The sequence below is a fragment of the Mytilus edulis genome, chromosome 11, assembly GCF_963676685.1.
Source record: "Mytilus edulis chromosome 11, xbMytEdul2.2, whole genome shotgun sequence".
NCBI classification, from domain to species: Eukaryota; Metazoa; Mollusca; class Bivalvia; order Mytilida; family Mytilidae; genus Mytilus; species Mytilus edulis.
Genome location: NC_092354.1, coordinates 77,863,273 through 77,935,361, shown reverse-complemented (window position 1 = coordinate 77,935,361; position 72,089 = coordinate 77,863,273). Strand labels below are relative to the sequence as shown.

The 72,089-nt window shown below is 31.5% G+C and overlaps 2 protein-coding genes across 2 annotated transcripts; both read right to left on the bottom strand.

Annotated features, from left to right (window-relative positions):
* Positions 1-13,119: 13,119 nt before the first annotated feature.
* Positions 13,120-13,890, bottom strand: LOC139494610 (E3 ubiquitin-protein ligase TRIM71-like). Its single transcript, XM_071282769.1, has one exon. The coding sequence runs from the start codon at positions 13,888-13,890 to the stop codon at positions 13,120-13,122; it is 771 nt and encodes a 256-aa protein (XP_071138870.1).
* Positions 13,891-43,705: 29,815 nt separating this feature from the next.
* Positions 43,706-51,016, bottom strand: LOC139494609 (E3 ubiquitin-protein ligase TRIM71-like). Its single transcript, XM_071282767.1, has 6 exons — positions 50,186-51,016; positions 49,469-49,525; positions 48,192-48,257; positions 47,345-47,365; positions 45,282-45,287; positions 43,706-43,817 (listed from the first exon to the last, which is right to left on the bottom strand). Exons 1-6 carry the CDS (start codon positions 50,965-50,967, stop codon positions 43,706-43,708), a joined length of 1,044 nt encoding a protein of 347 aa, XP_071138868.1. The 5' UTR covers positions 50,968-51,016.
* Positions 51,017-72,089: the final 21,073 nt, after the last annotated feature.

Genomic DNA, 72,089 nt, shown 5'->3' with positions numbered 1-72,089 from the left:
TAATAGCTGCACTTAGTAATTCTAGCACTAAAATAAATAGGTAAGGAGACAGAGGATCCCCTTGACGGACCCCCCTTTTTAATGAAAAAAATTCAGAAATATAACCATTATTTAACACTGCACTAGAAGCATCACAGTAGCAAGCCTTAATCCAATTTATAAATGTATGGTCAAAGCCATAAAACTGCAAAGCCTCATATATAAAGGACCATTCGACTGTGTCGAAAGCTTTTTCAAAATCAACTAAAAGTAAAAGTCCAGGAATGTCGTCTTCTTCCATCTTTTCCATCAAATCATAAATAAATCTAGTGCATTCGCCAATATACCTACCTTTAAGAAAACCTTTATTTGTTTGACTAATTATGTTTACCAAGACCTTTTTAAATCTATTTGCTAGACTAGCTGTAGCTATCTTATAGTCTACACACAGCAGTGTGATAGGTCGCCAGTTCTTAAGATAAAACTTTGACTTACCTTCCTTTGGTATACAGGTAATGAGTCCCTGTCTTTGAGTGATAGAGAACTTTCCATACTCTAAAGCCTCATTTAAACATCTTACTAGTGGTAATTTAATATCATTCCAAAATTTTTTATAAAACTCAACAGTGAATCCATCTATACCAGGTGATTTAGAGTTCTTCATATGTTTAAGAGAAGACAGACATTCCTGTACTGATAAAGGTCCTTCACATGATTCCACCTCTTCCTCAATAGGTTTTGTAATAAAAGGATTGTCATGTTGAAGAAATGTGCTCCTGTGAGTCTCAAGTAACAATGGGTTAGAAATAGTATACAATTTTTTATAAAACTGTTTTTGTTCATTTCTAATAATACATGGATCCATTATCTCAGATTCGTCCTCCAGAATAAGTTTGGGAATAATTTTTTCTGTATAATGTTTTTTTTCCAAATTACAAAAATAGTTACTTCCCTTTTCCCCCTCTACTTGCCATCTTGCCTTTGCTCTTGTAATTATTCCTTTAACATTTTTTTCTCTTATTACTTTTAATTCTAGTTCCAACCCTTCCCTTTCTTGGTGTACTGATGGCAAGTTATTCTCTACGAGTTTTTTTTATCTAATAATGATATCTTGTATAATAATTCTTTTTCTTTATTATTTTGTTCCTTTTTCCGGGAAGACGAAAATGAGATTGCAGATCCACGAACTTTCATCTTAATCATATCCCATAAAAGCTGATAGCTTATATTAAACTGTTTATCCTCTGTCTCAATATCAATAGATGGATCAGACTCATATTCTTCAATGACAGTTTTGATATCCCCTTTAACTTTTTCAATAAACTCAGTTTCCTTCAATAGACTATTATTAAATTTCCATGTACCCTTCCCTCTAATCTGGCTTGAAAATTTTAAATTAATAAGTACTGGAGAATGATCCGATCTATAACTTATTCCTATATCTGATGAAATTACAAATGCTTCTACATCAGAGGTAATCATGAAGTAGTCCAAACGACTTTGTTTGCGATTTGGACCCCGCCATGAGTACCTCTTTTCAAAAGGGTGTTGCAGGCGCCATATATCTAATAAATCAAGGTCATGCATAACCTCATGTATCTTAGCTTTTGACTGGGGGTTATTTTCATTTCTATAATATAATGTGTCCATCTCATAATCTTGAACAACGTTCCAATCACCCACCACTACAATTGACGAGTTGCCAAAGTGGGATATTTTGTTTTTTATGTTGTCAAAAAAGGCTGGTTCATCATTATTCGGTCCATATATTGCTGCCAAAGTTATACGATAGTCCTGAATGGTGATATCTAATATAACAAAATTACCGGACAAGTCTATAGTTTCCCCATGGATTTTAAATTCAAAAGTATTTCTGAAAAGAACAGCTACCCCTCTACTTTTACTAGAAAAAGAACTAAATTTCCCCACATATCCCCATTCATGCAGCCATTGTTTTTCTTTTTCAGATGTGCTATGGGTGTCTACTAATATAATTATATCATATAAGTCCTTATATTTTGTAAATATATCAATTCTTTTGACTGTTTCTGATAAACCCCTGCAGTTTACACTACCAATAGTTATAGTCGACATAATATTATCAAGTGGTTAAACAAGAATAGCTTAAATAATAATAAATATAAATATCTATAAGCCCAATATATCCAAGCAGTATGAACAAACCATACACATGTGCATCTATATGTAAAAGTGTTTTTCCAATGTTTCAATTTTTTACTTAGAGTTACCCCCAACCCCCTAAAAAAAAGTGTCGAGAGCATCATAGTATAAATAAAATGAGTAAATATTTTTGTGCTAAAGTAAAACTGAAATATATATCAAAAAAGTTCTGTGAAACTTCATTTTGTACCTCGATTTGCACGTTTTAATTTTAAATTTGTGTATTGTTCGATTTTACGAGAGAAGATGTATAACAAAGAATAGCATATAATAATAGTCAACATGCTAATTTATAATCACCATGCTAAATAAAAGAAAATAAAGTAACGAAAAAAAGAAACAAAAAAACCCACAAGAACAACAGAGCATTTTTACCAACACAGGTACATGCATTCATACAATTGAAGAAGAAAAACATAAAAAAAAACACATACAAATATACACATGCACCTTTAAATCCTGTTACACGAACAACCATCTATATATACAATTGAATTAAAATTGCTGACCCCATCTTAACTGTACATGCATCTCTTATTTCAGTGTTACATGTATATTGTATTTATCAAGAGTGAAACTAGCACTTAAACATTTATTGTATGATAAAATGTATTGGCAAGTGTTTCATTTTATAAGTGTTTGTTTATTACTCTCACGCTTATGTGCAGCGATTACTCTGAGGTAGTACTAGGACAAATTTATAGTTATAATTTATAGGTCTAAGAGACATTTTTTAACGGTTCATTATTCACACAGAGAACAGATAAGATTTTACTTCTATTTCCAGGAGGAGATGGTGTTCGGTGTATTTTTTCATATCAGTGAAGTGGCCCGGAAGTTTTTAAATCGAAGACCAGATTGAAAACCGATTACTTCTTACCAAAAATATGTGTATTTCAAATGTGCAGTTTTTGTTAAATTCTCTACCGGAAGTTTTGAAACGGATAGAAAAATTAAAGACGAATACGGAAATAGACCTTAAATTCCGGAAAATAAATAAATTAGGTATGCCACTCCCTGAATATACAGGCTACAATGCACTTTGGTGTTGAAACAATAAAAAAAAAGAACAACATTTCTACAAGATATCAACAAATAATAAACGACAATAAACAAATTTGAATAAAAGTAATGTAAGAACCGGTCCGTTATACGAGCTATTCTTATGAGCTCAGTTTCTGCCTTATGTTGTCATCAATGTCAAAACGATGCCGGTCCCCCTTGCTGTCAGTGCCATATATGTGACCGTTGAAATACCACGCACTGTTGACATCCTCATGCAGGTATAGTCTATTTAGTAGCCCTTGGTTCAATTTTGTAACATCGTCAGAGATGCGAACTTCTAACTTTTCATTGATAAGTTTTCTATTTCGCAAAATAGAGATTTTCGATTCCATGCGCATAAATTTAACAAGAATTGGTCTAGGTTTGCCGTTTTTTCCTGGTATCCTGTGAGCTGCTACAATCTCTGATGGTTCAATTTTTACACCCAGTCTACTTATCACTTGAAAAAAGCTATGAGGCAGTCTTTCCCCCTTTTTTTCTGGAAAGTCAAATATTTTAATATTTTTTTTCCTTGAGTATTGTTCATTCCAGTTTGACAATTCCATTGCTTCGGTTGCACGTTTTCCCGTATTTTCAATCTCTTCTTTCAAAAGCCTGTTTTCTTTGTGTAGGTTTGCGTTTTTTTCTAAAATATTCGCATTGTCAAATTCTACACTGTCTATTCTTTTACTTAGTCTAGATACCTCTGACTTAAAGTGCTGTTCTACCTTTTCTTTATTAGTTTGAATTTCAACCATCATTTCTTTTTTAAGTTCTTTTTTCATCTCTTTTTTCATTTGGGCAAGCAAGCTTGTAACTGTTTTAGTGACAATCATTTTAACATCTTCTTTTTTCAATATGTTTTTCATTTAATTCCTTATCTCATTTAATTCGGTTTCGATGCATAAACCATGATCGCCATCGCTAGATAAACATGTATGCGGACGTTTTGCAGATTTTGGTTTTGCAGGTGTTGAGTCATTAAATACAGAGTCATCATTTTCCTGTGTAGCAGAGAGTTTGCCAACAACAAAGCTCGTAATTTGTTGTTGTTGTGTCATTCTCGGCTTACGAGATATTTTAATGTTAATGTATGAACAATATATAGCTATTGTATAAGACTTGCTTTGTTTACAAACAATTATTATATTCTACCGTGAGCTTTATTTACTCAATTAAGTCACTACCAATATCTATATTTAGAATGTTTTTTCTTTTGTCCGAACTTCAAATGGCTATTAAAGTATCTTTCTTTGGTAAATGCATCAAAATTATTATTCAGAAAGACTCACATATTATTACTTGAGTTTCTAAAGTCCAAGAAAAATCATATACAGAACTGTAAAACTTCAAACTAGCACAAAAACATCGGAGCGTCAATACCCTCGACTAACCAAAGACGCCATATTTCTTTTCGGTGATAGTACATGTTATACACATTTTGTATTTGTCTATCACTGCTAAAGGATCATATTTAGGCTAATGAACTACATGTATTCATTTCATTGTTGATTTTATCTGAAATTTTATTCAAATTTTGTGTTTAATGGCAATAAAAATGGGATGAATTAAGTGTGTGTGTTTTTATTTTTTTTTATTAACATGTTTCTATTATTCATCTTCGGAGTTCACCACAAGAAATATTATTAACTGTACAATCAAAAGTAGCATGAAATGAAGTTAAAATGAATATGAGATCCCCGAATTGTGTTCTAGACACCGTTTTGTTAAAGATCAAGTTATTATTTCTACATGAACACTGGCAAATAGTTGTATAACGCTCTCCAAACAGAATATTTGCATTAAATTGAAAAAAAGATTAATTTTGATATGTTTTTGATGACTTTTTTGGAATATATGATATTTTCATTCACTTAATTACTGTTATAAACTAGAAAATAATAATTTTGTAAAGTCTACAATACCTTAAATTTTCTGTAAAAAACTCGGACCATTTGTCTAAAAACCCGGACAAATTCACAGTTGCTCTCGAAAAAACCCGGACAATAACAAACACTGATTTATTTATGAAATATATAGGAAAATGAGCTTCTTTGTTGATCAAAACATATATAGTTTTCAATATAAGATGGGTAGTAGTGTTTAAAACTGTTATAATTACGAAATATCCGTTAATTGAACTTATCGCATCTTTTATCACTCGAAAAAGCCCGAACTACACTCGCAAAAAAATGGACCAAATCACTCGAAAAACCACGATCCTAGCCGGACACTATACCTACCGGGATGATTACTATAGTGTTATATATAGAATCTAAAGAAAGTTGTCATTTTCTAACTTAAGGAGGTTGCTTTATATACTATGTTATATATACGAATATATATATACAACTCGTCTTAACATCAACCCAACAATGTTAGATCTGTAATTAGCTTTGGCAACTTTTTTGTTCTTCAGCTACAACAGATATATCCATCGGATCACCAGCAGTGGTGGTGATACATGGCTGTTTACATTACGTATAAACAACTCGTCTAAACATCAACCCAACAATGTTAGATCTGTAAATTTGCTTTAGCAATTTTTTTCTTCCCTCGCAGGGATTCGAACCCATGCTACCGATATAACGTGACACCAAATCGTCTGCACTGTAGCCGTTTTGATCAGCTTGTTTTATATTTATTTGATTGTGATTTATATATATGTAAATGTTGATAATGAGGTTACGTAATATAATGTTTATCGTGAAATTTTCGGTTCAATACCATATTTAATATGCAATTGTTATTTCAAATTGTTGTTCAACTTACTAGTCAGGGGAAGTAACTTTTGTTAAAACAGTTCCTTAATTGATGAAATACAATAGATAGATACACAAAAATAGGACTATGTTGGTTAAGATTAGGTCGAGTATTATTCAGACTAGGTTGAATATTGTTGTTTATTCTTAGGTTTTCTATGATGTGTCATGTGTGCTGTTGTTTGTTTGTCTTTTTCATTGTTAGCCATTGCGTTGTCAGTTTGTTTTAGATTTATGAGTTTGACTGTCCCTTCGGTATCTTTTGTCCCTCTTTTGATCAACTAAGTCGAGTATGGTTCAAACTAGGTAGAGCATGGTTCAGTCAAGGTCGAACATGGTTTAGACTAGGTCGAGCATACTTTAGATGCATATAAAATGGTGAAGTACTTGTCGAGTAAAGGTTGAGTATAAGTTTAGACGGAAAAGTATGGACCAGATTACAGTCGAGTATTATAAAATCAATTTTAGCCTCATTAAGACTGGTCGACTAAAAATCAGTACAGTCGAGAACAGATATAGGCAATTTCAGACTTTAACTGGTATGTCGTGATAGCTCACAATTTGTTATAATCTACATGGTCATATATTTCAAATGTTTTGTTTTATAATACGCCTTAAGCTTAAACCGTTTCTGCTTTGAGCGTTTCCCATTAAAGTATACCTACAGAGCAGCACATGGAATAACCGTGGGTTGTTTGATTTTTGGTATACTGTTATGTGTTTATATAGGTTCATACCATGGCATTGTGAGTTTAGATACGACTTATATGTTTAAGTGTGTTTGGTATCTTTTACCTCTTCTGAAGACGGGACACACGTTTGCAATCATCATTTCAATCCTGCTAGTTTTTTTACATTAATTATATATTGTACATGTAATATGTTGGTACTGTCATTGAATTGTTAATTTTCCCCATGGATAAACTAATAAGGACGCATTTGGACTGTCAAAGGTAAACGTTCTGTCTTTAAATACACCATTTGTTGGATTAGAAAAAAAAATGATTATTTGCATTGAGCGTTTAATAACATTTATCATGTAAACCATGCTTTTCATACAAACAGAGAAACGGAAAGGTTGTATTGGTATTGTTCATTTTTCCGTATGAATTTAAACTACGTAGGTCTTTTGAGAAGATGTGTGGAGGATACAAGAAATGATTTTACCAGGACATGTACATCTCATTAAACTTTTTTCTTTTCAAATTTCTTTGATATATATTTTTTTTCTCAATCATTAATAACAGAGAAATTGAAATAATATGCATTTTGTTCGTAAAACATAGAAAACCACAAATTTACCAAATTGACAGCATGGTAAATTTGACAAGAAAAGCATTAAAATATGATAAAACTTTCTTTTATTAACACCTATCGTTAGTTTTTTAAAGTCAAATTTATTCAGATTGTTCCACATCATCTTTATCAATTTATTGAAATTATGGAAAAAAATTTATTTGGGGAACTGTGATTATTTTCAGGATAATAAATCCAAAATGGGTAAAAAAGTTATGAAAAACGGGAAAAATAACAAAATTGGTTACTTTCAAAGGGAGTAGCAAAGCAATAAGTGAACCACCATATGATTTTGTCTTCACCAATATTTTGTTCAGTCACATACCCAAAAATCAGGTTTATAAAGAAAAAAGGTTTAATTCTAAAAATGTTAAGCTCCTCAGAGGTGTATATTCTAAACACTTAACATGTCAAAATATCTCTATGATTTTTACTTCTGTGCAATTGCGTCTTTTTCTACTGAAAACCTTTTTTTTCAATTTCAATACATACACTTAAAAAATATTTTTTTGTGTATTATTCTTTCGTTCATATCTTTTGTGTAACTAATTACAATATACTTATCTATTTGGGACATACCACTTACTTGAACCTGAAACAAAACAAATAAAAATGCAATCTTAAATAAGTATAAAGAAACATCACTTTGTAAATATGGCTAACTATTGTTTTGAAGTGTTAATGATTTTTAGATTTAACTTTAAAAATGTGCTTATATCGAGTTACATTATTTTATTTGTATCCATACAGTCCCAATAAAGAATAGTATGTGCAAAACAATACTATGAGGTTTGTTGTAAGAGAAAATTAAATTATTTATACAATCATCACATTTTATTTGATATGCTTCTTGTAGCTAGATATACAAATACAGGTACATAGAGACCGTCTGGCGTTTCTTTACAATGGCACACATTTTGACAGAGTTCAGTTCATTCAATAATTAAATTAGTCCATGTGTTTAGTAGTTTTTGATATTTGTTGATTATGTTGATAGAAAAGAGCAGACCTCTCTTTATTAATTTTCTTTACCAAAATAAATCCATGCTAACTATATCTTGATGGAAACATGTTTAACTGGTAATCAAATCTCATCAGTTCGATAAGGAGAGGCAAATCAACAATAAACTTGAAAAATTGCATGGTCTCTTATCGATGTACGTCAATGGAGTAAATTATTTCTGATGTACATGTTTCACTTGCAATGCAAGTCATAATTTCGTCAAAATGGCGACATCTGGAATACGATACGAAGTGTAAATTTGAGAATCAGAAAACTGTTTTTATAATAAAAGATCTAGGAAAACCCTGACATGTCGTTAGTAAGATAAGACCCATCAGCCTTAGTTGTTACTGTAAAGTTATGTGATGTCGAATCAGCATGTTAGTGCTGAAAGATGGAAAAGTGATAAGTGGATAGTTGAAATTGTTTGTCACAGTTACTAAATGGAAGATGTCAATTCTGAAAAAAAAATCAAAATAAGAAGCATAACTTGTTCTTTCGGTTATCTCCTTACTTTTAAGTTCACTGTGATATATGAGACATAAGCACACCTTGACATGTGGTTTAAAAAAAAAAAAAAAAAAAAAGACATGTGGTTTATTGATTTACAAGACATCATCGATATACTTAATTGTTAGGTAAAATAACACTGCATTGTTTTATCAATGCCTTTGAGATAATTTTGATATCAAAGTTATGATTATTTTTTTCTAGTTAGATCAGAAATATAAAGCAGAAGGTGTACATCCTACAATGTTCAACTGTTTTATACTTAGAAATTGACATGAACAGCGAAATGGTACTTCTATAATCTGTCGCAAATTGATGTTGTATCACCTTTTTTACATTTTACTATGGAGTAATAATACGATTGCTAATAATATATCTCTGTACGGGCTTTATAAACCAGGTTTTTATCACACAATTTAATCTTAATACATGCATTTTATGATTGCCTCATTGAAATTGTTTTATATAATAAGCAAGCATTGGTTTGTTGTAAGTTAATACAAGCCGAGGAAATAAATAAAATCCGTTTTCAAAACACTTATTGCCGATGTAAAATACTTGTAAACATATTGTAAAATTATTTAAAAAAAAACAACAAAGGACAACATAACTTCGAAATCATCATCAGTGCCGAATAAACTAAATAAAACAATGTTAAGTTCCACTCGGATTTCACTACCGCAATAATTGTCACTTTAGTATTCCCTTTTCCTTTAGGATTCAAAAACATATTATTACTTTAAACCAACATACAAGACAACAGATAATTCAAAATGGAAAGTCCTTTACCATATAATTTCCTTAAATTGATAACAATGTTTGGGTGAAACAAATATAATATGTTATAATTGGACCATTTTTTTCAATTCAAGTATAATAGATATAAATGATATATAAAAGATACAATGGGCATTTGAAAATCATAAAAATCAATGAAAAAATTCAACGCCTGGACATTAAGGCAACAAGCCAAACAACAATTTTAAAACAATACATAGAAAACTCAGATGTAGCATTCGTCATGTTGTTCATGTAAAGATCTAGTTTTTTGGGGAGTACAGTGTCTTCTGTTCTATTAGTATTCCGCAATCAAGTTATCATAAAAAGTCATTAGTTACCTGGTTGAAATTAGAAAATAAAACTAACAAAGCTAATCAAACACTTCAAAAACTAAATCGCATGACAAGAAAATATCGTAACCATGGTAATATTTAACCATATCCAGCTGATATCATGAAGATCTTGTTTTAATATTGCAGTATGTATCTCATGGTCAGTGTTTAATATTTATTCTTTTATAACATGTGTAGTATCGGAACAATCAAGTGATTGCGATAAACAAAATGTATTTGTAAAACTTGTCTGTAGTAGATGACAGTTTTAAATATTTGTCATTAACAATAGACGTAGATAATACTTACTCATGTCTCGCTACCCTTCTGAAAGATGAAACAGATCAATGGTGTTAGTTGTATATTTATATGTGAAAGATGTATAAACTAACAGACCAGTATATTTGCTTCTTTTCAATGTGAAAATGTGATGTGTCGTTCATTATTGAGGACTGATGTTGTTCAATGTGTTCTGGAATTTTCAATCAGACAAAGCATCAATGGTTTATCAAGAACTGCGTATAGTATTGGAGGACCTTTTTCTAAATTGTCCTCGCATCATACATTTTTCCCTTTAAGAATGTCATCTATGTAAAATTGGGAATGGAAATGATGAATGTGCCAAAGAGACAAAAAACAGACTTAAGAGTAGAAAACAGCCGACGGCCACCAATGGGTTTGTCACACATCGAGAAAGTCCTGCAAGTTCTGTGAAAACAGCTGTCATACTAATCTCCAATCACATTAATGAACTGAAATAAAATTGAAAAAAACAAACAAAGACCAAAGGCTCCTGAATTTAGAAAGACGCAAAAATGCGGCGGCGTTAGAGAAGTTCAGTGAGATCTCAACTTTCCCTATGCTTAAATATCTAAGTATTTACAAGTTGCGAGGTAGAATAATGCTCATAAACACTCTTTCTGTTGTTTTTTTTTCATCAATGGGTTTAAAATATTTCTGAAACATTGCAATCATCTACAATGTATGTGGCTTTAAATAAGAACAAATGACAGAAGTTGCATATTCGAAGACCAAACATATTCTGCACTTCAGTGAAATTAAGGAATAAAAAACGTTTTGTCTTCATACTTTGAATACGCCATGTGATACATCAATACATCTTTGTGTCATGTCCATAGATACAAGGAACTTACCCACACATGTTGCATTTCCACAGGTTTCTCCCTCGCTCTTTTGGGTTCACTTCCTGTTTGTAATCACTATAATTAGCAACACTAAGCTATTACTAACTGGTAGACACATAATCAGTGCAAAAATAGCAAGCAGCATTTGAAATATATACAAGAGTCATATACCAAGTTAATGAATCTCGAATTAATTAAGAAAGAAAGAAAAAGATCCGCGCACACACAGACAGAGATATATGTTTTTTACCAGGAAGATATATTGCTTAAATTCAGAGAAGTTTTCTATGGTTCAGTGTAGAATAGAAGCTGTTTACCCACAAAGAGTATCACAATTAACCATTTGTTGTAAGTGGGGGTTGTCGTTACATAGTGTTCCTAATTTTTTGACAAGACCTTACATTTACAAGACCCTTTTCCATGTCTCTCTTACAGACAATAAAAAACTGAATGAAGTGACGAACTATTCTAATTTAACCATTCATAAAACAACATATTTGTAATCTCGTTTCAACTTGTTGAAAAACTATTTACGATTATTCCAATCATTTTGTAATGACTGATAGTTATACAATTGAAACCCCTTGTACTAACTTCATCTGCATTTCGGAAATGTAACTGATAAAATCATTCATCCCATCAAGAAAAGTCGATTGTGAAAGTGACTACTGGATTCGTTAACCTCTTAATCTACAGTCGATTGTGAATGTAAATGCTGAAGTGGTTGAACTCTTCATTGACAGTCGATTGCGAATAACTTTGTCAATAGATCATATGTTAAAAAGAGGTGAAAATATCACAAAGAGGACAATTCCATATGAGAAAAGATATGCCATACAAAGACTTTTTACAAAAAGACAAACTACAATTAACAAAACAGTATGACTTTGTTATGTTGTTGTAAACCAGTAAGGCGTCTTTTGATTATACGTGCCTTAATTGTCCAGATAATTGTGATGAATGGCTTTTATATTTTGCTTTTATCGTATAAGTTCTAAATATTTCAACTAGACAAGCAAGGACATTTTAACGAAAATTAAATGCAATAAAATCTGAACACTATTGAAAATAATTTATGCTTCTAGTATGAGTTTGCATATCATAAGAAGATTTATAAACTTAAATGCAATCGTGCTCGAGTCAGTGTGTTCTAACGTACGTAGTGGAAAAAAGAGGAGAGACATGAACCAGAGAGACATTCTAATTCATTTATCGAAAATAAAATTAAATGGTATACTGGTGTACAAAATATATAATATAAATTTAATCAGAACCCTTGCAACGTCAAATGCTGAGGTATGCAAGAAGATACATGTACTACTGTTGCCTTTATTTACATTATCAAACATGAAATTTAAAAACTGTATAATATACAAAAATATTTCCCTACCTCTTGGGTGAAGGCAATTCTTTTTCTCTGTTTATGGTTTGTTGTGTACGCATTTCACTGATAAAAAAAAATTACATTTTTTTCTCAAAATGTTCTGTCAAGTGTCAGGCGTATGACAGTTGTTAACACATAGTCATTTTCTTTGTATGTTGGCGTTTGTTTTTGTAGCAGTACAGTGTTAATGTTATTCTGTTGCTTTCCACGTGTAGTTTTCCTTAGTTTTGTTCGAATTTTTTTTCAGTTTAATCGAATTATGACTTTTGTAAAGCGGTATACTTCTATTGTCTTTATTTGTATTATAAAATTGCATAAAATGCATGAACTTAGAATAACATATTTAAATAACAAGAAAAACTTATATATCTATACTAGTTTGAAAGCAAGTATTTTTGCATTTTTACGTATTGTCATGGTTGGTACATATTCATGTATGAATAAAACTTAAAATATACACTGCCATAGACCCCGTATTTATCCGCACATTGTGAATCCATAATATTAAACAATACATTTGTAATGACCACATATTTGCATTTCATGAATTGTCTCTCCTTCGTTTGTCATATTATATCCAAACGTAAGTTGATATTTTAAAAAAACAACATAATTTTGATTTTGCCAAATTACGTGTCTCTTTAAGATACTATGGTTATATTGAAACATGAATTACGACAATGCTCAGTTATTTTTAGTAGAATTACCTGATTATATAGTTACCAAACAGCTGTTTAACGTCGTTATCTGTTGCGGAATTAACAGTATACTGTATTTTAGGAAATTCAGATATAGGCTTTACCGTCAGCTTTGCGATGTAATCTGTAAGTTTCTGTAAAGACTGCAACAATTTTCCATCGTTTCGTGTCTTGTTGAGTTCATGTAGTTTCTTGTCTAAGTCGCGTCCTGCCTTCAAATCCATTTGAGTATCTTCCAATAGCTTTGTTAATTTGTTCCTTTCCTTCCTGGATTGATCCTTGACCGATGCAATCTTCTCTGAGATACATTTATCAACCATGGTCTTTATCTTTGTACCTTCTTCTGTAATAGCTTTGACTATTCTTTCCACCTTCACATCAAATGCCTTCAGACCTCCTTCTAGCTGCTTCATGTTTTCGGTTGACTCTTGTACCTTACTACGCAGGTATGTTGTATTCGTCTCCTTTAGCTGTGATATGCTGTCCAGAAGTTTGGAAAAGGCATGCCCTGAGTGACTGCCAGTCACACAACTGCTACATACCGCTACGTTACAGGTATTACATACAAAACTTACGTCTTCATTGTGGTCTTTACATTTTGATTTACCTTCCGGTATAACATCAGAGGAAGACTGGAACTGGTGGTACTTTGTCACTCTCTGCCGTTTATGAAAGCCTTTACAATTGTCACAAAAGTACTGTTCACACTCTAAGCAGTAATGAGATCCAGAGGCACTTACACAAATCTCACAAGTTTTAGATGCTGCCTGTGCCATTTTGTCGCTTATCATGTTGAATGTGTAATACACAGGTAAGGTGTATAACCAATGACAACAACGTTGTATATTTAAATCAATATCGGTTATATATGTATGTTGTGTATTTAAATGAAACACTTTAAGTTATAATAAGGATATCATTTGAATATTTTATATAAAGACTTCATTGTATTGACTACTGGACTATGGTACGGCTTTATTAATGACCTGGATTTATGATAAACTAATGTAAACACAATGTATATAAACAATTACAAGTATAATTATATTATCATAACTGCAGTATGTATAGATAGACTTATATAAACAATTGCAAGTATAATTATATTATCATAACTGCAGTATGTATAGATAGACTTATATAAACAATTACAAGTATAATTATATTATCATAACTGCAGTATGTATAGATAGACTTATATAAACAATTACAAGTATAATTATATTATCATAACTGCAGTATGTACAGATAGACTTATCACACTGTGGGAAATATTATATCGCAAGTCAGATGTGGACGAAATCCTAAAAAGATTTATTTCAAAAACATATACTTTACACAGGAAACGTTTTTTTTATATTCACGAGTCCTGCGTTTTTCATGTTATATGTATAATCAAGATATAGATTTAAATGAAACCAATGATAATCTGTTTATCGCTATTTTACCTATGACGACATTGTCAATTTCATGTCAATTTCGTTAGTAACGCCACGTGCCTGCTAAGTTTCTAGCGATGATTTTCCATCTCAAGCGAGTAGCATGATAGGATATGTATGTATCCTTTTTTACTCTGTTAGTTGTAAAGCCGTTTTCTACATGTATTTATTCACATGTGCATTTGTCTCTGTCTCTCCATGGCTTTGGAAATCTTATAAATTCCACTCCCTCTATGTAATTTGTGTGTGTATAACGTGAAACACTATTACAAGTACCATAACAGCAATGTTTTGTTGCACCTTTCTTCACCAAATCATCCATAATTTACGTTTTAATACAAGTTACTATTTTATATCTCAGACTTACTAGAGTTAGTTTAAACAAATAGAGTTATTGTTTGTATAGCATACTGCTATAGTGTATTAACACATATAGGAAATAAGTTTTTACCTCAAGTGAGATTGATTATTCAATATGTAGATAAGGTAGTCTATAAATAAAATAAACAGATAATCAGATCCTATGCTATCTCAAGAAAACTCCGGAGGCTCTCCGAATAGTGAGATGACGACCGGATATTTTTAGAAAATACTTTGTAGCAAACATTTTGATTGGTTGGCAAAAGTACAAAACTTACGGTATGGAATAGAAAACCAATGCGTTGGTTTTTCATACCGTATGAATTACGAATCAACGCGTTGAAAACGAAGACCAACGCGTTGAAATTGAAAACCAACGCGTTGAAAGTAAAACCAACGAGTTGAAAGTAAAAACCCACGCGTTGAAAGTAAAAACCAACGCGTTGATAGTAAAAACCAACCGTTGAAAGTAAAAACCAACGCGTTGATAATAAAAACCAACGCTTTGAAAATTTCATACGGTATGTTCTTACCGCCAATGACACGAACGGCCACTCATATCTATGTCCCATGGACAAAATTATGGACACATTCTTGTTTTATTTAATACATATGTTACTATTAAACGTGTTGTTCTATATTTGTACTGTATCAAAGTAATTAACTGCTTCCACCTTTCAAAATTCTAACAAAGCTCTATCTCTTTAATAGATAAATTAATGATACTAGTCAAGAACTCAACAGATAATTGTTTTAAGGTTCTCTGGTCGTAAGTACTTGATGGTCACATATATGAAGATTCTCATTGATCCTGCTTTCAGCTAAATATCAGAAAAATTAAGAACAAAGGAAAATATGCTGAAACTGTGCAGTCACCGGTCAGAATTATTTTTGAAGTGAAACTATAATACAATTCGATCATGTTACTAATTAATTTCTTTGATTTGTAATTTTAAACAACACACAGAGGCTTTGCAGTATTGTTTTACAAGAGAGACACTAAAAGATGCGGTCAACATTTATCATTTTTATCAAAATACGTCCAGGACAAACCATGGGTAAACTTAGCTTGAAATATAGTGCTTTCATACCAAAATTGTCTGGAAGTAAAAGAAATAAAGAACCATTCATGTCAGCAATCGGGGATAAGATGAAAGAATGTAGAATAAGGTACTATCATATTCAGTCTTAATAAGAGTCCTGCTGCTCTCTATATATATATATGCTTTTTGTTATGCCCCATCGTAGTGAGGGTGTCATTAAGTTTTATTCTGGTATGTTTGTACATAATATTAGATATAAGAAGATGTGGTATGACACCCAATAAGATAACTCTCCATCCAAGTCAAAATGTGTAAAAGAAAAACCATTAGAGGTCAAGGTACAGTCTTCAACACAGAGCCTTGGCTCACACCAAACAGTAAGCTATTATTAATTTAAGGACCGGAAAAATGACTAGTGTTAAACGTGAAAACAAACGGTCTAATCTATATAAAAAAAGAGAAAAGAGAAACACTTATAGTGCATGATTTTCTCACTGTGTTGAAGACCCATTGGTGGACTTCGGTTGTTGTCTGCACTTTGGTCAGTTTGTTGACATATTTCCCCAATTCCATTCTCAATTTTATGAAGAAGTTATTGAACTGTATTCTTTGAAAAAGCGATGGAGGTATCATGTTCACATGGCGCATCTGTTTATTTGTTTTTGTTCACTATAAACTTAAGTTTGCTTAACCAAATGTACTGAAGCTTAAACACAAATGCTTATAACCACAAAACTCGGATCAAGTACTCATTTGGGTACTGTGTGTCACTTTTACCATTCTTGATATATGACACTTTTAAATGTCATATGCAAGCGGGGGCATACTCTGTGTCCCATGGACCCATTCATCATTTATTTATTCAGAAATCTGTTTATCACAGATGAAATGCAACTCAACAACACAAAAAATAACTTAACAGCATAAATACAGTTTTGACCTACACCATGTTTATTTATATAAAAAAAATGATGATTGCTAATGAGACAACTATCCCCAAAAGTTTGAATACAGTAGATATAAGCAGTTATTGGTAACTGTACACCCTTCTAGAATGAGAAAAAACGGTACTGTATAGTACGCTATAAAAGGTCCAGATGAGAAAAAGTATGAACAAAATCATTGAGAAAACTAATGGCCTAATTTATATAATTTATATCAAAACAAGTAGCGAAAATCAAATATATAACATAAGTAAACCAAAAAAAATTACTGGCTCCTGACTTGGGACATGCTCACAAAGAATGTTGCAGGTTAAACAAGTTTTTGGTTGCTCTACCCTCCCCTAACCTGGGACAGTGGTGTTACAGCAAACATTAGAACAAACTATAAAAATCAGTTAAAAAGGTTTCATCATATTTTTATAGGTCAACTGTTTTGAAATGATCAACAAGAGATACATGTATATTTAAAGATGAACAGTATCATCAACAGATGAAGTATAACTGAAAGAGGTAAACTATAAATAAACGTCGCCATGCGACGTCAAAAAAAGGTATCTTATATAAATGAGCAATTGTAATATGTTACAAGCCTTCATTGTTTAAGCATAGGTTTTTGTCCAATTGATATAAATATGTGAAGAAATAAAACAAGTTATCCGTTACTCGATTTTTAAAGCTTCCAATTTAAGTACAGCTCTTTATAAGAACCAGGCAGAGTTCCATATACATGTGATAGATGGGGGGTTCCAGATTTTATCTATAATTGGACTAATAGAAGCAATAAATGAATAAAGCTCAAAAAATTATTTTGAGTGTGAAAATATGAGTGGTTGCCATGGTAACGGACACACTATTTTTGGGTTGTTACGCATTGTAAAATCATTAAAAAATCAGCTAAATCACCACATTTTAGAGCCTGATTATGAATAGAATCATGCATTTTTCATTAATGTTCATATGTAACATTTATACAACATGGTTTAGGCTTCATTTTAGTGAAGATTGCATATCAACCAAGTTAGTATATTTTTTGAAAAATTTTGCGAAAAAATGCATATTTTCAACATTTCTGAAATTGGGATTTTTGCGAAATTATCAAATTTTCTCAAGTGTTTTTTTTTTTTTAAAGTGCAAATGTGTACAGAATAGTTAGCACTGTAGTAATGAAGTTTGGATACTACTTTACCAAATTAAATAGAAAAATGCGTGGGATTTTTTTTAGTTTTATCACCATAGCAACCGATTTTTTCCTTGGAAACAGAGTTTTTATTTGCAGAATATTGCAGTTTTAGAGCTTAAATATCCTGAATTGTTTTATAACCAATAAGAAAATACATAAAAGCCAACTCAAACTTTAAATTACTATCGTCAAGTGTTGTTGACTTCAATTGTTACCACGGAAACACATATTATCCATAGCAACATCCATTTAAAAACTGCAAAAATAGAAATTTATGTAAAAAGATACATATATAGAGGGTGTTTATTTTCAAATTGGAATATGGCTTCATTCTTTGCTTCACTCACAGTCTTGTCTGTTTTTTTTTTTGTTTCCTTTAGATTGTTCAATAAATGTAATATATAATGTAACATTGGGGTTGGAGGGTTGGAGGGGGTAGGGGGGTATGTTGATTTTTAAAAATGTTGCATACAAGTAGATACTTAAAAAGATAATTGCATTTGGTCGGACTTTGTTCCGAGTTCATCATCTGATTATCAATTTTTGGAAGTTAGCAGATGATGAACTTCATGGGTTTACAATAACAGGGCCAACCTGGCTTATTGCAAGGCAAGATATATATGGCCCTAACAATTGTAAGAAAATTCTTAATTTCTTATGGCACACACCTGTCTAAGATGTTATTCCAGCATAATTCACAAAATTGACCTGTAACATAATATTAACAAACCAATAATAGAATAATTTGGTCAAAGCATTTCTAAACTGAAACTTAAGTGTGATGGACGCACGGATAGACGGACAGGCAAATTGAACACATTTTAAGTTGGTGGTGACTTAAAAAAATAATAATAGTCAATTGTTGATCGCTAATATCAGAAGTCCAGTATAATGGAATCCTCTTTAAATATACATGTAGCTATTAACATATCATTAATAACTCCTTTGTTGTACTACTATCCCGCAATTAAAATACAGGATCTCCGAGATAGACAAATAGAATACATCTGCTAAGTTGGAATTGTGCTAATCCCGGTAAAATAATTATGCTATTACCGGCAAGATTATCATATCAAAATTATCAAGCAAAATAATTGTATCAATAATGAATTATTCCTTACTATTTGTCGTTCTACATACATCTCATAAGTTCAAGATTCCGATAACATTATATCTTGTTTTGTGTGTGTGTGGGTGTGTGTGTGAAGGTGTGTGTGTGTGTGTGTGTCAAAAAGAATGTTGGAATTGATTTTTGGAGTGTTGGTCACAACAGTTTAGGAATTAGGGGCCAAAAAGGGCCCAAATAAGCATTTTCTTGGTTTTCGCACTATAACTTTAGTTTAAGTTAATAGAAATCTATGAAATTTTTACACAAGGTTTGTGACCACAAAAGGAAGGTTGGGATTGATTTAGGGAATTTTCGTTCTAACAATTTAGGAATTAGGGGCCAAAACCAAATAAGCATTATTCTTGGTTTTCGCATAATAATATTAGTATAAGTGAATAGAAATCAATAAAACTTTAACACAAGGTTTATGACCCCTAAAGGAAGGTTGGGATTGATTTTGGGAGTTGAGGTCCCAACAGTTTAGGAATAAGGGGCCAAAGAGGGGCCCAAATAAACATTTTTCTTGGTTTTCGCACCCTAACTTCAGTATAAGTGTATTGATATCTATGAAATTTAAACACAAGGTTTGTGACCATAAAAGGAAGGTTGGGATTGATTTTGGGAGTTTTGGTCCAAACGGTTTAGGAATAAGGGGCCAAAATTAAACTTTGTTTGATTTCATCAAAAATTGAATAATTGGGGTTCTTTGAAATGCCGAATCTAACTGTGTATGTAGATTCTTAATTTTTGGTCCCGTTTTCAAATTGATCTACATTAAGGTCCAAAGGGTCCAAAATTAAACTAAGTTTGATTTTAACAAAAATTGAATCCTTGGGGTTCTTTGATAATCATGCTGAATCTAAACATGTACTTAGATTTTTCATTATGGCCCCAGTTTTCAAGTTTGTCCAAATTGTGGTCCAAAATTTAACTTTGTTTGATATCAACAGAAATTGAATCCTTGTGGTTCTTTGATATGCTGAATCTAAACATGTACTTAGATTTTTTATTATAGGCCCAGTTTTCAAGTTGGTCCAAATTGAGGTTCAAAATTAAACTTTGTTTGATTTCAACAAAATTGTATATTTGGGGTTCTTTGATATATGCTTAATCTAATCATGTATTTTGATGTTTGGGACCGGTTATCAAATTGGTCCACATTGAGGTCTAAAGGGTCCAAAATTGAACTTTATTTGATTTCATAGAAAATTGAATTATTGGGGTTCTTTGATATGCTGAATCTAGCCATGTATTTTGATTTTGGATATTGGACCATAATAGGTAATGTCCAATTTAAAATTTAAAGCTTTTAAGTTTAAGTTCTGAGACCACATTCATTATGTGTCAGAAACCTTTGTTGTGTCAACTATTTAATCACAATCCAAATTCAGAGCTGTATCAAGTGTGTCCATACTTGCCCCAATGTTGAGGGTTCGACCTCTGCGGTCGTATAAAGCTGCTCCCTGCGGAGCATCTTGTTTTAGGTTCAAATTTCAAAAAAAATATTTTGATATTCTCAACGTTTTTTTTAACCTTTACATGAATTACGCCCATATTTTCTGCATCTGTCATTGTAGCCTTTATAAAAGACTGCATTAGTCCCGAGATTTGGAATGAAACCACTAAGCTGAGAATATTTGCATAAATACAAGATTAATAACAGTAATAATTTGAAGACAAATTCCACACATGGTCTTATTTAATTAAATGCAACACTAGAAACAGCGCAGTACATACCAATGTTATTTTTCTTTGTAATTATCAATGTTTTCTAGTCCCAACAAGTTGTAATCATTCATGAATACAAGACTTTAGTGTCCCATGTGTAAAAAAAGAATAAATTTCCGATGTCCCACGCGTTGTGCACACATTTGATCGATTCAAGGTACAATGGCAAAAACTAAAATAAACACTTTTATGGCCGCGCCGCAATTTGGGAGGAGGAGGGGGCGTTGTAGTAGGTTTAATTCATGTCCGTCAGTACATTAGTCGTCACAAAGTTGGTTTCTATTTTGGAATTATAGTTTGCCTCAATCAAATCTTATGAAACATGTATACACAATGCTTATTACCACAAAACAGAGATCAAGTTTGAATGTTGTTGGTTAACTATAAAGAAATTTCTAAAAGTGACCATTTGATCTTAAGATGTGGTATAATTGTTAACAAGACAACTCTCTACAAGATACCAATGATCATAAGATAGTATCCAGAAGTAAATTTTGTAAAAATAAAATTCTATTTTTTTCCGTATTTTACTTATAAATGGACTTATTTTTTTCTGCAGGGAAACATTACATTTACTCTGTGGTTAAAGTTTTTAGAATTTTAATAACTTTCTCAAACTATCCTGGGCATGCTGGGTTTGTACCAAACTTGGACAGAAGCTTATTTATGATCATAAGATAGTATCAAGAAGTAAATTTTGTAAAAAGATAAATCCATTTTTTCCGTATTTTACTTTTAAATGGACTCAGATTTTCTTCCTGTTAACATGACATACAGTCTGCAGTAAAAGTTTTTAAAACATTTATTAGATTCATAAACTATCCTGGATTTTTATTAAACTTGGACAGAAGCTGCTTACAATCAAAAGATAGCATCAAGAGGAATATTTTTACCGATTTTTTTCCTCATTTCTGTTGAGTCTGCGATTTACAGCAAAAGTAGGCAAGCCATTGGGTTCCGCAGAACCCTTACAAATTTATTCTTAAGGCATTCAAATGAAAAAAACTTGAGGTTTCCCAAAATCTGACAAAAATCCCAAAACATGACAACTACAATGTACCTTAACTTAGCTCTGAAGCTAAAACCAAGTTATATCGATGTTATATAAGAAATTTCTGAGAAAAAAAAAGAAAGATTCTATTTATAATCATGCTCGCCGACTAAACGTTATCTTTTCAAAAATCTTCATGTATGATACCTTTAAAAAAATGAACCTACCCCCCCCCCTTTTTTTTTACCTTCTAACCCCAATATTACATTATTTATTACATTTATAGAAAAATCTGAAGGAAAAAAAACAGACAAGACTGTGAGTGAAGCAAAGCATGCAGTCATGTTCCAATTTGAAAATAAACACCCTCTATTTATGTATTTTTTTACATAAATTTCTATTTATGCAGTTTCAGAGTGGATGTCGCTATGGTTAATATGTGTTTTTGTGGTAACAAGTGAAGTTAACAACACTTGATGATAGTAATTTAAAGTTTTTATGTATTTTCTGATCGGTTATGAAAAAATCCAAAACATTTAAGCTCTTAAACTGCAATATTCTGCAAATAAAACTCCGTTTTCAAGGAAAAAATCGGTTGCTATGGTGATAAAACTAAAAAAAATCTCACGCATTTTTCTATTCAATTTGGTAAAGTAGTATCCAAACTTCATAACTACAGTGCTAACTATTCTGTACACATTTGCACTTGTTTGAAAAACACCAGAGAAAATTTGTTAATTTCGAAAAAATACTAATTTCAGAAATGTTGAAAATATGCATTTTTTCGCAAAAATTTTCAAAAAAATTACAAATTTGGTTGACATGCAATCTTCACTAAAATGAAGCTTAAACCAAGTTCTATCAATGTTAGATTTGAACATTAATGAAAAATGCATGATTCTATTCATAAGCAGGCTCTGAATTGTGGTGATTTAGCTGTTTTTTGAAAGATTTTACCAAGCTTTTTTTTTATAATTCTTTATTTTGTATTTCTTCACCTCATACAATATTTATATGCATTTTATCAAAGAAAAATACAAAACATGTTTATTCATTTTGACCTGTCAGTGTCAGTGCTTATATGATTTTACCAAGCTTAACGACCAAAAAATAGAGTGTCTGTTACCATGACAACCACTCATATTTTCCCACTTAAATTTTTTTTGGAGCAATATTCATTTACTGCTTCTACTAGGCCAATTATAGATAAAATCTGAAACCATCATGTATCGCACTCTGCCTGGTTCCCACAAAGAGCTGTACTTAAGTCTGGATGCAATTTGAGTACATCTTCTTTTAGAATTATGGATCGTTTGCAGGTCTATTCAAACTCATTTTTTAAGCTTCAGTATATAATTCAAAATAATACAAAATACAAAACCTTATACCGAACTTATATTCTCAATATCAGTCATGTCCATGTTACTTGACACATACTGAGTAAGTAATAATGCTGTTTTACTTTGCTAACATCTATACTTTAGCGAACATACACACTTACGCGAAAAAAATCTACTTTGGCGAATTGAATGGTTGACTGTTATGGAATAACCGTTTCACAGATGATATCGTTATGTTCCTTTTGTCTTGACTACAATAGCCTTCCCTATTCACGATGTGACCTACCGAATTAGACTATTTACCGGATTTGTAAGCAACACGACGGGTGCAACATGTGAAGCAGGATCTGCTTCCCTTCCGGGGCACCTGAGAACAACCCAGTTTTTGGTGGGGTTCGTGCTACTTAGTCTTTAGTTTTCTATGCTGTGTCTTCTGTACTATTGTTTGTCTGTTTGTTTTGTTTTTTTTTAACTTTTTAACCATAGCGTTGTCAGTTTATTTTCTATGTATGAGTTTGACTCTCCCTCTGGTATCTTTCGTCCCTCTATTTGAAGCCTCGGACTTAAACGTATTCCTTTGAATAGCAATGCCCATCGTACTTTAGCTTATCAAACCATTGCACTTCAGCGTGACACCAAGTCAGAACAAACAAATATTTAGTAACTTACCCACATCGTTGACATCTGTACAGATATTTCCCTATATCTTTCAATTGATTACTACAGAAATAATGGTTTGATTAAATATTTAAATCATTATATTACAAATTAAAATAAAATACTCATCTAAAGAGTATCAATATAGTATGAGACAAATAATTTCAACAATATATTAACAATTATAACTCGACCTTTAAATTGAAATAACACATTTATTTTCTCTCTATACCAAGATTTTGCAATTTTTATTTTATATATTTTTTTTTTTTTTATAATTCTTTATTTGGTATTTCTTCATCTCATACAATATCTATATGCATTTTTTTTTTATAAAGAAGAATACAATACAAGTTTATTCATTTTGACCTGTCAGTGTCAGTGCTTATAAACATCCCCCTCCCTATACCAAATAAACCCCCCTCCCCCCCAAAAAAAAAAAACTAAAACTAAAAACAAACAAAAAAAAAAGAACAATACAAAAACAAAAAGTACAAAAAACAAACAAACAAAAAATAAATAAAATAAAATAAATATAAAAAATCATTGACTTATATTCATAAATGATTAAATTGGTATTAAACGATTATAATTATTATTTATGCAATCTAATTATTCTATTCATACATGTACTCAGATCATAATATAATATATATAGTGGCATACTCTAACAATATCTGGAAATCACATAACAAAAAACAAAAACCAACCAGTATTTCAACTCCTATTATCATAACATAGTAACACATATTTAATTCTTCCATACATACATATATATAATATCTATATGATGCACACTAACCACTGTCCAATTGTGATGTGCATCAAGTTGTGTTACACATTTATTTTCAGTTAAGTATGAGTTATCTTTCTTGTATCATAAAATTAGTTGTTGAAATGGTTCCCATTTTTTTTCTATTTTTTCACCTATTGCAGGAGAACTGTGAAAAGTGGAAGATAGTTTTTCAACAATGTAATAATTTTTCAATTTCTTTAGTGCAATCTTAACACAAGGTAACAGTGAGTTCAATCTACAAGAATAAATATAGTACTTCATGAGAACAGTAAAAAAATTTCCTGATATATCTATAATATCTGATCCCAAGAGAATGTTTTGTTTTGATATCAGAAGCTCATAATTGCAATTTGAATGTAGTGTATCAACTAGTTGAAACCAAAAGTTTTTGACAATGTAACATTCCCAAAAAATATGTTCTATTGTTTCTTTTGTCTCATTGCAAAAACTGCATAGTTTTATTTTATATTTACTACTGTAAAAATAAACAACATTTCTTTCCAATGATCGCTCTTATATACCTACATGGAGTTAATTTCATTCAGAACGACGAACAATTCTTTCTGAAGTTTACGGTGCTTATTGTTATGCGTTTACTTTTCTACATTTGCTAGAGAAAAAGGGGGAGGGTCGCGATCTCAAAAAACATATCTAACCATTGTTACATCTGTCTCAAGTCAGGAGCCTCTTTGTTAGTGTTGTATGATTTTTAATTTTAGTTTCTTGTGTATAATTTGGAGTTAAGTATGACGTTCATGATCAATGAACCATTATATATATGTGTTGAGGGGCCAGCTAAGGACGCCTCCGGGTGCGGGAGTTTCTCGCTGCATTGAAGATCTATTGGTGAACTTCTGCTATGGTCTACTTTATGGTCGGGCTGTTGTCTCTTTGACACATTCTCCATTTCCATTCTCAATTTTAATTGGACGAATCAGCCAGGACGATTCCAAGTTTCAATAAAATTTGCTTCAATGCATAACATAATTACCTCTATCGCACCGCGGGTAAATTATCACGTTGTGATCGGTTTAACGCCATCACGTGGCGACCCCTTATGAAAACGTAGGGGGTTAGTAAATTTTATAGTGGGTTCATGACGGGTTAATGGTGATGTCATCTTTTAATGTTTTTGTGTTTCATTGTTTATTTTTCAACAAAACGCTGCGGAAAAAGTCCAGCGTGCGATAAATTTTGCTATACGGTTTACTACTGACCCCCTACAGATCCATAGAGGTTGAACACAATCCATAGTGGATTAGTATAAGGTCAATATTGTCTTGAATACAATGCAAAATTTAATTTATTTAAACATTTAATGGGTTTGATAGCTCTCGTTTGTTGTTGCCAATTTACGGTTTACTTATTTTAATTATCCATATACACAGGTTTAATGCAGACAGAGTCTTTTTCATCGTTTATTTGACTAAAATACCAAAAATGACCGTTGATGAATATTTTTAAACACTTTGACATTCTGATGCAGGAAAATTGGTACCGTTAATGTTATTTCAAAACAAATCATATGAGGTCTTATTTGTTAATCTAGAGCTACAATAAAGGGAATATTATTTGAGAAGAATTAATAAAATTAAGGCAAAACCTTTCATAATTAGGAAAGGTTTATCACATTCGTTTGTAGGATCGTTGAAATCCTATTTATTCAGATTTAATTGGAGGGTATATACTATAAAGTGTACGTGATTTAATTTAAAAGAAGAATTGATAGTACTTTTTATCAACACAAACAAAAGATTAAGAACAAATCCAGGTGCCTGAAGAAAACAGAAAAGAAAGAACTTATTTTCCCCGATTTTCCCCGATTTACCCCAGTATTTTCTACATTTGAAAATGCCTGTATCAAGTCAGTAATATGACACTTGTTGTCCATTCGTTTAATGTGTTTTATCCTTAGATGTTGCCATTTGATTATGGACTTTCCGTTTTGAATTCTGAACGCCGAGGAAAATTCAAAACGGAAGATCCCTAATCAAACACATAAGCAAACATGTAGTAAAACATACTTAACTTCCATAATACAATAACACAATGGCGGAATGTGTTGATACCGAATCACGCTAAAAATATATCTCGAAAATATGAAAATGACAGTAAAGTTTGAATTTTTAAAATAAAAGGAGCACTATGCATTTACCACGTACATAAGATGATTAACAACTGTTCCTTCTTGAAAATAAAGCCCATTATTTCTTTCAATCGACCTTATTATGATATCCACAAAACCAGGAATTAATTTAATATCACAAATGTTCCCTAAATAATCGATAACGACCTGAATATGGATGCAATGAAAATGGCAACGTCTCAGACTAAAAAGCTCCTGGTACTCAATTAGGTAATTCAATCCAAGGCTCTTCCAGTTTTAAACATTTGATTTTCTTCACTAAACACATGTATTCCCATTCAAAAGTAAAATACAAGTTGATAGAGTAGTAATTCTTTGTTTCATAAAAAAGGAATGACCAACGTATTATCATGTATAATGGAGTGATACATCGTTCTTTATAAGAAATCACTCTGATTCAACAAAATATTTCCTGAAAACATGAAGATCCTTTCTGGATTTAACTCCATGAGGAACGGTAAAAGCCGAAAAATTTGAAAACTAAGGATGAATAAGGACAGAAAACGTTAACGAGATAAAATCAAAATGGTCATTAATAAAGCTAAATCTCTCCAAGGCCAACGTCACCTGAGGTAGTTGAAATCTTAGTGTCTCTATGTATTTTAAATTTATAAATGGTCAATTGAAGAAATAAAAAAAGAAGATGTGGTATGATTACAAATGAGACTACTGCCCACAAGAGGCAATTTAAGGCAGTTTATTATAGATCATGTCAGTACCAAAGTTCGGACTACTGAGCACTTTTCTGGATTTACATTCATCAAGCACAGACATAACCAAGATACTTTATATCTTGATTGACAGCATATGTGTTACGTGTTTTAAGGGCAGACAATCGACATTCCTATTGAAACCAACAGCGCCCCTCTTCGTGTTGACTTGTTTTGATTAATCGGGTTCGTGTTGGTGAGTCTTAAGTTGTCTATCGAATATTTTTTTAAATTGTCTATCGTTTTGTACTCGTATTTTTTAACCTTGAAGTTGTCACTTTCTCTTTGATCAACACATTTCAAATGTTCCCTTTGTGACGTTAGCCCCATTTTGAACAATGGTTTGTATCTGTACATTGACAGTCACACAACATCACCTTATTGTAACTTAATTGTTATTCTGTGTTGAAAATTAATCAAATGTTGCACTTTGTAAATACAGGTGTTTCGCGAACCACGCCTCTTTTGGGGAGATATGTATTATTCATAGACATTTTGTTTTGTTTTACGTACTGGTTTCCAGATTAGATCTCTATGTTTCCTCTCATAGAGACTTAACTTAGGTATGTTACCAGTATAAATACACGTGAATGGCGATCAAATAGGATTCTGAGGAAGATCCAAAGTGAAGGAAGGGGTAGTGAAACATTTTAATATAAGTTTAAACTCTTCGGTGTTTTTGGCATATAAATGTTGAAAATATGCCGAACAGTCCTACGATTTGACCATTGAAACAAAATTGTGAATATGAACTTTCCGTTGTAGGATATATATTTTTACGGAACTTAACAGTAAAAGTGCTACAGTTTTAGTCATAACAGAAGATCCTATGTGAAATTGAACTGTCTATACTTACAGAAGTCAACCTATAAGGTGGGGGGGGGTGCATATTGTCAGTTCTATCCATTCATTTGATGTGTACGTGAGCTTAAGATTTTGAAATTTGATTATTGACTTTCAATTTAAAATTGATCAAATGTGTGTCAAAATATTTATTTTACCAGTTGTGTATAACTTGAAAAAAAATAGGTTAAATAAATGATTATCGAAATGCCCGACATATCATTATGCTGTTTTCATAGCGTATATGTCTACAGTAATAATAATTATATGAATACCAGAAATCTGAAATCAACTTATGCGTTCCAGTTTTAAATATACCAAAAGATACTAATGCATAATTAGTTGTGTTACATTTATATACAAGCAATTTAAACTAACAAATTATAAATATAATACAGTCATGAGAGTGGATAAAGTTTATATACAATCAATTTAAACTAACAAATTATAAATAGAATACAGTCATGAGAGTGGATAAAGTTTATATACTATCAATTTAAACTAACAAATTATAAATAGAATACAGTCATGAGAATGGATAAAGTTCATATTAGTTACTAATATAGGGAAATACCAAAAAGTTTGAATGATTCATATGTTGCAACGAATGAAGCTTCATACATATGTGGTTAAAACCTCAATGTAGCTAACTATTAGAAATATGTTCATTTATGTAACTAGAATCATATATATTTATATCATCAAAATAAGCATGCAAGCATACAAAAGCTTTAAATTGTGGTCAAAAAGTACGTTCATGTTCCATTTTCTAGTAAATGATACAGGCTTTTTCTTTGCTATTCTGTTATAAGCGCAAACCGTCTGCAATAAAATGAATAAAATGAATATTATTTAATGCTTTTACATATTTAAATATGCATCAAAATAAAATCCTTATGGTTATTTTTATTTCAAAATAAAAACATTTGTTTTAGATCTTATGTATAGCCTTTGCTTTTTGAATGCAAATGGTTCATCCTTCATGTATTCCGAGTTCGATAATAGTTTATGTGTGCATGTTTTGCTAAAATATTAGGAGCATTTTTAGTCTTCAAAATTATGTTCAGTGTTTTTTAGTTTTTAAGTGCCAGATTGCCTAGGGATTAGGCTGTGATAAAAACATGACATAAACAAGAGGCTGTCACAACGACAGCAAACCGGATTTATTAACATTTATTTGTGTCCTGGCTATATCACAAGAACCATTACTGATGAATGGTGAAAGTGAAAATCATCAATATCAAATTTGACCTCCATTTTGTCATCAGTATCAACATATTAAAATTTGAAAAGCTTAGATTGAATGGTTCATGAGTAAATGCAACAACCTGAGTGGAAACGCCATTTTACGATCTTTCAAGAACCATAACTCCTGAATGGTAAAAGTCAAAATCGTCATTATTGAACTTGACCTCTATTTTGTCATCAGTAACAACATATTAAAATTTCAAAAGCTTTGGTTGAATGGTTCATGAGAAAATGCACGGACACGACGGGAAAAACCATTTTTCAATCTTTCAAGAACCATAACTCCTGAACCGTAAAAGTCAAAATCGTCATTATTGAACTTGACCTCCATTTTGTCATCAGTAACAGCATATTAAAATTTCGGAAGCTTTGGAAGAACAGTTCATGCATAAATGCACGGACACGACTAGAAACTCCATTTTTCAATCTTTAAAGAACCATAACTCCTGAACGGTAAAAGTCAAATTCGTCATTATTGAACTTGACCTCCATTTTTTCATTAGTAACAACATATTAAAATTTGGGAAGCTTTGGTAGAACAGTTCATGCGTAAATGCACGGACAACTCCATTTTTCAATCTTTCAAGAACCATAACTCCTGAACGGTAAAAGTCAAAATCGCCATTATTGAACTTGACCTTCGTATAGTTGTCAGTAACATATTAAAATTTTAAAAGCTTTGGTTGAACGGTTCATGAGTTAATGCACGGACAACATTTGATTGCCGCCCGCCCGCCCGGCCGCCCGCCGTATATCCCCAAATCAATAACCGACATTTTTTTCACAAAAATCCGGTTAAAAACCCACTCAAGTTGACAATGTGTATTGGTGCACGAATATAACATTTGTTTCTTTTTCCTCTGCTAGTAATTCAACTTATAATTATGTTGAAATGCATGACAATGTAAAAATTAAGAAGAGCTTACTGTAATTTTTACTATCATGCTAACTAAAAATTATCTATATATTTCAGGAGTTACCAGACACGCAGAGATAAAAAAAAACAAACTATTAATAGTGTCATTCAAAAGAAATGATTTGTAAATAAGTTTAATCTTTCATGAACCCTTACAAACAGAAGTTAAAAGGACTACTGCAGGCAAGTCTATTCTCTACACATTCCTGTCGTGCCGTTACATAACTGAATTAAATAATGCGTAGTAAATGCTAATTGGAAGATTCAAACAAAACAACTCAAAACAAGCATGTCATACTTCGTTCAATTATATTACTAATACTAATACTAAAACTACGATCTCTACGTCTTTGTATGACTTATTCATATTATGTACTGCCAAGTAATAGAATAAAAATATGGATAGTAAGTTTTATCTAAAGTACTTACCCTCCACACGAACATCTAAAATAAGAAAATATTATATTATGTAGAGCGAGTCGCTCAGACTTACTAGTCGAACTTATCAGTGAAAGTTTTCACATTTAAATTACTTCACAATTGCATGTAGGGATCTCTTCAACTTATAATACGGTATCATAATACCAATTATTAAAATAAGTAGGCTGACTTTTTGATACTACCACCTTATTTCATTATGCTTATTCTTGATAGCTGCCTCATTGGAAATATTTAATCACATTTTCTTATTTTTACTTCCTGTGTTTTTTTTCATAAAGGATTTGTAATAAAGGGGCAATCAATCTGATTAAAGTATCCACGTTTATTTGATCCCATGGAAACGAAATCGTCCAGTTGGTTTTCCGTTAGTGTGTTGTTGTGTATATTGTTGTTTGTCTCTTTATGCTTTTGCCATGTCGTTGCCAGTTTGAATTGTGTAGACGGTACACGCGTCTGAGATAATCATTTAAAAAGGTATATTTATTGATTTACTTAAGTATTCTACTACCGCCATAGTACACAATGAATTGCATATGCATTTGTACGCTATACTTATCTGTTTTGTATTTGACACTTACCGGCTGAAAAAGAATCAAATAAACAATGATAAAATAAAGCATACAATTCAGCAATAAATTAATTCAACGTCAATGGAATATGTTGAATAAGTAGTAATGTGAGAGAAGAACATTTTAAGATGAGAGTTTGTTATGTCAGATTATTAAAAAGTATTTATGTCAATGTTGATATGGAATATTTCTATGAGATGGCGCTTTATGATAAATAATGTGTAAATCAAATTTGGTTCATCATTCTCAAGAAAGTTGACGCAAAGACGATATAATCATATTTTTGTATGTGCTCTATGGACATAAACTTCAACAGTTTTTGTTATTATATGTCATAGGTTTTATACGTTTCTCCTATGGGTATTTCCTATGTAAAGGAATGGACGTCTGACATTCATCATTGTAATGTTATAATTATTGTTTTACTTTACTACAACACCTTATTTTATTGTAAGTTAATGTAGAAAATCAAGACATGCAATGTTGTTTTTTTAAGATATAACACGCGTCTAGCATACATCATATACATGGTATATTAATGTTTATACTTTACACCTTCTATTAACATCTTCATATAATGAACTTCATATATATATATATGTATATTCAGAAATAAATCATACCAACACAAATGGAATGTATAGACTGAATAGTGAAGGTCAATTTACAGTAAATTGGCTAAGTACAGCGACATCTTTGGCTCGATGTAATTTAACTGAATATCGAAAAAAATGCATTTTATCTTTTCTCATTTTTGATTACTGATGAAATTAATTCAAAATAGGCAAATATTTATTAGAAATCACATAAACGAAAAACGTTCCAAGCAACTTGATAACGGATTGGTAAATACCATAAAACAAAGTTGATGACCCCATGATTATTTTACATATTAATTAAAACGGAAATTCATGTTCCAACAACATTAAGTTTTTGAGGGTAAATCTATAAAGTAGAATTTTAAGTTGAAAGGATTTTAGACAACTTAAAGAACGTTTTTGCTTCTTTGAACTGCTTGCTACATGTTCTAGACAAACATTCTTTTTTATAAAGAATACAATTAGTATTTTTTCAGACAATAAAAGAGATAAATGCCTTTTTTTCGATTTTCAGTTGTATTTAAATGAAAAATTATACCACAATCTGTGACATAGCCAATTTACTAATCTGCTAAACTCACAACTAGAGGCTCTCAAGAGCCTGTGTCGCTCACCTTGGTCTTTGTGTATATTAAACAATGGACACAGATAAATTCATGAAATAATTGTGTTTTGGTGATGGTGATGTGTTTGTAGATCTTACTTTACTGAAAAGTCTTGTTGCTACAATTATCTCTATCTATAATGAACTTGGCCCACTAATTACAGTGGAAAATATTTTCTAAAAATTTACAAAAAATTATGAAAAATGTTAAAAATTGAATATAAAGGGTAATAACTCCCATTAAGGGGTCAATTGACTATTTTGGTCATGTTTGACTTATTTGTAGATCTTAATTTGCTGAACATTATTGCTTTTTACAGTTTATCTCTATCGATTATAATATTCATGATAATAACAAAAAACGGCAAATTTCCTTAAAATCACCAATTCAGGGCAGTAATCTAACAACGGGTCCGATACATCTGAAATTTTTGAAGGCAGATAGATGTTTTGACCTGATTAACAATTAAACTCAGTCAGATTTGCTCTAAATGCTTTGGTTTTTGAGTTATAAGCCAAAAAACTGCATTTTAACCCTATGTTTTAATTTTAGCCGTGGCAGACATCTTGGTCGGATGGCCAGGTCATCGGACACATATTTTAAATAAGTTACCCCAAGGTTGATTGTTGCCAAGTTTGGTCTATTTTGGCCTAGTAGTTTCAGAGGAGAAGATTTTTGTAAAAGATTACTAAGATTTACGAAAAATGGTTAAGAATTGACTATAAAGGGTAATAACTCCTTAAGGGGTCAACTGACCGTTTCGGTCATGTTTACTTATTTGTAAATCTTACTTTGCTGAACATTATTGCTGTTACAGTTTATCTCTACCTATAATAATATTCAAGATAACAACTAAACAGCAAAATTCCCATAAAATTACCAATTCAGGTGTAGCAACCCAACAACAAGTAGTCTGATTCATCTGAAAATGTCAGGGCAGATAGATTTTGACTTGAAAAACAATTTTATCTTTGTCAGATTTGTTCTAAATGCTTTGGTTTTTGAGTTATAAGCCAAAAACTGCATTTTACCCCTATGTTCTATTTTTAGCCATGGCGGCCATCTTGGTTGGTTGGCCAGGTCACCGGATACATTTGTTAAGCTAAATACCCAAATGATTATTGTGGCCAAGTTTGATTTAATTTGGAACAGTAATTTCAGAGGAGAAGATTTTTGTAAAAGTTAACGACGACGGACGACGACGGACGACGACGCCGGACGCCAGACGCAAAGTGATGAGAAGAGTTCACTTGGCCCTTCGGGCCTGGTGAGCTAAAAATACTGAATTCATAACAGAACGTACTTAACCAAATTGCAAAATCAGACGCTCAAACACATCAAACGAATAGATAACAACTGTCATATTCTTGATTTGGAAAAGACATTTTCTGATGTGGAAAAATAGCGGATTGAACCTGGTTTTATAGCTAGTAAAACCTCTCACTTGCATGACCGGAACATTTGAAATTACAACTAACAACTTGTTTTGTCCAATTTTTAATAGTATACACTACAAACAAACAAAAAAGTCTGAAATGACCTAGATATGTACTCGACTGTACTGTTTTTTACACGACCATGTAATGGTAATGTAATGTAAATGGAATATGTCAAACAGACACACATATGACAATAAAATGTAGACAATAGAAATGGGGTATGCCAAAGAGGCAAACATATGGAAATAGTATATAGACAATAGAAATGGGGAATGTCAAAGAGACAAACATATGAAAATAGAAAAAAGACAATAGAAATGGGTTATATTAAAGAGACAAAAATATTAAAATAGAATATAGACAATAGAAATGGGATATGTCGAAGAGACAAACAAACGAAAATAGAATATAGACAATAGAAATGGGGTATGTCGAAGAGACAAACAAACAAAAATAGAATATAGACAATAGAAATGAGGTATGTCAAAGAGACAAAAATATGAATATAGAAGAAGCAACTTAATAAAAAAAGTTCTACTTGATATAAAAAATATGAAGAACTGTTATTTTTCTGCATAAAGAAATGAAAAAGAAATGTCTGTATACAGTTGTTTTTTTTTTTCATTTCTTTGAACTTTTGATTTTGCCATGTATTTTCTGTGGAGTTTTTTTTTTTTTTTGTTATTTACTTTTTAAAGCAACAACTTATCACAATGAATTGTTTACACTAACAATGAATTCCTGACAACAACAAAAAAGACAACAAAGATAAACCTATTAAAACATAACCCTTAAAAACCCATTGCAAAAAAAAAACCAACATATATTAAGACCATGTATGAAAACATATGAAAAACATATGTTTGTAGAAAATGTTTTCCTTTTTTTTTATATATGTTGGAAAACATGTGTTTTCATGTCGGGCCTAAACACATGTTTACATATGTTTTCAAACATATGAAAAACATATGTTAAACATATGAAAATATATGTTAAACATATGAAAACATATGTTGCAATTTTTACTATGTACCTTAGACGTATTTGGCACAACTTTTTGGAATTTTGGGTCGTCAATGCTCTACAACTTTGTACTTGTTTGGCTTTATAACTATTTTGATCTGAGCGTCACTGATGAGTATTATGCAGACGAAACGCGCGTCTGTCGTATTAAAATATAATCCTGGTACCTTTGATAACTTTATAATGAATGTGAAGCTAGCAGCCGGTTCGTTATTCGTTATTCGATATTCAATATCCAACCGGCTGCTAGCAGTCAGTTGGATATTCAAATTTATTTTGAAATCATAAAAGAATATAATACTTGATAACATTTAAAGCATGATTTTTTGTAGTTGAAAGAAGCAAAAAGATTTATAGGAAATCGTCTTATGACCCCATCAAGTTGTCTTAAACTCTCATTGTCCTCGAATATAAACCCTTACAATGCTTAAGTAAGTTGCATATTTGTCTTTATGATATATAGGTTTTTATCAATAAAACGACGCCAAAAATGTTATTTTATATCTAATATTTCTTAAAACAAAAACAAAAACCGATCACTCTAGAAACATATAGAACTATAAATAGAAATAATTATGGAAAGCCTAAAAAACAGAAATATATAGTGAAAACCTATCCGAGACCGCTTAAATGAGGGTGAAACCACCTGGTCTTTCAAAGTCTATAACAATCAAGTAAATCATAGACTCTGAATATATAAAGGTTGTATCAAAAGGATTTTCGAAAATAATGTCATATTCGATATCTACGGAGGGCTTTGACTGTCACTTTTCAGCTAAAAATTGTCAAAACTGCAGGACAAAGCGTTCAGAACGCTTGTATCAGCTCCATCATCTCTCAATCGTTCTAATATCATGCTGAAATTTGTATAATAGGTATATACAAACGTGACTAAAAGGAATTTGGGTACACTTCCTGTCTTCCATGTTTACGGAGCGCCCAAAGTGCCAGTTGGATATTCAAATTATATAGTGAAAACCTACCTGAGACCGCTTAAATGAAAGTAAAACCCACCTGGTCTTTCAAAGTCCATAACATTCAAGTAAATTATATATGACTCTGAATATATAAAGGTTGTATAAAAAGGATTTCCGAAAATAATGTCATCTTCGATATCTTATATATCTATATCGGTAGATTTTCACTATAAATTTTGAATATCCAACTAGCACTTTGGGCGCTCCGTATACATCTGATACAGCCTTTATATATACACAGTCTATGATTTAGTTGAATTTTATGGACATTCAAGACCAGGGGGTCTTACACTCATTTAACCGGTCTCAGTTAAATTTTCACTTTAAATTTTGAATATCCAACTAGCATTTTGGGCGCTCCGTATACATGAAAGACAGGAAGTGCACCCGAACTCATTTTAGTCACGGTTGTATCTTTCTATTTATTAAATGTCTGCATAATATTAGAAAGATTGAGAGATCAGGGGCTCTCGCCATGGCCCTGTGCCCTTTGTCCTAAAATTTTGACAATTTTTAGCCCACCGTAGATATCGAAGATGACATTATTCTAGGAAATCCTTCTGATACAACCTTTATATATATACACAGTCTATGATTTAGTTTAATTTTATGGACATTGAAAGACCAGGGGGTCTCACCCTCATTTAGGCGGTCTCAGGTAGATTTTCACTTTCTATTTCTCTTTTGGGCTTTCCATAAATATTTCTATTTATATTCCAAAATGTTTCTAGCGTGATCGGTTTTACTTTTTGTTTTAAGAAATATCATATATCAAAGTACACCTTCCAAGTTCTTTTTATTGACAAAAAGCCATATTACACGAAGACAAATATACCAGTTAGAAAAGGGTTTATATTTGAGAACAACGAGAATTTACGGCAGTAAGAAGAGGTCATGCAACGATTTTCTACGTATCTTATTAGAAAATCATGCTTTAATGTTATTTAGTATTTCTTTTTTGATGATTTTCAACTAAATTTTTAATATCCAACCGGTTGGATATTGAATATCGAATATCGAATAACGAACCGGCTACTAACTTCACATACATACTTTTATATAAACACATTTCCTATTTCGGGAAAAACATCACATACAGCCTTTACTATTACTTGTTCTTATTTCGTTACTTTTGTCAACTAATCATAATATACTTATCTGGTTGGTACATAACACTTACCCTACCCTGAAAAATAAATCCAAACTAGTTTGAAATATGAGGAGTAACATAAGACAATCATGATACAGCAAAAGGAGTTTACCAATTTTACTAATACGTTCATCATATTGTTTTGAAGTGTAATTTTTTACTTGAATGTGGTTGCTATTAACACGAAGCTTAAATAAAATATCAATTAAAGTGGTGAACATGAATATTTCCTTTAAAAAATGTAAATGGCTGTTCAAACCTTATCATTTTGTCTTTTGGAGATCAATTTTTAATATTTTTGAATGACAGACTGATAATGGATGCATAAGGTATACAATTGCCGAAATTCTTCTCAAAATATGTACACAACACACTGTTGTAAGCAATGTAACGTTAAACGCGGATATGTGTTATATTAAATTTCTTAATAGAGGTATATCAGTGTTTATGACAAATAACAACCTAAAATTGCAGGATTTAAAACATTCTTTTGTTATTGAGAAATGAGAAATGAGAAATTGTAAGTGTGTCGTTAGACATACATCATTTGTTTTTAATTGATTGCTTATTACAAAACATATATATTATCAACATACTATTGTATTGATAATATGAGTCGCTCTTGCTGACCATCTATTGATGTTTAGGTATTGACTGCATAGTCAAAATAAGGACACGCAAGAGTGTGACATAAGGAACAAAATTGAATATTTGGGACGTAACTACCACATTTAGGGTTACACAAACCTGCATACATAAGCACACGCTTATATCTTTACAAACTATGTCTCGAATATCATAATCATGTCAGATTATTTCAAAAGCTGGCACAAATGCACTGAATTTTTTGCCAAAAAAAAAAATATGTGTGGTTCCAGTTACACCTAAAATAATAGTTATCTTATGTAGATAATTGTTTTCTTTTGTTTTATGTATTTATTTTTACATTATCTACATGGGAGTAACATTTTGACTTAAAAAAGCGCTTTATGTAAAATAAAAAAAAACAGTTTTTTATGGTAGGCAGTTATTCAGGCTAAAAAATATGGGAGGTAGGGTAACTGGAATCACACATGCCTTTTTTATTGTTATTTTCTTTCATTTAAAAAAACACAGATAATGGTAATTAACCAATCAATGTTTAAACAATTTTAGAATATTTCTCTCTTAAATACATGTTTATCGTTGAACTTTGCTACTCTATTAACACCATTTTATATCATCAATTGCATATATAAGTGTATGTTATATTTATTTGTTTGTAACTTAACATTTACCGGCCAAAAAGGGAAATAATTAATCATAGAATACAGCATACTATTTAGCAATAAAGTATAAAAATGACAATAAAATTTATTGAATAAGAAGTAAAGCGATTGGGGAGCATGTTAAGATGTTAGCTTGTTCTTTCAGACTAGTGAGTATTATAGTCCTTTATCAATTATTGAAATGTGAAAATGTTTTTTCTTTTTTTAACTGCTTGCTACATGTTCTATACAAATATTCTTTTATTTATAAAGAATACAATTAGTATTATTTCAGACAATAACAGAGATAAATGCGTTTTTGTTTCAATTTTCAGTTATAATTAAATGCAAAATTATACCACAATCTGTGACATAGTCAATTTACTAGTTTACTAAACTCACAAAAATACTGAATTCAAAACGGAAAGTCCTGAACCAACTTGCAAAATCAGAAGCTCAAACACATCAAACGAATGGATAACAACTGTCATATTTTTGATGTGGAAAAGACATTTTTATTTTATAAATTCATAAATTATAAAGAAATTTAGGTTTCAATACCCTTTAGGAATGTTGAACTTGGGTTGATTTGACACGTTTTATATATGTTCACTATGTTCATATAGTTCTTTAAATATGATGGTTATTATTCGTCTTTGGGTTTCATAATCTCAGCTTTCATCGTCTCCCATGCAGTGTAATCTTGGAAATAGTGCACGAAATCGTCCCGTTGGTTTTTCGTTATTTTGTTGTTGTGTATATTGTTGTTTGTCTCTTTATACTTTTGCGATGTCGTTGCCAGTTTGACTGATGAGTTTGAATCTCTCTATGGCATCTTTAGCCTCTTTTGTAGACGGAACACGTGTCTGAGATAATCATTTAAAACGTATATTTATTGATTTACTTAAGTATTCTACTACCACCATTGTATAAAATGAATTACATATGCATTTGTACGCTATACTTATCTGTTTTGTATTTGACACTTACAAGCTGAAAAAAATCAAATAAACAATTATAAGATAAAGCATACAATTCAGCAATAAATTAATACAACGTCAATGGAATAAGTTGAATAAGTAGTAATGTGAGAGAAGAACATTTTAAGATGAGAGTTTGTTATGTCAGATTATTAAAAAGTATTTATGTCAATGTTGATATGGGATATTTGCATGATTTGGTGCCTTATGATAAAGAATCAAATTTGGTTCATTATTCTCAAGAAAGTTGACGTAAAGACGATATAATCATATTTTTGTATGTTCTCTATGGACATAAATTTCCACAGTTTTTGTTATTATACGTCATAGGTTTTATACATTCCGCTATGGATATTTCCTATGAAAGTAAATTTAGAAACCATCGAATTTCGCCGTGACGTAGACAGTTTACATTTGACAAATTAGTTTGAACGTCTATTTGGTAGCTTCCATCTCTTTTGTACAGGAATGGACGTTTGACATTCATCATTGTAATGTTATGTGTATTGTTTTACTTTACTACACTAACCACACCTTATTGTATTGTAAGTTAATGTAGAAAATCAAGACATGCAACTGAATATCGAAAAAAATGCATTTATCTTTTCTTATTTTTGAAATATTACTGATGAAATTAATTAAAAATAAGTAAATATAAATATTTATTAAAAATCACATAGACGAATAACGTCCCTAAATTTGTTTTTAAATTTTCCAATCGCAAATATCTATTCCATTGATTTTTCTTTTTTTTTCAAGGTAAAAAAAAAAATTAGCACCTAATGTCAAAAAAGGGTAACATCATCGTGTTAGAGGCCATAAAATGTCGATTGTTTATGTTTTTAAAAAGCAACTTGATAACGGATTGGTAAATACCATAAACCAAAGTTGACGACCCCATGATTATTTTACATATTAATTAAAATGGAAATTCATGTTCCAGCAACATTAAGTTTTTGAGGGAAAATCTATAGAGTAGAAATTTCAGTTGAAAGGATTTTAGACAACTTAAAGAACGTTTTTGCTTCTTTTAACTGCTTGCTACATGTTCTATACAAATATTCTTTTATTTATAAAGAATACAATTAGTATTATTTCAGACAATAAAAGAGATAAATGCGTTTGTTTTTTTTTTCAATTTTCAGTTATATTTAAATGCACAGTTATACCACAATCTGTCCCACAGCCAATTTACTAGTTTACTAAACTCACAAAAATACTAAATTTAAAACGGAAAGTCCTTAACCAACTTGCAAAATCAGAAGCTCAAACACATCAAACGAATTGATAACAGCTGTCATATTCTTGATGTGGAAAGACACTTTCTGATGTGGAAAAATAGCGGATTAAACCTGGTTTTATAGCTAGTTAATCCTCTGACTTGCATGACCGGAACATTTGGAATTACAACTTACAATTTGTTGTGTCTAATTATTTAAAAGTATACACTACAAACAAAACAAAGTCTTAAATGGCCTAGATCTGTACTCGACTATACTGTTTTTTACACGACCAGTCTTAATTGGTCTTAAATTTACTCGACATTACTCGCCGTCAGTCTGTACCATACTCGAATATTCATTTAAAATATCACACCCGATCAGAGAGTATTTAATTCAGAATAACATACATTCCAAATTGCAACATCCTATTTAACTTTAATCACAAGCCTTAGGCCTTTTGACTCCATTAGATAAGAAAAACACAAGTTTATAAAAAATGGCATTTCTTTTTACCTTTAAAGTACAAATATTACACCTTATTTGAGTGCTTCTTGTATGTCATGTCCTTAATTTTAACAATAAAATATTTAAATTCAATTGAAATAAATGTGTACTGCAAAATTAGAACGCATGTCCTTATATAAAATGCAATAGATGATTACTATATTGTTTTATATAGAATCTAAATAAAGTTGCCATTTTCTAAATTGATGAAGTTGCTTTATATACTATGTCATATATATATATATATATATATATATATATATATATATATATATATATATATATATATATATATATATATATATATTTAAGAATAAAAGATGTTCACTGTATTATGAACTGAAATCAACTGACACCATAAGTATATACTAATCTTAAATTAATAGTGAAAACAGTAACCATAAAATATATCTGAAACATTCATAAAATTTTGAATAAAATAATAAAATATAAGTCTCAAATTGTGTTCTGATCAGCTTCTTTTATTTTTATATTATTGTGATTTATGTATATGTAAATGTTGATAATGGGGTGTTCAAGTAATATTATGTTTATCGTGAAATTTTCGGTTCAATACTATATTTAATATGCAATTGTTATTTCAAATTGTTATTCAACTTACTAGTCAGGGGAAGTAACTGTTGTTAAAACAGTTCCTTAATTGATGAAATACAATAAATAGATACAAAAGAATAGGTCTATGTTGGTTAAGATTAGGTCGAGTATTGATCAGAGTAGGTGGAGTATTGATCAGACTAAGTCGAGTATGGTTCAGTATGGTGAGGAATACAAGAAATGATTCAACCAGGATATGTACATCTCATTTAACTTTTTTAATTTCAAATTTCTTTGATATATATTTCTTTTCAATCATTAATAACAGAGAAGTTGATATAAAATGTGACACGAAATAGCATTAAAATATGATAAACCTTTCTTTTATTAACGCCTATCGTTAGTTTTTTAAAGTCAAATTTATTTAGATTGTTCCACATCATCTTTATTGAAATTATGGAAAAAAGTTTAATTGTGGAACTGTGATTATTTTCAGGATAATACCGCAAAATGGGTAAAAAAATTATGAAAAACGGGAAAATCAACAAAATTGGGTACTTTCAAAGGGCGTAGCAAAGCAATAAGTTAACCACCATATGATTTTTTTATTCACCAATAATTTTGTTCAGTCATAAACCCAAAAATCAGGTTTTGAAAGAAAAAAAGTTTAATTCTAGAAATTTTAAGCTCCTCAGAGGTGTATATCCTAAATACTTAACAAGTCAAAATATCTCTATGATTTTTACTTCTGTGCAATGGCGTCTTTGTCTACTGAAAACCTTTTTTTCCAATTTCAATACAAACACTTAAAAAATATTTACTGTTGTGTATTATCCTTTCGTTCATATCTTTTGTGTAATTAATTACAATATACTTATCTATTTGGTACATAACACTTACATGCCACTGAAACAATAAAAATAAAAATACAATCTTAAAAAAGTATACAGAAACATCACTTTGTAAATATGGCTAACTATTGTTTTCAAGTTTTAGAAAAAAACTTTAAAGATGTGGTACATAACACTTACCGGTTACTGAAACAATAAAAATAAAAATGCAATTTTAAATAAGTATAAAGAAACATCACTTTGTTAATATGGCTCACTATTGTTTTGAAGTGTTAATGATTTTTAGATAAAACTTTAAAGATGTGCTTATATCGAGTTACATGTATTTTATTTGTATCAATACAGTCCAATAAAGGATAGTATGTGCAAAGCAATACTATGAGGTTTGTACGAGTTTCAGTATTAACAGTTGTTAGAGAAAATTAAATTATTTATACAATCATCAAATTGTATTTGATATGCTTCTTGTAGCTAGATATACAAATACAGGTACATAGAGAACGTCTGGAGTTTCTTTACAATGGCAAAACATTTTTACAGAGTTCAGTTCATTTAATAATTAAATAAGTCCATGTGTTTAGTAGTTTTTGATATTTGTTGAATATTTTGATAGAAAAGGGTAGACCATGTAGACTTCTCTTTATTAATTTTCTTTATCAACTATGCTTACTATATCTTGATGGAAACATGTTTAACTGGTGATCAAATCTCATCAGTTCGATAAGGAGAGGCAAATCAACAACAAACTTGAAGAATTACATGGTTTCTGATGGGAGCCCAATCGATGTACGTCAATGGAGTAAATTATATCTGATGTACATGTTTCACTTGCAATGCAAATCATAATTTCGTCAAAATGGCGTCATCTGGAATACTATACGAGTGGTAAATTTGAGAATCAGAAAACTGTTTTTATAATAAAAGATCTAGGGAAACCTTGACATGTCGAAAGTGAGATAAGACCCGTCAGCCTTAGTTGTTACTGTAAAGTTATGTGATGTCGAATCAGCATGTTAGTGCTGAAAGATGGAAAAGTGATCAATGGATAGTTGAAATTGTTTGTCACAGTTACTAAATGGAAGATGTCAATTCTGAAAAAAAAATCAAAATAAGAAGCATAACTTGTTCTTTCGGTTATATCCTTAATTTTAAGTTCACTGTGGTATATGAGATATAAACACACATTGACATGTGGTTTATTGATTTACAAGACTTCATCGATATACTCAATTGTTAGGTAAAAGAACATTACATTTTTCTTATCAATGCCTTTGAGATAATTTTTGAAATCAAAGTTATGATTATTATTTGTTTTGTTAGCTCAGACATATATAGCAGAAGGTGTACATCCTACAATGTTAAACTGTTTTATACTTAGAAATGTGACATGAACAGCGAAATGACACTTCTATAATCTGTCGCAGTTTGATGTTGTATCACCTTTGTTACATGACTATGGATATGCAATACGAATGCTAATAATATATCTCTGTACAGCCTATATAAACCAGTTTTTTATCGCCCAATTTAATTTTAAGACATGCATTTTATGATTGCTTCATTGAATTTGATTTTATATAATAAACCAGCATTGGTTTGTTGTAAGTTAATACAAGCCGAGGAAATAAATAAAACACGTTTATAAACACATAATGTCAATGTAAAATACTTGTAAACACATTTTAAAATTATTTCAAAAAACAAACAAATAAGGACAACATAACGTCGAAATCACCATCAGTCCCAAATAAACTAAATAAAACAATGTTAAGTTCCACTCGGATTTCACTCCTGCAATAATTGTCACTTTAGTATTCCTTTTTTTTAAATATATTATTACTTTAAACCAACATACAAGGCAACAGATAATTCAAAATGGAAAGTCCTTTATCAAATGGCAAATCAAAACCTCAAACGAATAAAAATATTTGTCATATTCCTGACTTGGTGCAGTCATTTCCTCATACGCAAATGAGGGAGTAAATTTGGTTTTATTACTTAACCTTCAATTTGTACCACAGTCGCATATAGTTCCCATAATTTGACAACAATGTGTGGGCGAAACAAATATAATATGTTATCAAGGGACCATTTTGTCGATTCTAGTATTTGTTTATATTATATGATGTAATTGTTTATTTTCTCAAATGACATGTTCAACAAGACACAATTGGCATTCGAAAATCATAAAAACCAATGAAAAAATACAACACTTGGACAAAAAAAGACAACAAGCCAAACAACAATTTTAAAACAATACATAAAAAACTCAGATGTAGCAGGTGTTATTCATCAGGTAAAAATCAGGTGTTGACAGAAAAAAAGTTTAATTCTAGAAATGTTCAGCTCCTCAGAGGTGTATATCCTTAACACTTAACATGTATCTCTATGATTTTTACTTCTGTGGAATAGCATCTTTGTCTACTGAAAACCTTTTTTCTTCCAATTTCAATACAAACACTTAAAAAATATTTACTGTGGTGTACTATACTTTCGTTCATATCTTTTGTGTAACTAATTACAATATACTTATCTATTTGGTACATAACACTTACAAGCCACTGAAACAATAAAAATAAAAATACAATCTTAAAAAAGTATACAGAAACATCACTTTGTAAATATGGCTAACTATTGTTTTCAAGTTTTAGAAAAAAAACTTTAAAGATGTGCTTATATCGAGTTACATGTATTTTATTTGTATCAATACAGTCCCAATAAAGAATAGTATGTTTTAGTCTTAAAAGTTTTTGAGAAAATTAAATTATTTATACAAGCATCAAATTTTATTTGGTATGCTTCTTGTAGCTAGATATACAAACACAGGTACATAGGGACCGACTGGAGTTTCTTTACAATGGCAACACAATATTACAGAGTTCAGTTCATTCAATAATTAAATAAGTCCATGTGTTTAGTAGTTTTTGATATTTGTTGAATATTTTGATAGAAAAGAGTAGACCATGTAGAATTCTCTTTATTAATTTTCTTTTTCAACTATACTAACAATATCTTGATGGAAACATGCGACATCAGGAATTACGATACGAGTGGTAAATTTGAGAATCAGACAACTGTTATTATAATTAAAGATACAGGAAAACCTTGAACTGTCGTTAGTGAGATAAGACCTATCAGCCTTAATTGTGACTGTAAAGTTATGTGATGTCGAATCAGTATGTTAGTGCTGAAAAATGAGAAAATGATAAATGGATAGTTGAAATTGTTTGTCACTGTTACTAGATGGAAGATGTCAATTCTGAAAAAAAAAAAACAGAACTTGTTCTTTCGGTTATATCCTTAATTCTAAATTCACTGTGATATATGAGATATAAGCACACTCTGACACGATTGCTAATAATATATCTCTGTACGGGCTTTATAAACCAGGTTTTTATCACACAATTTAATTTTAATACATGCAATTTATGATTGCTTCATTGAATTTTTTTTATATAATAAGCAAACATTGGTTTGTTGTAATTTAATACAAGCCGAGTAAATAAATAAAATCCGTTTTAAAACACTTGATGCCAATGTAAAATACTTGTAAACACATTTTTAAATTATTTAAAAAACAAACAACAAAGGCCAACATATCTTCGAAATCATCAGTATTCCCGAATAAACTAAATACATTAATGTTAATATCCACTCCGATTTCACTACTGCAATAGTTGTCACTTTAGTATTCCTTTTTCCTATAGGATTCAAAAATATATTCAGGTTAAGAGGTATTATAACTTTAAACCATCATACAAGACAACAGATAATTCAAAATGGAAAATCCTTTATCAGATGGTAAATCAAAACCTTAAACACATCAAACGAATAAAAACATTTGTCATATTCCTGACTTGGTACAATCATTTCCTCATACGGAAATGAGGGAGTAAATTTGATTTTAAAACTAAATTAACCACTTAACCTGTAGTCTGTATGACAGTCGCATATAATTCCCTTAAATTGACAATAATGTGTCGGCGAAACAAATATAATATGTTATAAGGGAACCATCTTTTTCAAGTCCAGTATAATAGATATGAATTGAAAATGTTCTCAAAATACATTTTCAACAAGATACAATGGACATTCGAAAATCATTAAAACCAATGAAAAAATACAACACCTAGACAAAAAAAGACAACAAGCCAAACAACAATTTCAAAACAATACATAGAAAACTCAGATGTAGCAATTGCTGTACTGACAAATGTATCATATCCATGTTAATATGTCATAACAATATTTCCAACTGCCACAACATTGTATTCAATGTCCTCTGTGCTATTAGTATTTCGCAATCAAGAAAATCATGAAAAGTCATTAGTTACCTGGTTGAAATTAGAAAATAAAATTGTTGAAAACTAACAAACCTAATCAAACACTTCCAAAACTAAATCGATTGACAGGTAAATATCGTAAATATGGTAACATTCAACCATATCTAGATGCAGTATGTATCTCATGGTTAGAGTTTAATATTTATTCTTTTATAACATATGTAGTACAGAACAATCAAGTGATTGAAATACACAAAATGTATTTGTAAAACTTGTCTGTAGTGAATGACTGTTTTAAATATTTGTCATTTACAATAGACGTAAATAATACTTACCTATTAGATCTCTCTTCCCTTCTGAAAGATGAAACAGATTAATCGTGTTATTTATATATGTATAAGTGAAAGATGTCTAAACAAACAGACCAGCATATTTGCTTCTGTTCAATGTGAAAATGTGATGTGTCGTTCATTATTGAGGACTGAAGTTAAGCTGTTCCGTGTTTTTCTGAAATTTTCAATCAAACAGACATCAATGGTTTATCAAGAACGGAGTATAGTGTTGGACGACCTTTTTCTAAAGTGTCCTTGCATCATACATGTTTCCCTTTAAGAATGGCATCTATGTAAAATTGAGAATGGAAATGATGAATGTGTCAAAGAGACAAAAACCAAACTTAAGAGTAGAAAACAGCCGACGGCCACCAATGGGTCTGTAACACAGCGAGAAAGTCCTGCAAGTTCTGTGAAAATAGACGTCATACTAATCTCCAATCACATTAATGAACTGAAATAAAATTGAAAAGACAAACAAAGACCAGAGGCTCCTGAATTTAGAACGACGCAAAAATACGGCGGCGTTAGAGAAGTTTAGTGAGATCTCAACTTTCCCTATGCTTAAATATCAAAGTATTTACAAATTGAGAGGTAGAATTCTGCTCTTAATCAGTCTTTCTGTTTTTTTCATCAATGGGTTTAAAAGATTTCTGAAACATTGCAATCATCTACAATGTATGTGGCTTTAAATAAGAACAAATGACAGAAGTTGCATTTTCGAAGACCAAACATATTTTGCACTTCATTGAAATTAAGGAATAAAAAACGTTATGTCTTCATACTTTGGATACGCCATATGATACATATATACATCTTTGTGTCATGTCCATAGATACATGGAACTTACCCACACTTATTGCATCTGTACAGGTATCTCCCTCGCTCTTTTGTGTTCACTTCCTGTTTGTAATCACTATAATGAGCAACACTAAGCTATTAATAACTGGTGGACACATAATCAGTGCAAAAATAGCAAACAGCATTTGAAATATATACAAGAGTCATATATCAAGTTAATGAATCTCGAATTAATTGAAAAAATAATCTATAAGAAAAACAAATCCACTCACACCCAGACTGAGATACGTTTCTTTTTCCAGGAAGATATATTGCTTAAATTCAGAGAAGTTTCCTATGGTTCAGTGTAGAACAGAAGCTGTTTACCCACCAAGAGTATCACAATTCACCATTTGTTGTAAGTGGGGGTTGTCGTTACGTAGTGTTCCTAATTATTTGACAAGACCTTTTAATTAATTTGGACTTTTTATTTAGGTGAAAATATCACAAAAGGACAATTCCATATGAGGAAAGATATGACATACAAAGACTATTTACAAAAGGACAAACTACACTTAACAAAACAGTATTACTGTGTTATGTTGTTGTAAAACAGTATGGCGTCTTTTGATTATACGTGCGATAATTGTGATGAATGACTTTTATATTTTGCTTATATCGTATAAGTTTAAAGAAGTTCTAAATATTTCAACTAGACAAACAAGGACATTTTACAGAAAATTAATTGAAACAAAATCTAAACACTATTGAAAATAATTCATGATATTACTATGCGTTTGCATATAATAAGAAGATTTATTTCCTCAAATGCATTCGTGCTCGAGCCAGTGTGTTCTAACGTACGTAGTGAAAAAAAGAGGAGATACATAAACCAGAGAGACATTCTATATGTATAAAGAGGTTTTAAATATTTCAACTAGACATGCAGGCACATTTTAACGAGCAATATATTTACGAACATTAAATGCAACAAAATCTGAACACTATTGAAAATAATGTATGCTTCTAGTATGCGCTTGCATAGCATAAGCAGATTTATTAACTTAAATGCAATCGTGATCGAGCCAGTGTGTTCTAACGAACGTAGTGGAATAAAGAGGAGAGACATAAACCAGACAGACATTCTAATGGATTTATCGAAAATAAAATTAAACAGTGTACTGGTGTACGCAATATATAAAACAAACTTAATCAGAACCCTTGCAAAGTCAAATGGTGAGGTATGCAAGAAGATAGTGTGTAATTCACTCTAACGTTTGATAACAAGTTTACATTGCCAAATACGTAACTTTAAAAAATGTATAATATACAAATATATTTCCCTACCTCTTTGGTGAAGGCAATTCTCTTTTTCTTTCCATTGTTTGTTGTGTTCGCATTTCACTGATAAAAAAAATGAAATTTTTACATTTTTTTCTCAAAATGTTCTGTCAAGTGTCAGGCGTATGACAGTTGTTAACAAATAGTCATTTTCTGTGTATGTTGGCGTTTGTTTTTGTAGCAGTACAGTGTTAATGATGTTCCGTTGCTATCCACTTGTAGTTAATGTGTTTCCCGTAGTTTTGTTCGGTTTTTTTTTTCTTCAGTTTAATCGAATTATAACAATTGTAAAGCGGTATACTTCTAATGTTTTTATTTACATTGTAATATTGCATAAAATGCACGAAATTAGAATAAAATTTCCAAATAACGAGAAAAACAGATATATCTGTATTAGTTTGAAAGCAAGTGTTTTTGCATTTCTTACGTATTGTCATGGTTGGTACATGTATCAATACAACTGAAAATGTATACTGCCGTAGACTCCGTATTTATCAGCACATTGTGAATCCATAATATTAAACAATACATTTGTAATGACCACATATTTATATTTCATGAATTATCTCTCCTTCGTATGTCATATTACATCTAGACATAAGTTGATATTTTTAAAAAAACAACATAATTTTGATTTTGCAAAAATACGTGTCTCTTTAAGATACTATGGTTATATTGAAACATGAATTATGACTACAAAATACTCATTTTTACTAGAATTACCTGATTATGTAGTTACCAAACAGCTGTTTAACATCGTTATCTGTTGCGGACTTAGCAGTATACTGTATGTTAGGAAATTCAGGTATAGACTTTATCGTCAGCTTTGCAATGTAATCTGTAAGCTTCTGTAAAGACTGCAACATTTTTCCATCGTTTCGTGTCTTGTTGAGTTCATGTATTTTCTTGTCTAAGTCGCGTCCTGCCTTCAAATCCATTTGAGTATCTTCCAATAGCTTTGTCAATTTGTTCCTTTCCTTCCTGGATTGATCCTTGACCGATGCAATCTTCTCTGAGATACATTTATCAACCATAGTCTTTATCTTTGTACCTTCTTCTGTAATAGCTTTGACTATTCCTTCCACCTTCATATCAAATGCCTTCAGACCTTCTTCTATCTGCTTCATGTTTTGGGTTGTCTCATGTACCTTACTACGCAGGTCTGTTGTATTCGTCTCCTTCAGCTGTGATATGCTGTCGAGAAGCTTGGAAAAGGCATGCCCTGAGTGACTGCCAGTCACACAACTGCTACATACCGCTACGTTACATGTATTACATACAAAACTTACGTCTTCATTGTGGTCTTTACATTTTGATTTACTTTCCGGTATAACATCAGAGGAAGACTGGAACTGGTGGTGCTTTGTCACTCTCTGCCGTTTATGAAAGCCTTTACAATTGTCACAAAAGTACTGTTCACACTCTAAGCAGTAATGAGATCCAGAGGCACTTACACAAATCTCACAAGTTTTAGATGCTGCCTGTGCCATTTTGTCGCTTATCATGTTGAATGTGTAACACACAGGTAAGGTATATAACCAATGACAACAACGTTCTATATTTAAATCAATATCGGTTATATATGTATGTCGTGTATTTAATGAAACACTTTAAGTTATAATAAGGATATCATTTGAATATTTTATATAAAGTCTTCATTGTATTGACTACTGGACTATGGTACGGCTTTAATAATGAAATTGGTCATTGACCTGGATTTATGATAAACTAATGTTAACATAATGTATATAAACAGTTACAAGTATAATTATATTATCATAACTGCAGTATGTATAGATAGACTTATATAAACAATTACAAGTATAATTATATTATCATAACTGCAGTATGTATAGATAGACTTATATAAACAATCACAAGTATAATTATATTATCATAACTGCAGTATGTATAGATAGACTTATATAAACAATTACAAGAATAATTATATTATCATAACTGCAGTATGTATAGATAGACTTATCACACTGTGGGAAATATTATATCGCAAGTCAGATGTGTACGAAATCCTAAAAATATTTATTTCAAAAACATAAACTTTACACAGCAAAAGTTTTATTATATTCACGAGTCCTGCTGTTTTCATTTTATATGTATAATCAAGATATAGATTTAAATGAAACTGTTCTACAATTTAATTAAACCGTATCCGCTCAATATATGTTCAATGTAAATGGATTTGTGACTTGTGACTACGGTGATATTCTCAGGTGATATTAGCCGTTAATAAATATCAAACTGAATAAAACATCTACCAGAAACGTGGAAAGATCACACATCTTTAGTTATACAAAGCAACTAGCATAGTCTGAAGATCTTGTGAACGGATTCGAAATATCCAAATAAATATTTTGAATTTTTGCCGCAAATTATCATCAAACAATGAAACTTTTCTTTGCACATGATATGTAAATAATTGTGTATTCGTACATCCATAATATGATTATTATTCAAATAAATAAAATAATCTGTTACTTTGTTGAACAAATTGTAGAGATTGACACCTTAGATGTTTCAGGATGGTAAGCAATTATATACAGTCGCAGAAAATAATTATATTTATAAGTACGTCTGAGTCAGTGACAACTCTACAACAGATGTATCCATCGGATCGCCATCAATGATGGTGATACATGGCTGTGTACATAATGTATATACAACTCGTCTAAACATCAACCCAACAATGTTAGATCTGTAAATTTGCTTTCGCAAATTTATGGTTCTTCCCTCGCCGGGATTCGAACCCATGCTACTGTGATATCGTGACACCAAATCGCCTGCACTGCAGCCGTCCCGCTAGACCACACGACATGTATATTACATTAATTTGTAGGATCCTTTACTATAGATAATTTAGCTGATCTGTAACAATAACATCTTCATGCCTTATATATCATGTACTGTAGTACGAGTTGTATATACATTATGTACACAGCCATGTATCGCCATCATTGATGGCGATCCGATGGATACATCTGTTGTAGAGTTGTCACTGACTCAGACGTACTTATATATATATATATATATATATATATATATATATATATATACCAACAAGATACACAGCTAAACCATATTGATAGAATAACCAACTTGTAATTTATCATATGACACAAACCCATGAACATTATATAAGTTATACTTATAGATTATCGTTGAGTTGATCATCTCATGACGATTTGAGATGACCAATGATAATCTGTCTATCGCTATTAATTTTACCTATGACGACGTTGTCAATTTCATGTCATTTTCTTTAGGAACGCCACGTGCCTGCTTAGTTTCTAGGGATAATTATCCATCACAAGCGAGTAGCATGATATGAAAAATATCACAAAAAAAGATCAAAGAAAAAAGTCACAAAATAGCGATAAACTCATTTATGCACAATAGTTATATACAATAATCAAAAGATATGTAATATATTTGATATACACAATTTTTAGATGGTGACGTTCCCTTGTCACCATCTTACGGTGTTTATATATCTCAACTTGTACGATTCGCTCGTGTATGTAACAATGTTTTAGATTTTAACGAGAGAAATTTATGTATTACTGAAAAATTATTACACCAGGGTTTTCGATATCACAAACTAGTCAAAACATTTACTAAATTTTATCATCGGTATAAAGACATTATTCGTGAATATAGCTCAACATGCAGACTTTTAATACGTTCAGGTATTTCACATCCAATTTTTTATGGTAATATTCTTTATAAAGCACAAAGGTGTCAGTATTCACCTCAGAAACTTACAAAACCTTTGAATAGACTTATTAAGAAGGGATATAATTACGATACTGTTGTCAAGTCATTAAAGATTGCATATTTTGGCGTTAATATTGAGTCACTGATAAGGTCTTTGCATCGGAACTAAACACATTTATTTTAAAAACAGTTGTTGGCATGACACGGGTTATGTTCTTCTCATATATGTTATGATGGTATGATACTAAACCCCTAACGGGAAGGATTGTGCCTGATGTTCATATGATGAAATCATAATCTTTAAGTCAGTTTAGTTGAAGTCTGGAGCTGGCATGTCAGTTAACTGCTAGTAGTCTGTTGTTATTTGTATTATTGTCATTTTGTTTATTTTCTTTGGTTACATCTTCTGACATCAGACTCGGATTTCTCTTGAACTGAATTTTAATGTGCGTATTGTTATGCGTTTACTTTACTACATTGGTTAGAGGTATAGGGGGAGGGTTGAGATCTCACAAACATGTTTAACCCCGCCGCATTTTTGCGCCTGTCCCAAGTCAGGAGCCTCTGGCCTTTGTTAGTCTTGTATTATTTTAATTTTAGTTTCTTGTGTACAATTTGGAAATTAGTATGGCGTTCATTATCACTGGACTAGTATATATGTGTTTAGGGGCCAGCTGAAGGACGCCTCCGGGTGCGGGAATTTCTCGCTACATTGAAGACCTGTTGGTGACCCTCTGCTGTTGTTTTTTATTTGGGCGGGTTGTTGTCTCTTTGACACATTCCCCATTTCCATTCTCAATTTTACAATTGTAATATAAAAAAAGAAGATGTGGTATTATTGCCAATGAGACAACTATCCACAAAAGACCAAAATGACACAGACATTAACAACTATGGGTCACCGTACGGCCTTCAACAATGAGCAAAGCCCATACCGCATAGTCAGCTATAAAAGGCCCCAATAAGACAATGTAAAACAAAAAGAATTTCAGTCGTGCCTACAATTCGAAGTATTGTTCTGTATTGAAACCACTGTAATTTTTAATTCTTGGAAAAAAGAAAGGGCAATATAGGGATATTTTTCCAATCGCGGTTTGTATTGAGAATTAATGACAATTTGGGTTCACATTTATGTATAGGATTTGACTTCATTCCTTTCAAAATATTTTACATGTCTTTTGAACCTCTCTGGGAACAACAAACAAAACAAAATCCAAACTGAGGGCAATACGGGACTGTTTTTCTCTCTCTCAGTCATTGGGGCATATGATTTATTCTTTTGAATACTTTTTTATTGCAAAAATTAAGCCTTGATATGTAAAAATATTAGTTTTAATTTTGTATACAATTTTTAAAGTGATCAAAAGTCATAAAATTTCCACCTTTCTCTAACAAGTCATTAATCTGTCAAACTCCTTTCTTTGTCCAATCTTTATAAAATACCAAATGGTTACCAATCTTTATTCCATCATTCTTCCATACATGGCATGTGTTAATTGTTTATCGTTTCGTAGTCGTATATTTTACCTTGGCGGTGTCACGTTTTCTCTGACCTACACGTTTGAAATGTTCTCTTTGTAACGTTAGCTTCTTTCTGGACACTGGTTGGTATTTGTACATTGACAGTCACACACCATTTTCTTATTGTAACTTAATGGTTATTTTGTGTTGAAAATTGATCAAATTTTGCACTTTGTAAATACAGCTGTTTCGCGAACCATGCCTCTTTTGGGGAGATATATAATATCCATAGATATTTTGTTTCGTTTTACATACTGGTTCCCAGATATGATATCTATGTTTCAGCTCATAGAGACATAACTTGGGTATGTTACGGTATACATACACATGAATAGCGGTCAAATTGGATTCTGAGTAAGACCCAAAGTGAAGGCAGAGGTAGTACATAACTTGAATATAAGTTTAAAATCTTAAAAATTTTGGACATATTTAAATGTTGAAAATATGCCCGCGCAGTCCTATAATTTGACCATTGAGAAAGAACAATAGTGAATATGAACTTTTCATTCTGGGCTTTATTTTTTACGAAACTTAATAGTAAAAGTAACACAGTTTAAGCCATACCAGAAGATCCTTTATTAAATTGCATTGTCTTTATTTTCAAAAGTACATCCTGTAAGGGTTATGCATGTTTGAAGAAAAAAATGTTTGTTTGATAATTCTTGCTTACGTTGACAAATTTCTTGTAAAAATAACTAAATAGCCTCACCATAGATACATGGTTGGATGGCCAAGGCTTCAAACAGCCATGGTCGGCTGTAACAGGTTGAAGTCTTTACCTTGGAGTTATCAGGAGTGTCTAAGACCGGAAATACTAGTAACGGGACCATGGTCGGCTGTAACAGATGTATGTCTTTACCTTGGAGTTATCAGGAGTGTCTAAGACCGGAAATACTAGTAACGGGACCACCTGAGCTGGAAACACTTAAGAACGGATTAGCTTTTTGTTGTGTTTCTGGTGTTTTATGAATCGCTTACTTTAAGCGCATCCGATACAGTTTCAAGGGAGGTAACTTTTGGCGCAATGTTGAGCGTTCAAATTCCCGCAAAAGCCCACTTTCTGTGTGTCGTTATGCGTGTAATTATCTATAACAGAACAATATTTTGTATAACCGATGCTTCAATTTATGTTTCTCACACATGTTAACTGTTATACCGTTCATATTGATGCATTTGATTCTAACAGGATAAAGGTCTAATAAAATTATAAGAAATTAAACACATGTTAGGGACGACATCAAAAGTTCAATGTAGGATAAAAAACTTAATTCACATAGTTTTTTCACTGACACCCCCACCCCCCCTCTTAACTTAATTTGGGAAAAATTGATTTACCAATAGAGATATATGTAAAAATCGATTTTAGATATACAAAACTTGTAGAATTTTAACCCCCCACCCCCAAACTATTTGATTTAAGTTTTTTATCCTACATCGATCTTTTGATGTCGTCCCTTACTGATTCTGCTGTTTCACATTTTGAAGCTTCTGTGAGATCTTCAACAAAATATCGTTTATTGAGCGATCTCAAGACGACTGACCCTTTTGGTGTTACTAATATAATGCATGAAATGGATCCGTTTTTTGTGACATTTTATTACAGCTCAGAAAAGCAAAGTCAATATCAATTTGTGTGGAAGATTTTTAAAAATCTAAATACCGAAAGTTCAGGTACGTGAAGAAATAAATTTCCTCACGAAACATTTTATTTCATTTTTTTCCGCTAATATTATCAATAATTCAACTTGGAATAAAATAACAAAGTTCCAATATCCTCTGAATTGCCACATATCTTATCCAAATAAGGGCAATAACTAAAACATATATATTTTGGACTTTAAAACTTTTCACAAAGATCTTAGAGAAATGAAGGATTGACAGAAAATACAATGCAATTTCCAATATAATTATAATTTCCAAGGGCCATAACTGTTTCAAAAATAGTTGATAGGCACTAATTGTCGAACGTGTCCATAAGATATAAGTTTTATAACAAAAATGTACACGTGAAAAATCTTATAAACAGGAAGGACGGACAGAGGAACTAACGTGCGGTATTACAAAAATGTACACGTGAAAAATCTAATAAACAGGAAGGACAGACAGAGGAACGAACGTGCGGTATTACAAAAATATATACAGTTATTTACCAATAAAATTACGCTATAAGAGAAGTATTTGGATTTTAATCGTTATAATAAGAAGTGACTTGCTTCAAAATCGTAATTTGTACGGTATATGTTGAAATTTGGAAGAGAAATGAAATGGAACAAAACCAAAACCCCAATTATGGTGGATGTAAAGGTAACATGTCCAGTCATCCAGATATTAATACAATCGTTTTTCAAATAAAAAATTATGAAAAATTTCAAAATTATTGTATAGTTTCTCTGTCTTGTAAAAGCCTCCTTTAACGAATTGTTTTTTGACAAGTTCCGTTTGCCACGTCCGGTCAGAATATGGACGTTGAATCCGATACCTCATGTAGATAGAACGTCATGCTTCCTGCAAGTTCAGAGCACTTACAGCAACTCTTGATTGCGTACGTCTGTTGAAAAGCCAAATATCTGTCCCTATCCAATTTACCCTAATTTTTTATTGACATTTCTAATATTCCGCCCATCATCATGGTCCACCTTCTAGTGCAAGACCTACTCTAATTTAGTTCTTGTCCTACATATGCATGAAATATTTGCCACTGGATGTAAAGAAGACAACAACAATCAATCAATCAATCAATCAGAATCGAGTTATGTTGAGTGTGTTACCTTGCTTTAGTATTTCTCCAACATAACTCAGTAACCACTCAGATGTATTCTCTATAATTCGCCGTTTCAGAATCTAATGCATCCTGGGTAATATTTTCAAAAGTGTACACCCCAACGTCCTGATTGGTTAAAAATGTCATAAACAATGGAAATTTAACCAATGACGTGGCGTTATTTTGATTTTTGGGTACGAACAATTAAATTACCCATGATTCTTTAGATTCTGAAACGGCTAATTCTTGTCAGAATTTCATGTTTTTTAAATTGTCCAAGAAATGAGTTTACAGTCAGTTTGACCAAAGAAAGCAAAAACAAATTAAGGAAACAGTTTTAATAAAAATTAAATCTTAGCATATTTCTATTTAATGCTTTACAGTACATTATAATAATACCAAGAACATTTTAAAATCTTTCAATTGTCTGATACAAAATTAAATAGCGTGATTACAAAGTAGTACATGTATTAGCAGCTGCTCTAGTATCAATTAACTTAATTGCAGGTATATTGAAATAAAGAAGACGCAAACATGTGTTGGTAAATGGAATCACTGTTCGACGAACATATATTTTGTTTTCTTCTTGCTAGACTATTATTCCATCTAAAAATAAAAAGAAGAAATTTAAAATAAAAAAAAGTAGCAGTGTTTTTTTTATTAGATTTTTTTGTTGTTTTTTTATTATCGGAAAATATGTTATGTTGGCATGTTTTTCAAGCAAAATGGCAACAAGAAATGTTTATACAAAATAAGAAGATGTTATCTAATCGCCAGTGAGATAACTCTCCATTAGAGACCAAATGACAACAGAAATAAGAAGATGTTATCTAATCGCCAGTGAGATAACTCTCCATTAGAGACCAAATGACAACAAAAATAAGAAGATGTTATCTAATCGCCAGTGAGATAACTTTTCATTAGAGACCAAATGACAACAAAAATAAGAAGATGTTATCTAATCGTCAGTGAGATAACTCTCCATTAGAGACCAAATGACAACAAAAATAAGAAGATGTTATCTAATCGCCAGTGAGATAACTCTCCATTAGAGACCAAATGACAACAAAAATAAGAAGATGTTATCTAATCGCCAGTGAGATAACTCTCCATTAGAGACCAAATGACAACAAAAATAAGATGTTATCTAATCGTCATTGAGATAACTCTCCATTAGAGACCAAATATGACAACAAAAATAAGAAGATGTTACCTAATCGCCAGTGTGATAACTCTCCATTAGAGACAAAATGACATAGAAGTTAACAATTATAGTTCACTGTACGACGGGGCCTCAGTGGCCGAGTGGTCTAAGTAGTTACTACTGGAATCACTAGCCAGTCAACACTGAGGTTGTGATTTCAAACCCCGCTCATGCGGGTGCACTCGACTCCAATCTTAATTGACTAGGACTGTCAGTTTTCCTATCGCAGTTCGGTGGTTTTTTCCACCAATAAAAAATGGCCACCACGAATTAGCCAAAAAACGGTGCCTAAAAGTGGCATTTAAACACCAAAAGTCAAAATCAAATCACTGTACGACCTTCAACAATGAGCAAAACCCAAACAACATAGGCCTAATTTATGAAAACAACAATGAACGAAATACATATATGATATACAGCAATAAACGACAACCACTGATGTAAAGGCTCCTTGGGACAGGCACATACAGAATGTAGCGGGGTTAAAGGTGTAAGCGGGCGCCAAAACCATCCCCTAACCTGGGACATGTTTATTTTTTCCAGGGTATGTTTTTCAAAAAATGCAAAATTCTCTGCTAAAATCCTATTTACTTCTACAATACGAACTCCTCTAAAACTCGGGCTTCATATCAATATTTTAATTGTTGGGGATCCTCATGTATGATTGAATCCTTTTTTAGATAACAGCCAATCAAATTGTTAATTCGGTAACGTAAGATTAGGAAATTCGGGTTGTGTCTTAATCCACTTTTTTCTACATGAGAAAAAACCTGTACTAAGTCAGGAATTTGATAGTTGTTTTCCATTTGTTTGATGTAAATGGGCTTTTGATTTTGCCATTTGATGAGGAACTTTCCGTTTTGAATTTTGCTTGGACTTCTGTATTTTATTTCAATTGTTTTACTTTTCTTAATTGTGACTAGTTCTCATTAAATCCCTGCTTGTCTTCTGATTTATAGTAAAGGTGATTTGATAGTTTAAATAAAAATAGATAATGCCTTTCTTCAAGTATTAGAAAATTCCATTCCTGTATCGAAATTTGCTGACTTGATTGAAAGTCTAGACATAAAGTGTTCTGCTCTTTTGCAACTTCAGATGGCGGAAGACTCCTAATAAAAAGTATACCACCTTTAACATAAAAGTGATCATCACTCAAAATCGTTTTGTAGGTTTATCATCAAAGTAACAGACCCATTGAAATTTTATAAAAGAATCAGAAAGTTGGCATCATCTATATAGTCATACTGCGATTCCGCGATGTCTACCAGCTCATACACATTGAATCTCTTTCTAGTATGTTTCGTTGTAGTGTTTTACAATACTGTATGCACGAAGTAGTAGTTTATGATAAATATAAATGTTTGAAATACTTAGGTTTTCTATCCAAGCAATATAATATATCAACCTGTATTGACAAAATCTGCCGGAATTTAATGGTCCTAAATAATCTTCTTCAATTTGTCCTTATTTTACTTTTTCGATTCGATCGTCACTTAATACTCATTGGTAGACGAAAAAAACTGACAACGCCATGGCTTAAGAACTGTATGTAAGCTAACATATCAAGGTCGACCTAACCCGCGGTCGAGACCCGTGGCAGCCCGCTACAAGCCGACCACGTACCTTACCCGCGGTCGACACCCGTGGCAGCCCGCTACAGGCCGGCCACGTACCCAACCCGCGGGAGTCAGATATGGTATTGGCAACTTATATGTTCATATCGGACAATTCTTATCCACGTATTAATCTAAAGTGCAATGTATAATTTTAAATCAAAATACATGTATAAATATAAACACAACGGGTATCTCAATGTGAAATCCGCGGACGGATCCGAATCCCGAGGACCAGTTACTGAAATGTTTGTAACGATGGGTATCCAGATTTTACCCACCGTTACAAACTTTTCAATAATTACTTCTCGGATCCCTCTACAGCTTCGGATCGGGATACCAGGTGCAATGAATATACCTGATACACATTTCTTGCATGAGAACACCAGTCCTCCAATACACAATATGGCACCAATTCCACAAAGAACACCAGTAGCGACGATAGCCCCTATAGCCATACTGAAATGTTAAAGTTAATATAAATCAAATATAAATTAATGTGTTTTGTTTGTTACAAAACATGTGCATGTGGCAACCGTTATGTCAATGACAGAAGATTTACTATTGCTTTCTGCGAGCTATATCATTTGTTTTAAAACAAAGTAATCAATACATTCAAACCGCAATGTTTACCTATGGTAATTGATCATAAAAAAAATATACTGACGGACTAAGACACGCAACATCATTTCATTAGTTTTTACACAAAAGTAATAACATATATTTTAATTTGTCATTTACGCTGGATCTACATCTATCTTCTGAATAAAATAAAAGGCAAAAATCAGCATGAAATTATTAACGAGGGATTTCCGATAGCTAAATAATTCTTTCATCTGGTTTTCTTTTTCAAAACATGCGTTGCATTGATGATATAAGTTTAATCTATTGAACGCTTTATTTTTATTTTGCAATGCCCCTACTCTCGGTGATGAAAATGTCAATCAAGCATTCGGATTGTTCAAACAGGGACGAGTGCGCAAATCGCAAGATTGACCCATTTATTTTGTTATGTTAATGAAATGAACGTGCTTGTTTAGCCTGATATACCTCCAATTGAACACATGTGGGGTGAGTTGGATAGTTGGACAGTTGAGTCCGCTCTCATCCGAATCCCGATTGTCAACCAGACACACAATGTGTACACCATTACGTAAATCCGATAACTGCGTCTGCTCATTGGTTTATGGACTATTTAAGCGCGTACAGATGTTTTCATGTAGCTGTCTTATTTGATGTGCACAATGTAACCTAAAATTAATTTACATTGCGTACATATATGAGTTTCTAAACAACAGCAATTAGCTGTAAATTCAACCTATAGTAAATGATTCCGCAAGTTGAACTTTTTCAATACGGTATGTAATTTTCTCAATGTTGAAGGCCGTAAAGTTGCCTAGAATAATTGCTAACATCCACTTCATTTGAATTTTGGTGGATAGCTGCCTTTTGGCAACCATATCATATCTCATTAACACATCTCTTAATTTTCATATTAACCCATCCCATGATATGCCGGCATTTTGGCAATTCCTGCATTGTGGTTAACCTTCTGTCCGTTATTTATCATGTACTGTACCAACCTTGTTGGCTCGTTCGAGGCAGCAGCATTTTCATTGTGTATAGATCCTAAAATAGAAAAACAAATACAATATATAGATAACATTATCTGTATTTGGCAAACCTTCTGGAATTTTGTGTCCTCAATGCTCTTCAGCTTCGTACTTTATTTTGCCTTTTTAACTTGTTTGATTGAAGCGTCACTAATGAGTCTTTTGTAGATGAAACTCGCGTATGACATACAACATTTTTTGTCCTGGTATCTCGGATGAATTTGCTCAAAACGGTTCAACATAAAGGTTTATACTATTAAGTTCTCGCTCAGATTTGTTCAATTAGTAAAAATAGTTAATAACACTATATAGGAAAACATAGAACTCCATTTTGTCATAAGACACTGTCAAACATCCAAACATACTATCCACACTCATCTGTGTCCATACTTGTCCAATAGGTATAAATAATTTGCAGCAAGTAGTTTAGCCAAATAGTACCTAAATATTCGTGGATATATTATGTGTCTTGTATGGATTTTTCTTGCATCCTGTTGCAACAATTTCAACAGTCAGCAATATATATACCGTATAGTAAGCTAGAAAAATCACTGGATTAAAGCTCCTTACAATATATATATACCGTATAGTAAGCTAGACAACCATTGAATTAAAGCTCCTTACAATATATATACCGTATAGTAAGCTATACAATCACTGGATTAAAGCTCCTTACAATATATATACCGTATAGTAAGCTAGACAACCATTGAATTAAAGCTCCTTACAATATATATACCGTATAGTAAGCTAGACAACCATTGAATTAAAGCTCCTTGCAATATGTATACCGTATAGTAAGCTAGACAATCACTGGATTAAAGCTCCTTACAATATATATACCGTATAGTAAGCTAGACAACCATTGAATTAAAGCTCCTTACAATATATATACCGTATAGTAAGCTAGACAACCACTGAATTAAAGCTCCTTACAATATATATACCGTATAGTAAGCTAGACAACCATTGAATTAAAGCTCCTTACAATATATATACCGTATAGTAAGCTAGACAACCACTGAATTAAAGCTCCTTACAATATATATACCGTATAGTAAACTAGACAACCACTGAATTAAAGCTCCTTACAATATATATACCGTATAGTAAGCAAGACAACCACTGAATTAAAGCTCCTTACAATATATATACCGTATAGTAAGCTAGACAACCACTGAATTAAAGCTCCTTACTTAGAACAGTCAGCAATATATATATACCGTATAGTAAGCTACACAACCACTGAATTAAAGCTCCTTCAATATATATACCGTATAGTAAGCTAGACAACTACTGAATTAAAGCTCCTTACAATATATATACCGTATAGTAAGCTAGACAACCACTGAATTAAAGCTCCTTACAATATATATACCGTATAGTAAGCTAGACAACCACTGAATTAAAGCTCCTTACTTAGAAGAGTCAGCAATATATATACCGTATAGTAAGCTAGACAACCACTGAATTAAAGCTCCTTACAATATATATACCGTATAGTAAGCTAGACAACTACTGAATTAAAGCTCCTTACAATATATATACCGTATAGTAAGCTAGACAACCACTGAATTAAAGCTCCTTTCAATATATATACCGTATAGTAAGCTAGACAACCACTGAATTAAAGCTCCTTACAATATATATACCGTATAGTAAGCTAGACAACCACTGAATTAAAGCTCCTTACAATATATATACCGTATAGTAAGCTAGACAACCACAGATTAAAGCTCCTTACTTAGAACAGTCAGCAATATATATACCGTATAGTAAGCTAGACAACCACTGAATTAAAGCTCCTTACAATATATATACCGTATAGTAAGCTAGACAATCACTGAATAAAAGCTCTTTACAATATATATACCGTATAGTAAGCTAGACAACCACTGAATTAAAGCTCCTTACTTAGAACAGTCAGCAATATATATACCGTATAGTAAGCTAGACAACCACTGAATTAAAGCTCCTTACAATATATATACCGTATAGTAAGCTAGACAACTACTGAATTAAAGCTCCGTACAATATATATACCGTATAGTAAGCTAGACAACCACTGAATTAAAGCTCCTCACAATATATATACCGTATAGTAAGTTAGACAACTACTGAATTAAAGCTCCTTACAATATATATATATACCGTATAGTAAGCTAGACAATCACTGAATTAAATCTCCTTACAATATATATACCGTATAGTAAGCTAGACAACCACTGAATTAAAGCTCCTTACAATATATATACCGTATAGTAAGCTAGACAACCACTGAATTAAAGCTCCTTACAATATATATACCGTATAGTAAGCTAGACAACTACTGAATTAAAGCTCCTAACAATATATATACCGTATAGTAAGCTAGACAATCACTGAATTAAAGCTCCTTACAATATATATACCGTATAGTAAGCTAGACAACCACTGAATTAAAGCTCCTTACAATATATATACCGTATAGTAAGCTAGACAACCACTGAATTAAAGCTCCTTACAATATATATACCGTATAGTAAGCTAGATAACCACTGAATTAAAGCTCCTTACAATATATATACCGTATAGTAAGCTAGACAACCACTGAATTAAAGCTCCTTACAATATATATACCGTAGTAAGCTAGACAATCACTGAATTAAAGCTCCTTACTTGGAACAGACACATAAACATTGCGGGCGTTCCCCCTCCTCTCTCACTTTCTTAACTATTGTAACAGAACACTCAAGAACGTCCCCCCTCCTCTCTCACTTTCTTATCTAGTGTAACAGAACACTTAAGAACGAACTGGAAAGGGTCAACTAATCGATACTAAGCACAAATAAAACTTATAGAAAAATCAAAGATAGATCAAAAGTCCTTACTAGGGGGTGCATATTATTGGTGCTATGCATCGGAAGAGTTCTTTGTTTTCTACATATTTTATAATGGACAGTGAGTAATTCGTTGCTGTCTTATTTTGCATCTGGTATTGGCCCCTGGACGTTAAGCAAAACACTCACGCCAGCTTATTTAAGACGCACGCTTTGGGGTACTCTCTACTGATGAATCAATGTCAAAATTCTACAAATAATGAAATTAATATGTTATATCCTCGGGGCAAAAGGTACGATGAACTCCTACAAATATTATTTCCATGGGATTTTATTTCTGGTCAATTAATGCAATCTTAAACATGCGGCGATTGAAAAAACTCACATCGCCGACTATACGATATGAGTTTTTTTCCTCATTGTTGAAGACCGTACGGTTGCCTATAATTGCTTACATCCACTTTATTGGGACTTTGGTGGATAGTTGTCTCATTAATAATTATACCTCATCGCATTATTTGTATATTTATACGTATAGGACATACCTTGTGCACCTACTTGGCATACTATAGCTGCACAAAGAACAAATACAATCAACTTCAACTTTGTCATACTTCAGCTTTACGTAAAATCCATCACCCTTAAAAGAAATAAACACGATATAGCACCTGTAAAAATGATACAAGGATAATGTTTATATACCTCCGGTATTGTATTGAAAATCATTTATATCTACAAAATGTTCAAATGTTAGTAGTACCTAGATTTATGAAATACGACTTTACTAGTAAGTAAGAAATGTGTTTTCTCAAGGACAATAAATAATCATGAACTTTTACATTGACGTTGGCATTGATAATAAGCTTTTAAAGGGGGCGACCATTTGATATATGATAACAATGTGATATATTTTATGAAAAATGTAGCTACATAATTTGAAAAACAAAATGTATCGGTCAGACTTGGGGTCAATTACATTGGAATGTAATTAATTAAATTACACATTACATTGCAAAAATGATCAATTACACTAATTACACATTACACAGTTTTCGAAATGTAATTAATTAAATTACAATTACTTTACTAAAGTAATTAATTAAATTACACATTACATTTTATCATAATATTTTTTTAACAATATTATACATGTATATAAAATCCATGTGTAAAATATGCATGACAGACCGATAAGCATAGTTTAAGCATTGCATTTGATAATTATCTTTAGTAATTTTAATGTTTTGTCATTTAGTCTGCATATCTCTGGTCTGAACACTTTGACAGCAATCTAAAGTTTTTCTACAGGAGCTTATGTGGGAGATATTGCTTGATCAGAACATGGAAGTTCCATGATTAGAAGATGTGTTGATAGGAGAGGGAATTTGTTCATAACTACTTGGCAATAAATTAAGGGGTATCTCAGAATTGAACTCATTTAAATAAAACATATTATAAATAAAGAAATTATAAATTAATTAAAAGTTTGTTTTTTTTTTACTTTAAAAAATATTAAATAGTGTGCTTGTCACAATATTGAAAACAATTTTTAGTACAAACAATGTGCATAATGTCTAAATATAAGCAATACATGTATTTCACTAATTAGATAAAAATACATGTAAAAGTGGCATTGTCCCTTGACATTTTAATCTAAATAATTGCTGTTTGTTTTTACAGCTATTAATTTTTATTTCTATAATCCTTTTGTGTATACTAATTTGACAAAATGATTGTGTGCAGTGATTTTAAATTCTAATTACCTGTATAAGAAAAAAAATTCACTGAGACACATTTTTGGGGGTTTGTTTAACAAGGTGGTTAATAACTTATCAATTTATTTAGTTAACAAAGATCTTTCTAAAAAACTGAACACCACATATATAAATATTCTTACATTTTATTTTTAATTATAAGACTATTCAGAAAAAAAATTCTGTAGGTCAAATAAATAATATAAAAACTTCAGAATAAATTACAGACTTCATATATTAAAGAAGTATGTGATATCAATATTTTAAAATACATATAATTTAAAAATTTATATTATTAAACACAAATCCTTATCTTTAACACAATAAAAGTACATGTAATTGAAATGTAATTCAAAAGTAATTGAGCATTACCTGCTTTTTTCAATGTAATTAATTAAATTACCATTACATGTAATTAAAAAAATGCTCAATTACACATTACATTCAATTACATGGAAAATTGTAATGCATTACACTTAATTACCATTACATTTTCAATTACCCCATCCCTGGTATCGGTTTACAATATAACATTACACGTTAAGGCTTCTAATTTATATAAACAGTTTATGCGGACAAGGTTATACTCGCCGCGAATTAGCCTTTGTGTGCTAATGCGACGTAAAGCAACCAACAATCAACGGACAAGTTTAAATACCAATATATACGGACAATCATCAATTTACCAGTCCTCTTTAATGTTTCACACAAGGAGATAATGCTAGAGCATTAAGACACTATCGGCACTAGTTGTTAATTTATGTGTCATTTGGTCTCTTGTGGGGAGTTGTCTTATTAGCAATTAAACCATAAACCATATCTGTTTTACTTCTTTTTATATAATTACACTCCCCCGCCATTTGAGCTTTAGCATTGTGTATTCTGACTATGTATGCTGCGTAAGAGCATACACAATTATAAAGCTCACAAAGCGGGAGGGTTTTAAGTTTGAAAATTACTAGATTTGACTTATGTTACAGAGGTTGATTTAAAGAGAGGCGGGGCCCTAATAATGCAAAAATATAGTATGAGTCCACGTTTTGCTTTATACAAGTATCTGGCAACACTACGCTCTACTTTCTGTTTTATATACCTTTCGGGAACTTCTGGTCTTCCAAAGTGCATCACACCTTCATAATTGATGCTTGTTTAGGGGGAGGGTATCAATATCCCATATTCCATTAAGTTTTTATCCCAATATCCCGTATCCCTATTATGTTTACCCCTAATATCCCAATAAATATTTTTTACAAATATCCCATATCCCTAAAACTATTTTGAAATATCCCAAAAAATCATTATAAATTCATTCCAAGCCCATGCATGTTTCTCCTCATCATCACAACGTCAACAATTTTGACTGGGAAAACAAACTGTGTTAAAGGAAATTTACAGTGCATACTTCCAGTGTTAAATATGAATATATGTGTCCAAAAGATGAAGTGTTCCATCTTATCTAGCCTTGCATAACAATCTCTTTTTATGTGATCTTAAACGATAAATTTAGTGTAAGGAGTCTAGTTTCAGACTTTTTTTTAATTGTTCAAACCGTGATGCATATGACTGTAATATTTCATTTTGATAGCATTCTTCTTTTATTGATAAGAAACTTCATCCTACACGTTAACCTATGTTGGAAAGAACAGAAGGACTCAACCCTGTCTCTTGTCCGAGATTGCTCTGACATCCAACGGCTGTTTTGCCAGACAAGCTGAGACTGTAGGACGTCAGAGCACGTCCATATCAAAAAGTGGATATTTAGCATGCAAGTTCAATAACTCAAAATTTAACACAAGAAAGCTTTCTGGTAATGTACCTACATTACACTTAACTGTTGCAATATTTTTTACAGCAGACAAAATTTGCACAGCCCTTGTTTTGCAAAGAAATAACACAACATTTGACTCTGTGATCTTGAACTTTATGAATTACATAGATCCCAATATTTTTGTTACTTTTTTTTAATTTCCTTCCTCACAACACCAGTAATAGAAAGAAAATATATTAATTTACATTGATTATGTAGTAATTATTCGTTATTAACATAGTTTATACGGCGAAATATCTACTTTTTGATATGGGATGTGCTCTGACGTCCCTCGGCCCCAGCTTGTCTGGCAAAACAGCCGTTGCACATCAAAGCAATCTGTGAAACGTGGAGACCTCTGAAGATCCTCGCCACATAAAAAATAAGAGGTAAAACACTAGAAAATATCCTGTAATCATATAAAGCATCAAAACAAATAAAAACATTGACAACAATAAGGCTTAACTCATCAGATGGATACATCTAACAAAAATCTATGATTATTTCAAAAAAATTATCAATGCATATTAGCATATAATATATAAAAAAAAGATGTGGTATGATTGCAAATGAGACAAATCGTCACAAGAGACCATGTGACACAGACATTAACAACTATAGGTCACCGTAAGACCTTCAACAATGAGCAAATCTCATACCGCATAGTTAGCTATAAAAGGTCCTGTAATGACAATTGTAGAAAAATTCAAACGAGAAATATAACGGCCTAATTTATGTATAAAAAAAATGAACAAAAAAACAAAGATATAACACTGAACCAAACGACAACCACTGAATTAAAGACTCCTGACTTTTGACAGGCACATACATACAGAATGTGGCGAGGTTAAACATGTTAGCGGGATCCCAACCCTCCCCTTAACCCGGGACAGTAGTGTAACAGTACAACATAATAAGAACGAACTATACAAATAAGTTGGAAAAGGCTTAACTCATCAGATGGATACAAATGGAAATACATCTAACAAAAACAGAGATTGGACGTGACCGAGTACTTGTACATCCCATCAACAAAATGACACTAAGTCAGATCTTAGAGTACTCGCAGTTACTGACAGCTAGTTCAAAGCCAATTACAACTAATAAAAAGTAATGCATCTGAGATTAAATTATCAATCATTACACATCCAGTATCCAATGGCACGGTAAACAACATCTCCGTAAAAATGAGATGGTCGAACCAAACTTCAAAACCAAATCTAGAATTTAGTAAAAGATTTTAAGTGATTTGTGGTAACGAAATCCCTGACTTAATAATTTACCACGAATTTATAGATTTCGTTCATTAAATTCCAAAACGTTACAGCAGACACGGGCATAGCGGAGGAGTTGTGATATACAAACACCGTAAGATAGTGCCAAAGGAACATCACCATCCCAAAAAGGGAAATTAACAATAAGGAACGAAGTATGGAAAGCAAAACAAATACTTTTAAAATTATCAGTACATATGAGCATATAAATATCGAAAATAGACCACTACTTTTCGTTTGGGTTTGGATGACTTTTAAATAAAACGACCATAAACTCAATTAAAATCAACAAAGCACTAAAATGACCTTTAATATTAAACTTTTTGGGGCAATTTTATCCAGTGAGATGTAAATATTTCTGTACTTAACTTTTAAATTCCACTTATTTTTTTTCCATGTTAACAACTCAATATCCTTATCAATGCATTAATATCCCATATCCCATTTACTTTTAGGACAAATATCCCATATCCCTAAAATTAAAATGGCAAATATCCCGTATCCCAATATACCCTATACAAGCCTCATAATTTGAAGGCTAACTTAATTACCTGATGTAATTATTCCAAACACAGAAAGTAAAAGTGTTGTTTTTTTTTCAGACGCTTGTAAGCAAAGCGTGGCCTCTAGATTTGTTTTTTTTAATCAGATTGTCAACCAACAGGATTTGATCAAAATTTCAGTAGCACATTTTGCAAAATCCTTATAAAGGTAAAGTGACTTTTTAGTGAAAATCCTTTGGAAAAGAATTTCAAAATTTATTGCAATACCTCCCTTGTGTTTAAAAAAAAATAATTATCATTTACACACATTTCTGATGGTAACATTAGAAATAATAGAAAAAAAACATTTTAAGTTACTTAACGTCCAGTAGCAAATAGTTCATGCATGTTATGGACGAAAACAGATCAACAATAGAATATGACAGAAATGAACTGTAATAGAGGACGCCCGGGCTAAAGGTCTTGGAATTTTTGACTGCAACTAGAAATTGATGGTATATATATATATGATTGTGACAGGCATTTTTACTCTCAACAGGCCACTTACAAACCCTTCAAAGTCAAAGAATTGTTGCAAAGGTTCTTAACGTGCAGAGACTCTGACACTCTCTTTACATTAGGCCTCGGATTTAACACTGACCGGACGTGACTGTGTACTTGTACATCCCGCACAGCCAAACTGATACCCAATTTTGGCAAGGCATGCGTGTAGCTACGGTTACATCAAAACGCCCGAGCGCGCACACGAAATTTGTAAGAAAACAAAATAATCTAAAAAAATAAAGGAATAATTATTGGTTAAAACCACACGAGCATTGTTGTTTTCTCTTCGATGACTGTGAAGAAAAAATTGAAAAAAAAATATTTTTAAATCAGATGTTATCATAATTATTATATATTTGTTCATTTCTTTAAAAATCTGAATCTACTTTGAAATAATACTCAATTTCCTACTAAAGTTTTTTATTATACAGTATATATAGGGAAGACGAGATACGATACGTAGTTTTTATTTCTATATTACACCTGATCATCTATGGTGGGATGATATCCTATGCGATAAAATTGAGATTGGAAATAGGGAATGTGTCAAAGAGAGAACAACCCGACTAAAGAGCGGAAAATAGCTGAAGCCTCAATACAGCGAGAAAATCCCCCACCCGGAAGCGTTCTTCAGCTGGCCTCTAAACAAAAAATGTGTACTAGTTCAGTGATAAGGAACGTCATACTCAACTCCGAAATATATAAAAGAAATTAAAATAAAAAATCATAAAAGATTAACCGGTGCATTACGTTTTCGCGCATTACCATTACATTTGCGCGCAAAAATCATTACGTTTGCGCGCAGAATTTGATTACAATTGCGCGCATTTTTTTGACAGGTAAACTCAGGTAAAATACAGGTAACAATACTTATTTATTTATAATTTGCTAAATCATTTACAAGTATAAGTACTAATTCCGTTAGTCTTATTCCCAAGCGCACCAACGATGAGGTGGAAGTGGGATTTTGAGCAAGATAAGTCCGTTTTATTATGCATAAGGACTAAATCCTAGAAATATATATATACAGATAAAAATGTTAAAATGTTAAAAACTCCATGTTTGTGCCTTGGTTTGTTTTTACAACCTAACTTAAATTATTTACTTATTTTCAAAACGATCACTATTCGTTGAAACACTTTTCAGTCTGAAATATTCGTAATGAAGTTACATGTATGCCTTATGCTTTACTACGGAATGATCACTTACGACTTGGTCTTAAATCTTCCTAAAACATGATCAAGTATTGTCTCACCTATGATTAGAACTCAATATGAACAATATAGAATTTGAATTAAGAAATATTTTCAAAATTTATAATTGATAGTCATATTTCTTATGAAAATGAAAAAAAATATATATAGTCAATTATAATCTAATTTATTTTTTATTTATTTTTTTATCTGAGTTTACTTGTAAAATGAATGCGCGCAAATGTAATCAAAAGCTGTGCGCAAACGTAAAACATTTTAATCCCCAAATG

What these genes read in the sequence shown, in the direction of transcription:
- LOC139494610 (XM_071282769.1), bottom strand. Translation starts at nt 13,890, where the DNA reads ATGGCACAGGCAGCATCTAAAACTTGTGAGATTTGTGTAAGTGCCTCT.
- LOC139494609 (XM_071282767.1), bottom strand. Translation starts at nt 50,967, where the DNA reads ATGATAAGCGACAAAATGGCACAGGCAGCATCTAAAACTTGTGAGATT. An exon ending in TTTGGTAACTACATAATCAG is followed by an intron (nt 49,526 to 50,185) that starts GTAATTCTAGTA and finishes TTTTTTTATCAG; the next exon opens with TGAAATGCGAACACAACAAA. An exon ending in GAATTGCCTTCACCAAAGAG is followed by an intron (nt 48,258 to 49,468) that starts GTAGGGAAATAT and finishes TGCTCATTATAG; the next exon opens with TGATTACAAACAGGAAGTGA.